The sequence below is a fragment of the Petromyzon marinus genome, chromosome 33 (assembly GCF_048934315.1).
Source record: "Petromyzon marinus isolate PM22_M1 ecotype Great Lakes invasive population chromosome 33, UKy_Petmar_22M1.pri1.0, whole genome shotgun sequence".
Lineage (NCBI taxonomy): Eukaryota > Metazoa > Chordata > Hyperoartia > Petromyzontiformes > Petromyzontidae > Petromyzon > Petromyzon marinus.
Genome location: NC_133699.1, coordinates 637,145 through 709,233, shown reverse-complemented (window position 1 = coordinate 709,233; position 72,089 = coordinate 637,145). Strand labels below are relative to the sequence as shown.

At 47.2% G+C, this 72,089-nt stretch overlaps 2 protein-coding genes across 4 annotated transcripts; one reads left to right on the top strand and one right to left on the bottom strand.

Annotated features, from left to right (window-relative positions):
• Nucleotides 1–23,680: 23,680 nt before the first annotated feature.
• Nucleotides 23,681–28,712, bottom strand: LOC142929707 (large ribosomal subunit protein uL14m-like). 2 transcript variants are annotated; one of them, XM_076071425.1, is made up of 4 exons: nucleotides 28,608–28,712; nucleotides 27,373–27,436; nucleotides 25,381–25,542; nucleotides 23,681–24,957 (listed from the first exon to the last, which is right to left on the bottom strand). In XM_076071425.1, the coding sequence occupies exons 1-4, from the start codon at nucleotides 28,609–28,611 to the stop codon at nucleotides 24,753–24,755; spliced, it is 435 nt and encodes a 144-aa protein (XP_075927540.1). In that variant the 5' UTR covers nucleotides 28,612–28,712; the 3' UTR covers nucleotides 23,681–24,752. The 2 variants fall into 2 exon arrangements, with proteins under 2 accessions (XP_075927540.1, XP_075927541.1); XM_076071426.1 differs by lacking the exon at nucleotides 28,608–28,712 and adding an exon at nucleotides 27,600–28,579.
• Nucleotides 28,713–28,897: 185 nt separating this feature from the next.
• On the top strand, nucleotides 28,898–71,830 carry LOC142929706 (osmosensitive cation channel TMEM63C-like). Of its 2 annotated transcripts, none has more exons than XM_076071421.1 (23): nucleotides 28,898–28,997; nucleotides 38,711–38,993; nucleotides 39,486–39,565; nucleotides 40,202–40,286; nucleotides 40,971–41,008; nucleotides 41,938–42,080; nucleotides 43,416–43,467; nucleotides 45,050–45,158; nucleotides 48,145–48,218; nucleotides 50,368–50,448; nucleotides 51,257–51,383; nucleotides 53,146–53,279; nucleotides 53,889–54,011; nucleotides 54,743–54,896; nucleotides 55,651–55,757; nucleotides 56,298–56,384; nucleotides 57,598–57,663; nucleotides 59,836–59,998; nucleotides 60,728–60,833; nucleotides 61,446–61,613; nucleotides 63,381–63,493; nucleotides 63,970–64,047; nucleotides 64,830–71,830. In XM_076071421.1, the coding sequence occupies exons 2-23, from the start codon at nucleotides 38,832–38,834 to the stop codon at nucleotides 65,115–65,117; spliced, it is 2,538 nt and encodes an 845-aa protein (XP_075927536.1). In that variant the 5' UTR covers nucleotides 28,898–28,997; nucleotides 38,711–38,831; the 3' UTR covers nucleotides 65,118–71,830. The 2 variants fall into 2 exon arrangements, with proteins under 2 accessions (XP_075927536.1, XP_075927535.1); XM_076071420.1 differs by having other exon boundaries at nucleotides 63,381–63,502.
• The last annotated feature ends 259 nt before the right edge of the window (nucleotides 71,831–72,089 follow it).

Below are 72,089 nucleotides of genomic sequence, written 5' to 3'. Positions count from 1 at the left end.
GAAGGGGGCTTGGGCAGCAACATCTGCAATGCGTCACCACCGATGATACCAATACCCCCTCCTGCAGCAACAAAGAGCAACAACAAAGATCCCACGTGTAGCCTTAACAAGACTTTGGGGGGGGGGGGGAAGGAGCTGTGAGCGAGTAGCAGCAGCAGCTATGAAGGCCGACACGGCTTACACGAGGGGGTGGGTGGCCAGCACCACGCCCACCAGGTACTCATTTGAGACTGAGTCGACCTCGGGGAGGCCCACAAGCGGTTCAGATCATCGTCACTGTTGTTGGTGGCCGTGGCCAGGAATCGAACTTGGGTCGCCGGGTTCGTAGCGCTAACCACTGCGCCACCGCTCCCCACCGATATCAATACCCCCGAGTGCACACACACACAGACAACCAAGCAAGCAGCGCCCAGAACAAAACACGAAACGGGGCTGTAACCTAATACTGTCCACACTCGGCTTATGGGGAACTCACAAACCTCCCAGGGCAGCTGATGAGCGTTTGCAGACAGGCGTCGACTCACACGAGGCAGCGAGATCGGCCCCTCGTGCACAACCACGGCCTCGCGTGATGCGCTCGGCAGCCCAACCGCGTGTCCATGCGATTGAGTTCGGGCTGCGTAAGTCGCGCTCGCTCGCTCGCTCCTGGCATTGGAGTGAGTGGCAGAGTTGTTTGGGGGACACTCCAAGCGATCACAGCAACAACCCATTATCACCTTATTATGACCTTGGGAGGCATTGGTCACTTGTCTTTCTTTGGGGGTGGGAGGGGGGTTAGCGGTTGTGCTGTGTGGCTCTCCGATGGGGTCTCGGATTGTACCGCGTGGCGTTCGGCACGACGTAAAAGATGCAGTTCGAGAAGATGATCCAAGCACGTGTACACATGTATGCATGTTGGACATCCCCCCCAATATTCACCCCAATATTCAGCCGAGTGTATTCAAATATGCTCAAAATGTCCCCCCCAATATATTGTTAGACAAATATTTTAAAATAACAATAATTACTCTGCTATGTAAATAAAAAACAACAATTTCTACACCTTGGCCACAATATCTGGACTTGTCTTCATATAACAATGCATAGATTTCTGTTTATACGATTGTGGTTATGGTTGTACTTAATGAAACCCTAATCTCTGCCATTACATACAATGAAACAAGAAAAGGTAAAAAAGAAAAAAACAGAAATGTAATACAATACACTATTAGACATTGTAAAAAATAAATCAAAAGTCCATCCCATGTGTTAGTGAATGTTTAAATATTTTAGTCAGGAAATTAGTTTTCAAATTTAGATTTTTTTTATGGAAGATTTGGTCCCCCCAATGTTGACTCCATGGCTACGGCCTTGACCTGAACACCCATCTTCGGAGGGCGAGCTGTACGGTGGACTTGCATGGAATGATTATAATTATTTATGGAGGCTCATATTCATTATTGGAAGCGTACAGAGATCGTGGACTTCACGATCTTAGTTGCTTGTGGATATCCGGTCAGGTGGCTCGCACTTGGAAGGTTGCGAGTTCAACGCGTCGGCTTTCGCGACCAATATTATTCACAATAAAGACAATTCTGGAAATCGCCTGATGGAGATAGTTGTCATCGTGAAACGTACTCGAAATGTAAATGTTGTGGGTTTACTCTCCACGTTTTGTTTACGTGATTAGACTTACGTATTGGCTGTGTCGGGTGGTGATGGGTTAATGACACATTTCTATTTACGTGATCTAACTCGACAAAACCTTTATTATGAAGGAAGGTTGCAAGTTCAAAACTTATACGGGATTGATAAAATAGTTACCATGTAACTATCAGCTATTTTTATTTGACCAGGTATGGCCCACTGAGCTACTGTTTATAGCTTTTTTTCAGAAGCAACCTGGCCACAAATGATAGCTCAACGAAGTGGCTTATCACGTGGAAATTTAAAACAGCCAAATACTCTAAAGGCATGTTCTAAATGCGGAGGGAAAATCGGAGGACCCGCAGAAATATCCACGTGACCACGGGGAGAGAGATTCCAAATATACAGCAGCAGCAGACGTCAAGGTCGGAATCGAACCCACGACCTGCTGTATACCTGGCGAGATAGTTGACATCTCCTAGCCACCGTGGCGCCCCATTGTGGGAAGGCCAACACTGGATGCATGATGGATAGAAGTGGCCCTTGTCATACGGACTTGGTATTCCCACGATGGGCTCGGCATTATGACGAGGAGGTGAGCACTTCCTCGATAGTCAAATATTATTAACTTGATTCCTGGGTGTCCCAGGGGAGCCCCACAGATGGCTGAAATGTATCCGTGTGATTTGACACACTGCGAATAACACTTCATATATTAAAATTAAATAAATATATTAATGCATGTTATTTAACGGAGGGCGATAGGGACCGATAAAAAGTGACTGCATAAGATTGTTTTTTTATGAACTGCTCAAACATATGGAGAAGCACTCCACAGTATGGACCACATGTGGAATGTATAGGCTGGATGGGGCAAGTGCTGTTGGCAAGCCCACACTCAGACTGGCACGGCACATGAATGGGTGATGGTGACCCGTGCCACACCCGAGGTACTGAATTCAAAACACCACACCAGATACTCGGAGGAGGCCCAGAACGGCTTCATATCCGACTTGCTGATGATGTTGTGCACGGTCAGTTTATAAAACCTGGCTCACTGGGACCGTACCGTCGTGTTCCAACAGCAGCAGCGCTCCCACGCACGCAAAGACAAAGATCCCCGGTAAAGGCGCACCGACTGATGGAGCCAAGTGCTGTTTGTGAGGCCGGAGCAGTGCACGAGATGGGGGGCGTGGACATCGCCAAGCCGGGTCGCCTTTATCTCCCCACAACAGCAGGTGGTAATTTAAGGCTGAGTCAACCTAGAGGAGGACCAGGACCGGTTCGGATATTCGCCACTTATGGTAGCCGTGAGCGGGAATTGAATCACAGGTAGCCAGCTAGGTTGGTAGAGTGGTGCGCTAACGACTATGCTCCCGCTCGAACACACAAAGATCCCCTGAAAAGGCTGCATCGGGTGTGAGGGCAAGTTTAGTTAGCGAGCACTCATGAAGGCCAGCAGGGTACACGAGTGGGTCGTGGGACTAGCACCACGCCCAGCCGCCTTTGTCTCACCAGCGCCGATGCTTACACACTCCACCAGGTACTCATTTTAAAACTGAGTCGAATCGAGGGCAGTCCCAGGATCGGTTCAGATATCCGTCACTGAAGGTAGCCGTGAACGGGATACTAACTCGGATAGCCAGCCGGGCTCGTAGCGTAGTACGCTAACCACTGCGCCACCGCTCCCCAATCACCTACGCACGCACGTACGAACGCGGTGGGTCTGACTCGTGTTCCCGGTTTGGCTGTGTGGAGGGGGCAGGAGACTGTGTCCCGTCTGAGTGGCACTGCAGGAATATCTTGTGTTTCTCAACTCCCAAATGCCTCCTGCGTCGTGCTTAGGGATTCCGGCTGTGGCGTGTGTGTGCGCGCGCGTAATGAAATACTGACATTTAAATTGGGCACGTGGGGCCCGCTGTTAGCGAGCTCCTATTAAGAGCATTTATACGCATTTCCGGCCAGGTGGTAGCCGCGGTGAAAGTGAGGGGCTCGCCGTTTTGGAAGGTTTCCGAGTTCAAATCCGGGCTGAAGGCTGGCTGGCTGGCTTAGCCTCATTATTTCTTTGGGGTTTTTTTTTTAATAAAAGTGAGCACCGCTTTGTCGTTCAGTGAACAGTGGTCATCTCTTGAGTTGACTGGCCCCTGCCATGGGAATATGGAATTTTCACCACCGTCACAAGGGCCACGACAAGAGAGATAACCACTGCCGAATTGCTTGTGAGAGCAGGGAATGCGCTTTGGATTTTACGGACAAACGTTCGATTCGGTGGAGAATCAGCTCCAGACAGAGACAGCGTTGGAGGGAGTTTGAGCCTGCCATGCATGGGCGGGTAGAGAACCAAACTGGAACACAAACAGCTGTCAGTTTAACACGTGGTAGGATTTCGCGACCAATATCCGTAATGATGTCTTTTGTTTGGGTTAGATCGCGTGGATATAAATGTGTCGTTAAACCCTCCGCCACCCGACACAGCCAATTAGTAATGTTTGTCACGTAAACAAAACATGCAAATTAGTTACTAGTTCAGCACACCGGTGTGTTGGAGAGTAATTCCACGACATTAACAATTCGAGCATGACGTTTCGCTGGTAATCACCTAAGAGCTGTGTTGACATTTTGATAAATCCTCAACAGATATCAGCTCGATCACAACAAGCAAACGCACGTTACTCATTTAAAAAAAAAAGCAGCTTCAATTCCCAACGCGTTATTAAACCGACTGTGTTCGCCAGCACGGAGGAGAGTGATCGTGGACGTTCTCCGTGGAAGAATTCCATGAACGCGGCCATCGCCCGCGCGTGGTACGAGGCCCCTGGCACGCGCGGCTTGCAGGCGATGCCGGGCGGGAGGTGATCGAGGGGGCGGGCGTGGGGCAGAGACAACGGCGTGCGCCTGGGGGTCTGGATTCAGTCACGGAGTTGCCTTCCGTGGAGGGTTACGATGTGACTCTTGTGAAGAAGGCCATTAATTCCCGCCCCTGTGTTTAAAAAAAAAACATGTTCAATGAAAGGGCTACGCGATCGAACGCTTTGCTTTACTCCTTCCACTTCGAGGTCTCCGTGCGAAAGCACGCGGGGATTTTCCAAAATTTGAATGTAACTCCAGCGGTGGGAAAAACCTTTTTTTTTGGAGAATGACAAGATAACAGATCACCCTAACCACATCGATGGAGGTCATTATTTATTTTCCCCAGCCAAAACCACACTGAGACTCTTCGGTATGTTTAGGAGGGTAAGGTTTGAAGATGTTTGTGTCAGTGTATTTTCCACGTTCTTGGAGGAATGCGATAAGTATAAGCGGGAATGACTCAAGTTTATGACACTATGTCAAGAGCATACCTTTATGCTTATTATTATTCCGCTTGTTAAGTGGCTCAAGAATCTTTTTCAGGCGGGTCCGGCCAAGTTTTCACGGTGGGGGCAGCGGGGGGGGGGGGGGCGGGGGGGGTATTGCTTCGTGTAAACTCAATCGAGTAGTTTGCTGGTTATTTTGTGCAAAATATCGTCAGGTCCTGCAATTTTCCTACCAGGCCTCTACAACACATTGGGCCACTATTGAGTCGTGACTCAGCCAACACGGTGGCGTGCGGCGTAGTATCGACAAAGCTCGATTACCGCAACTCTACGGGACGTCTGGCAAAAGCATTACTCACCAAGCTGCAGCGTGCACACAATTCTCTGGCACGCTTCGTGACGGGTACACCAAGATCCGACCGTGTCCGTCCAGTGCTCGCCGAGCTGCATTGGCTTCTGTTTGCCAAACGAATAAATTATCAGGTCGCACTCGTTACACACGAAGTTCTTGCCACAAATTAACCACAATACCTCGCTGATCTCGTCAAGGAACATGAACCACCACGCGAACTCTGGTTATCCTCGCAGCGGCTTTTGGCTAATCATCAAAGACGGTCACTGCATCACGTGCTTTCAGATACGCTTCTGCGGCCATCTGGAACGCTCTTCCTTACAATATTAGGAAGCCACTGCAGCAAAATGCAATTTTCAATCTAAGTTGAAACCTCATTTTTTTAGAACTGCTTTTTGTGTTAAGTTTGTTGTCCTTCCCCCGCGCGAATTGCAACATACATACATGTTGAACATAATTCCGGCAGTGGGCCAAACCTTTTATTCCGAGAATGACAAGATAATAAATCACCCTAACCGCATCGATGGAGGTCATGATTTATTTACCCCAGACCAAACCACACTGAGACTCTTAGGTGTGTTTAAGGAAGATGTTTGTATTAGTGTATTTTCCATGTGAACTGAAGTACTTGGAGGAATCCGATACACATAAGTGGGTAACATTCAAGTTTATGATGCTATGTCAGTCGCATACTTTTCATACTGATTATTATTATTCCGCTTGTTTAGCCAGAAATGCCTCGATGAGTCTCAAAACATTTTTCTGGAAGGTCCCGACAAGTTTTCACAGTAGGCGGGGGAGGGGCAATATTGCTTCAAGTAAACCCAAAAGTATGTTTGTTGAACTTCTTTCGCACCGTACGCAGCCAACCGTGCTAATCAGAGGTGCGGGGGAACGACAATAAACGAAACACAAAAAGCATTTCTAAAGAAATGAGTTTTCAATCTAGATAATTTAAAAGTGCAAGCTCCAGTGGCTTCCTTATATCGGGAGAAAGAGCGTTCCAGACGGCCGCAGAAGCGCACCTGAAAGCGCGCGATGCAGAGACCATATTATAGTAGTTTGCTGGTAAATTTTAAGTATTTGGGACGTTTGGCCAACACCAGTGACATGGTGGGGTGTTTTGACTGGGAGGAAACCCATGCAAAACAGGGGTAGAAGTTACACCTCCACACAGAGAGGGTCCACTGTCGGGAATTCAACCCAGGGGCTTCTTGCTGTGAGGCACGAGTGGTATGACTGCGCCACCCTGCCGTGCCCGTGCCGCCCACTACGAGCAGAACTTCGTTACCACGCCGCCGGTGGCTAGGAGATGTTACCTACCTCGCCTGCTATACAGGGGGTCGTGGGTTCGTTGGTTCAATCCCGACTCTGACGCCTGCTGTGTATTTGGTGTTTGCGTCTTTCTCCCCACGGTCGTGTAATTTTTCTCCGGGTCCTCTGGTTTTTCCCTCTATATTTAGAAACATTCGTTGAGAGTATTTGGCTGCTATACATTTCCACATAAGCCACTTCGTTAAGTGATCATTTGTGGCCAGGTCTCTTCTGAAAAAGAGCTGTATAGCTCAGTGGGCTCTACCTGGTAAAATTAAAAATAGTTTAGTTGTTTTAATAGTTTTGTGGGTAGCTCACGCAGACTCCGTCACTCCACAATCCACCAACGCGGCCGTCTGGATCGAGGCAATCAGCCAGGTATCATCGGGGCACAGACAAAGATCGCCCAAATTTAGATTTAAAGCTTTCGTGACTGCAGTAATTCATATTCTTAGCTCTTTCGGTAAAGTCACGTTGAAGGGAAACAATAAAATATATAAAACACAAAAATAAAAATAATAATATATTTTATATTATTTTATTGTTTCCCTTCAACGTGACTTTACCGAAAGAGCTAAGAATATAAAGATCGCCCATATAACCTGAGCAGACTGTTGGAGCAAGCGCTGTGTCACGAGCACCTATGAAGGGCCAACACGCGGCACACGAGGGGCGGGTCACCACCACGCCTGGCTTCCCTTTGTCCCCATCGTGCTGATGTTTACACACACACTTCGGGGAGGCCCAGGACCGGTTCAGAAATGTTTGTCGCTGATGTTGACCGTGAACAGGAATCGAACTCGGCGTTGTAGGGCTTGCAGTGCAGTGCGCCCACCACCGCAGTGCCGCTCCCCACTGGGAGGACACGCGCACACACGCGGCGGCTAAGCGGGCAGATAAGAGGCGCACACTTGAGCAAAAACCGGGGACGAGTTGTGGCGGGGTTAGGAAGAGGTTAGCGAGATTGCACAAGAGGGAAACATCCCACAGATTGACAAGCTGACCGCGCCGCGTTCACTTATCAGCAGGCAGCAGCAGCAGCAGGCGTGCAGCAGCAGCAGCCCTTGCTTCACGCACAGACAAGTGCCATCCTTTCCAGGAATTATACGCGGTAAAAAAAATGGCATTGGGTTCGTATCGCGTGGTAGCGTTCCAAAATGCAGAAGTGATGTTTTGGCTGTTTAAACAAAGACTTGGACCTTCATTAGTCTCCTTCGTCCCTCGCACGCCTCCTGTTGACGGAGAGAAGCGGCTGTGATTGTTTGTACATCGAGGTGGCTGAGCCAGGATCATTGCGCCAAGGGTAGCGGAGTGGTGGCATCGCGGCTGTGACGATGCCTCCTCCTCCTCCTCCGTGTTTGTGAATCCGGGCCACTGAGTCGTCGTTATCGGCTCCACGGTTCCCTTCTGGGTGGTGGCGACAGTCGCCGCAGACTGATCGGAGAGTTTTTTTTTTAAAATCTTCCATTCGTTCCTTCAACACACTCGCGTCAAGTATCCGCGTCTGCCAGTAAGTGAATGGGAGTCGTGGTGTAGCGGTTCACACACCGCACGTGCAATTCACAAGTCGCCAGTTTTAATTTCCCCCGCCTCCCTCCCTGCCCCCGCCTCCCTCCCTGCCCCCGCCTCCCTCCCTGCCCCCGCCTCCCTCCCTGCCCCCGCCTCCCTCCCTGCCCTCGCCTCCCTCCCTGCCCCCGCCTCCCTCCCTGCCCCCGCCTCCCTCCCTGCCCCCGCCTTGTCCACCCAGCAGCGCCGCTGGGCTCCGCCACATTCCATCGGTCGGCAGGTCGCGAGCCGCGGGGTGAAGCGTGGGGAGAGGGGCGCTGTGGAGTTCAGTGCGGTGACGGCCCTTCTGCCGGCAGTGGCTTCGAGCACCATTTACAGGGCTGCACCTTTAACTTTTACCATTTTACTTCATATAATGCGAGGTTTAAATTCGAGGCACACGGGGGCAAATATTTTATTTATTTAATGCTTTGCTGGTAACAAGATCTTTGTCAATCTTCTCCATATAGGCAGTGCGAGTCTACCGGTCTCTATGCGAACCTGTTGGTCTTCATGTGACTCCATGGGTCTCTGTGAAAGCCCAGAGCTATCTATTCGACTCGAGGGGTAGTTATGTGAGTCGATGGGTCTCTATGCGAGTCCGTGGGTCATATTTCAAATGCATTCCAAGTTGACATTGTTCGTAATAGACCGGACATCTTAAAGTATCCGAAGCAACCTGCCCTTCATTTTGTAATGCATTGGTCAGTGCGGGTTGGCGAACGAAACAATGGATGTTGCTGCACTGCCCCCTGCTGAGTGTGTAGCCTATAGCACCTGTTGTATGCGTGCTGGTCGCTCATCCAAGCACTGCCCATGCTCAAAACATCCTTCGTTTTCGAGAACCGATGAAAATTGAGCGCTCTCAATGAAATTGGATTTTTTTTTTTAAAAATCGGATTTACATTTGAGAGAAAAGAATCCTATCACGCAAGGCCGTCAGTGTTTACTGACAAGCGATCCGGATGCAAATCGTCTGCGACAGACGACAGTGACGTGATACACGAGTCACGCCGTGGCAGAGCTCGAACGCCGCTTCATTTGAGCCCTCACATCCGCGCAGAGAGACTGTAATCACCCGCTGCAGGGTGACGGTTGTTTGGCGACCATGCTATAAATATGGAATGCGTACGCCTTTAATCTGCCTCGGCGCGTGAACCAGAGGTCAGGGCAACCTGTCTTTTACCAAAAACAGCTACGAATAATTTGACCTGCAGATCAATTTTGTTCGGTGGCTTTTTGTTCTGCTGAGATGAGTTACAAGTCGCCACGTGGCACGGCACGAAGGAACACAGTGTTGTCTGCTACTGCGTTTGACTTAAAGGTGTTACTATATATGTAGTGGTTGAACTTTACACGAACAACTTTGGTCTTTCTTCAACCACTTCTTTATTTCCATCGTCTAACACGTCCTCCACACTCCACCGTATCCCGGACACCGCGGCTCGCTCGCCGTGCTTGGCCCGTCTCGCTCACCACCTTGGTTCCCAGTATCACGTCGCTTTGCTCCGCACACACACGTCTTCAACTCCTCTATTACTACCCTCTCTCCACTGCTGGCTATCCTCCTCAGCTCCTCCGCCATACAGCGTCGTCGCACACAGCGAAACCCAATCTCACTTCTCTGTCTCCGCACGCCTCGTCTCCAGCTCCTCTATTACTACGCTCTCTCCACTGCTAACTGCTCCGCCTTCTTCAGCTTCGCTATCACTATGCTCTCTCCACTGCTAACTGCTTCGTCTTGCTTCAGCTTCGCTATCACTATGCTCACTCCACTGCTAACTGCTTCGTCTTGCTTCGGCTTCGCTATCACCATGCTCCAACTCCGTTCTAAACTCTGTTTCTGAACTCCACGTCGTCACCGCACAGCTCCCAACTCCAATCTCCCCCTCTCTCTCTGTCTTCCCCCAATTTATCCCCATTCTCATTATCGCTAATTAATTGGTCCGCGTGCCTCGCCACGCCTCTCGTCTTCAACCACCTGACTTTTTCCAGACACCTCGACGCCTCCTCGGCCCCAGCAACAGCACCAACCAATCACAGCCCTTCTGGCTTAATTGGCCCGACCGTTACCTCATCACCCCAGCCTCTTCACCTGGCTGTCCTAACACGACCCCACTGTTTCCGCCGTTTCCTCAGGCTGACCCCAGATAAACCCCACACTGTCCCTGTGATCAATACACTCGCGCAGTTTCCCCAGCACACCTTCCTACTCCACTACATATATAACTGCGGGGGTGACTAAATTAGTTCTCATTTATTTACAGGCATATTCTTTCTCCAATTGAACGGTAACCACTTGCAACTGTCCTACGGTGTAACGACGAGGCTCTCGTCTTGCAGGGGATTATTTTTAGCTTGATGATCATGATGATGATATTGATCATTTTGCCATGATGTGAAGACAAGTACGTCTGCAATTCCTCTATTCAGACCACCTCGTATTTATAAACGAGTGCGGTGCGATAATTTCTCATCGATATAAAGGCCACCTTTCTGCAGGGTGGCCAGAACGTCAGGACATATAGGGTAATTCAATTTATTTTACCGATGGCATAAACAAATTACTTAGTCTTTAAACATTGTTTTATCATTATTAATATCTATTATTTTGAGTTGACGGGAAAAAACGGAGAAAACTGACTCAAGACGAACGAGTTCAATTAGTTTGTATGGATACTAAAGAAGGCAGCTGTAATCTTAAAGTCCAAACCTAATTTCAAGATAATTAATGTATGCATTAATGTTAATAGACGTCAGGTTAAACATGTGCTGAACTAAATTAAATGAGCCGATGTGATTTGTTAAAACGAATGTAATAACCTGCGGTCACCTCGATGAGCGTGTGGTTGGCTACGTACGGTGCAAACGAAGTCCAAGTGTAACTGTGTCCGGACTTGGGCCATGCTCTCTATCTCGACTACGCGAGTCAATGACCACCACACCGCCCACTCCTTGTCCTCTTGGACATCTTCTGGACTCGTCCCTGCCTACCTCGCCCGTCTCATCGCACCCTACGCACCCTACACACTCCGCTACGCACCCCGCTACGCACCCTACACACTCCGCTACCCACCCCGCTACGCACCCTACACACTCCACTACGCACCCCGCTACGTACTCTGCTACACACCCCGCTACGTACCCCGCTACGCACTCTGCTACACACCCCGCTACGCACCCTACGTACCCCGCTACGCACTCCGCTACACACCCCGCTACGCACCCTACGTACCCCGCTACGTACCCCGCTACGTACTCCGCTACACACCCCGCTACGCACCCTACATACCCCGCTACGCACTCTGCTACGTACTCCGCTACGTACCCCACTACGTACCCCGCTACGCACCCTACATACCCCGCTACGTACCCTACACACCCCGATACGTACCCCGCTATGTACCCCGCTACGCACTCTGCTACACACCCCGCTACGCACCCTACATACCCCGCTACGCACTCCGCTACACACCCCGCTACGCACCCCGCTATGTACCCCGCTATGTACTCCGCTACGTACCCCGCTACGTACCCTACACACCCCGCTACGTACCCTACACACCCCGCTACGTACCCTACACACTCCGCTACGCACCCCGCTACTCAGTCCCTACTCCGCTACGCACATCCTCTGTTCCAGCGACCAAGGGCTTCTCTCAAAATCCTCAATCATCCTTCATCCAATGGGAGGTCACTCCCTCCCTTCTGCTGCCCCCAATGGTCTAGAATTCCCTCCCCCTTCCCCATCCGTGCTGTAGACTCTGCCCCTGGTTAAGTCCAAGACCTTCCTTTTCTCCTGTGCTTCCTCCCTCTGAATGGTGTTACATATATAGAAAGATAGAAACATTATGCATACGCATGGATTCTGTATCGTTATCCAACGTGCGATTTCCCTTGACGTATTTAATTGGCAATAAGGGCAATGATGGATGGGTAGCTGTCAGGGCACGTCACTCAAATGGGACTACACATAGCAATCATCACCCCCTCCTGACACACTCTCGCTCCCAGGTCACTTTTGCAAATGAGACTCCTCTCCTGGTCTCTTGATTTCCGACCCGGTTATACAAAATAAACTTGAAACTTGAATAGATTCAGCCCTTAAAAGCAAACCAATTTCAAAGTAGAATTCGGGTCCATATTGGATCACTGCCATCGCGCGCTTTTCACTGCATCATCGCGTGGCGCTTTCAGATGCGCTTCTGCGGTCGTCTGGAACGCTCTTCCTTCTGATATTCGGAAGCCACTGGAGTTATGCACTTTTAAATAATCAAGATTGAACACTAATTTCTTGAACTGCTTTTTGTGTTTTTTTTGTTGTCCTTCCCCCACACCTCCGATTAGCACGGTTGGCTACGTACGGTGCGAAAGAAGTTCTACATACACATGGTGACGAGAGTTATCCTGAATTCCGGCTAAAAATAGACAGACTGCACTCAGCTAATGCACAAACGCCAAGCGTCCCAAAATCCATCGCTCCCAGTTGGTGATTGTTTCTCATGCTACGCAGGTCCTGCTGCTTGATGAGCACGGCGTGTATGCAGCTGCATTCAGACGCTCCATAAATCCCGAGTTGTAATTTTAATGGGCGAATGGCCCCTGGGAGACGATTGCACAACGACATCTTACAGTCTCCCGCCCCGGCCGCCGGGCACCCATCACGAGACAAGGCCCTTGATGCCGTGAAAAGAAAAGGGTTGTTCGCCGCACGTCAGTCATCTGATTTTGTAGTGACATAGAATTGGTCACTAAGCAGCATAGCGCTGGCTGCTGGCAGGGAAGGGGATCTGCAGCTTGTAGCAGCCCTGACGTCAGCAGGCCACGTGATAGACCCGCGAGGGATCTAGGGTAAAGGTTACGGAAGGGACACGTCGAGAGCCCCGCTCATAGGTTCCGGAAGGGGGGCGGTGGCCGGGGTGGAGCGACGCCACGCTAACAGGATAAAAGGGGACCTCCAGCGGGAGCTCGGGGCTGTCGTTTGGAGTGGGATCCCCATCGTCGTTGCTGTTGAAGATCGTCGCCATCGCCGCTGTCTCGTGCCTTCGTCGCTGTCGTCTCCACTTCATAATTACGCTGCAAGACGTCGTTGGCTGTCTCGGTTCAGCGCGGTCAGTGTCACATGGCTAGCGTAGTGTGGAGGCTCGCAACCAGTGTAGAGTTGCATATTAGCGAGAGACGGAGAGTGTGTAGGGTGTGTATTGTATTTAGTGTACGAAGTGTGCACGTTTATAAACGTTCTCCCCCTCGGAGATCGCAAACTGGCCTCAGTGGCCAGCGAGATGACATTCAGCTGCCTAAAGTTAGCTCTTCTAGCGGCCAGAATCTGTCTCTACGCTGTCGACATGAATCATCCCCTGGGGGTCATTGTTACAAAACGAGAGTACACAACCCACCAGCGTCTGTGCTAAAGCCCCGTAACATATTATATGGCTTTCCCACAATGCCCCCGTGGGCTGTAAATGTTCGCACAAAGGTCATGAAGATGCAGGAGCGCAGTGGCCGGAGCGGCACGGCGCCTTGCGTGTGGAGCTGCGAGTTTAAATGGTGGTCAGAGTCCGATCGCCCTCGTCTGGAGTGGCTGCAGCAGTCGTGGCACGCTCGACAGAGACGTTCGCTGGCATAGTAACGTGGAGTTTCCTCCACTGGATTTTAGGTATCATCGATGTACAGCGCCGACTTCAATAAAAATGTAAAATAAATAGTACGCAACATAAACATCAGCACCACGGCGTTCTGGAAGTGCGTAATGTGAGCAGCGTTGATTCAAAACAAGCAGAACTGTACCGGTTTCGACAATAGGCGTCTCGTCAACTTTTAATAAATTAATACGTATCCATGCAGTGTGAAGTTAACGATAATGGTGATGCTGACTGCAGCTGCTGCGAACAATGATGGTTTATGCATATGACCATCTGTTTCAAGCTAAATTGTAATTTGTTGATCCTGCTAAATGTATGTCTCGGGGTGTTTTTGCTCTCACGCTGGAATTGGCTTTTTGTACCGTGTCCAGTGTTTATTTTTAGTCAGCTTCTCCCTTGAGACATCTGGCCTCAATGACTTCTTACCTACTTACATTATTTAGATTATTTGGCCCCTACACATGTCTACGTGATAAGAAGCCACTTCGTTGAGCTATTATTTGTGGTCAGGTCGCTTCTGAAAAAGAAGCTAATAGCTCAGTGGGCCTTGCCTGGCAGAAAAAGAAAAAAGTTTATTTTTATTTCTATATTTTTGTGATTTGTTTACCTTTCCTATATGTTGCACTCCTATCGTGTTTTTGTACTGTGTTGTAACGTTCTGACCCGCCCCTCCTGGACATCTGTGATAAAGAGCTTTATAGCTCATCGGATTCCTCCAGTATAAATAAGTATTCTGATTCTGACTTTGTTATAATTAAAGGCCATCTATAGATATATATATAACGTCACGTGATATAACGTACAACGTGGAGTGCGTCCGAGAGGGCACCCGCCCAGGAGACGGAGCGATGAAATCGGTTCATGTGCACATGCGGGGTGGATTGTAGCATCGCAAGATTGTGTTGGATGGCGGCGGCAGCTTGGGATGTCTTCATCCAGCAGTGGATTGATCATGGCTGTTGGTGATAATAAAATATCCATTGAATAATTGTACGAATGATAATATCGATCTATCTGTACAAATGTTGAGGCGTAAATTACGACTCGGAGGCAGATCTTCATGTAGGGGCTTGCGCCAGCTGTTTTATTAAAGACTTCTCTTCGGACACGACTCTGTGTACTGCCCCCTCACTGCCTACGCTCCACACCCCTGGGTAAGGGTACTGGGGAAGTCCCTAGCACCCGCAGGCTACCCTAGCCTGGTGCCAATTTCCCCCTACCCTGGGTCCCATCGCTCCCCCCAGGGTAAGGGTACTGGGGAAGTCCCTAGCACCTCATAGTTCATTTATTTGGTATAGCCCTGTGAGCCATTCGGCTCCTGAATCGGGTGCAACCGCAACAAACAAAAACATGAACAAGAAAACATCTTAAAGTGACTATGTGTGACTGTGCAAACAGAAAAATCCAGGAAAAAACCATCAAAATATTCCTGAAATAGCACCGTACACCAACGTTGTGTGCAAAAATCCCAGTGGGATGCAAGTCAAATAACAACAACCACAAGACAACTAAGATTAAGGCCATCAGTCTAACTCCATACTACAATAAACAAAAACATGGCCAAAACAAAAAAACGTTTTCGAAATCACCAAAAAAAAGCCATAAATGCAATGTAACAGTGATCATAGGGACTCTGACCGAATTTTTAACAATAAACTACGTAAATAAATTATAACACCAAAATCTAGAGCCATATTTTAGGCCACTGAATAGCAGTGGCAGCTAGGTGTGTACAACTCCTCTAGAGCAGTTTTGAGTGAAGATCTCATAGGTAGTGATTCAAGTTGCAGTTTATTGGCAATAGCATTCCAGACCCTGGGGGCATCAATAGCAAAGGCCCTTCCTCCAGTTTTTGTACGGCAATAGGGAATGTGAAGCTGGTAAATGAGCGAAGACCTGAGGTCAAATTTGTTCTTTGAAACAGAGAGGAGATCCAGTAGGTAGTCTGCGGAATTTTTTGTAAGTACATCGTGAATAAATAAGATCTGGTGCACAAGCCGTCGAACATTAAGAGATGTTAAGTTTGACCCAATGTAGAGATCACAGTGGTGAGTCCTATATGGGCAGTTCAATGCAAATCTTAAGGCCGGCTACCCTAGCCTGGTGCTAATTTCCCCCTACCCTGGGTCCCATCGCTCCCCCCAGGGTAAGGGTGCTGGGGAAGTCCCTAGCACACCCCAGGCTCCTCGAGCCTGGTGCCAATTTCCCCCTACCCTGGATCCCAACTTCCAACTTCACCCGTTCCTGGCTCCCCGCAACGACCCTGAACCCGTGACGGGTTCCAGCTTAAATCCCCCAGGGGGCCATGACGTCACTGTCCTGCCCCCTGTCCATGACGTCACCATTCGTGACGTCATCGTACCGGAGGGCGAGCGTGACATGACATCACTAACTCCTACTCTACACAAATACAGGTTTCCCTCGCTTTATGCGGGTTCGGTTTGTGCGATTTCGAGTAAATGCTATTTCTACGGTGCACTGTGTATGTACCGTGTACTATGTGTGTACCGTATACTGTGTGTGTACCGTGTACTGAGTGTGTACTGTGTGTGTACCGTGTACTGTGTACTGTGTGTGTACCGTGTACTGAATGTGTAATATGTGTGTACCGTGTACTGTGCGTGTACTGAGTGTGTACTGTGTGTGTACTGAGTGTGTACTGTGTGTATACTGTGTGTGTACTGTGTGTCCTGTGTGTACCGTGTACTGTGTGTGTACCGTGTACTGTGTGTACTGTGTGTGTACCGTATACTGTGTACCGTTTACTGTGTGTGTACTGTGTACCGTTTACTGTGTGTGTACTGTGTACCGTGTGAACTGTGTGTGTACTGATTGTGTACTGTGTGTACTGAGTGTGTACTGTGTGTGTACTGAGTGTATACCGTGTGTGAACTGTGTACTGTGTGTGTACTGATTGTGTACTGTGTGTGTACTGAGTGTGTACTGTGTGTGTACTGAGTGTGTACCGTGTGTGAACTGTGTACTGAGTGTGTACTGAGTGTGTACTGTGTGTGTACTGATTGTGTACTGAGTGTGTACTGTGTGTGTACTGAGTGTGTACCGTGTGTGAACTGTGTACTGAGTGTGTACTGAGTGTGTACTGTGTGTGTACTGATTGTGTACTGTGTGTACTGTGTGTGTACTGAGTGTGTACTGTGTGTGTACTGAGTGTGTACTGTGTGTGTACTGAGTGTGTACTGTGTGTGTACTGAGTGTGTACTGTGTGTGTACTGAGTGTGTACTGTGTGTGTACTGAGTGTGTACTGTGTGTGTACTGAGTGTGTACTGTGTGTGCTACTTGGTTGGTAGCTGTCTCGTGCGGTTTCGCTTTGTGTTCTTTTTTCGGAACGCATCTACCGCATGAAGATAGCGAAACCTGTACGTACCCAGATCTTACTCACACTCTGAGTGTCTCTGGGCAGGAATTAAACTTTTAATCTTACAACTGCAAGGCGGGCTGCTCAACCAACCCTGTGTGTGAAGGCATACACAACAAAGGCATACACAGCAGAGACATACACAACAGAGACATACACAACAGAGGCATACACAACAAAGACATACACAACAGAGACATACACAAGAGGCATACACAACAAAGACATACACAACAGAGGCATACACAACAAAGACATACACAACAAAGGCATACACAACAGAGACATACACAGCAGAGGCATACACAACAGAGGCATACACAACAAAGACATACACAGCAGAGGCATACACAACAAAGACATACACAACAGAGGCATACACAACAAAGGCATACACAACAAAGGCATACACAACAAAGGCATACACAACAGAGACACACAACAGAGGCATACACAACAAAGACATACACAACAAAGACATACTCAACAGAGGCATACACAACAGAGACATACACAAGAGGCATACACAACAAAGACATACACAACAGAGGCATACACAACAAAGACATACACAACAAAGATATACACAACAGAGACATACACAGCAGAGACATACACAACAAAGACATACACAACAAAGACATACACAACAGAGACATACACAACAGAGGCATACACAGCAGAGACATACACAACAGAGACATACACAACAAAGACATACACAACAAAGGCATACACAACAAAGACATACACAACAACGGCATACACAACAGAGACATACACAGCAGAGACATACACAACACAGACATACACAACAACGGCATACACAACAGAGACATACACAGCAGAGACATACACAACAGAGGCATACACAACAGAGGCATACACAACAAAGCCATACACAACAGAGGCATACACAGCAGAGACATACACAACAGAGACATACACAACAGAGACATACTCAACAAAGACATACACAACAAAGACATACACAACAGAGACATACACAACAGAGGCATACACAACAAAGGCTCAACACATCCGTCAAAAGCGCTCTAAAAGGAACGTCTAGGCGACGTTTTAGTAAACGGCCCTTCTCCGTGATGTATGTACTGTAGCCAATCGTGCTCATCGGAGGTGCGGGGGAAGGACACCACAAACTATATAGCGCTATAGCAAATATACATCATTCTGTGCTGACTGTTCTATCTGTGATTTTTTTGTTCATTTAAATTTTGAAAGCGTTTTTTAAAAGAGAAATCTCTTTCCAATAAACAAGGGCACTTGCTTGAAACGTCACCAAATTACGTCTCTTGTATTCCTTTGGGAGCAGCAGAGTCAATGAGTTTTGAGCAGCACTCTCATTGCGCCGCGACCGCGTGCCTCTGCCGACGCAGTAACGTCACATTTATAAACACGCGGCGCTCAAAAGACACGCGGACGAGCTTTTAAAGCGTCAACTCTCGGCGCGGTGAATTCTTACAATAGCAGCTCGTGCCGGCACTGTGACCTTGTCACCACCATTGCGTACGTGTGTCTGTGTGTGTCTCGCATGCGGTGGGGTGACATCACCCACTGTCGAACACACCCGCGGCGCGACTTTCGACGTGGGGAGAGGGCGCGCGTGCGGGGACGCACGTGTCGAGAACGGGGGGCGGCGTGCGAGCATCAGCATCACGAGTTGTAGAAATCACCAGAAACCACGCCACGTCACGTACATGTCACCGGTGTTATTTGTCACGAATATGAACTGTTATCATCGCCATCGTTTACAATTAACCACGACTACTCGCACTACCAACAACAACAACATTCGCCACTAAGTGGCGGTGACGACACCACGGCGAATGTGCCAGGCCAGGTGCACTTTGAGGCCACGTGCAGTGTCGAATGCTCGCCGACACGAGGTCTCAGGACAGACCCAGCAGGTGCCACCATCATCACTGCCATGAGCACCACCATCATTATCACGATCACCAACATCATCACTAACGCCGCACCAACATAATCACTACCACTAACATCATAGCGAGTAGCACCTATGAAGGCAGGCATGGCACACGAGGGGGTGGGTGGCCAGCAACACGCCCGGTCGCCTTTGTCTCCCTAGTGGAAATGTTTACACACCTCACCAGGTACTAATTTGAGTCTGAGTCGACCTAGAGGAGGCCCATGACCGGTTCTAATAATCGTCACCGGTGTTGGCCGTGAGCGGGAATCAAACTCGGGTCGCCAGGTTCGTAGCGCAGCGTAGCGCTACCAGCTACACTACCGCTCCCCACGTGGTTACTCGCCAAGTCACCACGTCTTATTCCACATGCATAAACACTCCGAAATAAACTGTAGCCAGTTACGTAAAACAGTTGGTTGGTGTGTTTTTCTCTCTCCCTATTCTACTGTTTGAAATGGCACACTCAGAGAGGAAATTCCTCAAGACGCTTTATATGCCACTGACCATTGGTCAAACATCCTCCATGCAGGACCCTCCTGGAAATTGTTTTAAGACTACCGAGGCTTTAGTCGGTAAACATAGACTTTTAGAACACTCTTATGCAAACTTATACGTGCTTTTAAAGGAACACTGTAACTGTAGGTGTGACAAAATTGTAGCCATAATGAAATCTGGTTTGGAAGTGTACTGTCTTTGTTAAGCGCTGTTACGGATCTCTCCCGATTAAATCAGTCGGACAGCTGTCGAAGCCTGACCATTATCAGTGTGGAAAAATAATATCAACAAACTCAAAATGAAGCATCTGACAGCAATTGGCCAAGTGTTCTTGTGCCGTTTGTGTCGCTGGTAACGTTGTCTAACGTGCGCGAAAAGTTGGTACTCTTGCGGCGTTCTTCTCCACTTGTACCCCGAACAGTAACTTCTACACAGAGTATTTATCACCATGGGACATGCGCTCACAACAGCGTGAATCTCGGTTTATGAGCAAGTTATCCGACGGAGATTATTCCCCGGCCGTATGCAGCAGTGGCCAGTGCCGTTGTGGGTTTTGTGGTGGTGGCGATTTGACAGTTCAGTTTCAGCTTCCTTTTCTCGGTTCATAAAACAACCGCCGATATTTATTGTGGTTGTCTTTGGCACGCACAACAACTGACAGAAATCTGCTTCGCATAATCATTAGTTCGCCTGGTCGAGCAGTAGGTCTTCCCAGGTGTGAGATTCCCCGAGTTCAAATCCTGTTCGTGGTCGATTCAAGGCCGTTTTGTGCTATCCGTGTCACCTACACAAGAAAAGCGTTTTTTCATAAATACGGCCCTTTTTGAATTGTTGAGCTGGAATTTTATTGAGTTTCCTGTTTATGTTGGAAAGCCTTTAGATAATCGACTGACAGTCCCGTCTCTGATTGGGTCTCCAGACAATACACTGCCAAGACTAGTCACCAGTTGAGTCAGCAGACAATAGACTGACTGGTTACTGATTAGACTGACAGACTAGTCAGACTGTCAGACTAGTCTCTGATGGCTTCTTCAGAGAAGTAGAATGACGGACGGGTCCCTGCTGGGGTCTCCAATTAAGCCTTTGATGGCGTCTCCAGACTCTTGCCTCCAATGGGTTATTTGATTGATCGTCTGGCAGCTCATTCTCTGCATATTAACTGGACCTACACACCGCACACAGGTGTACACGCATGTGTGCTACATGTATTTACTTTTAAACTCTTGTCTTAAATGTGAACTCTCGGGATGGGGACTGCATTTTTTGACAAGTGCTCGGACTCCGGACTCCTTTCCGTTTATAAACACGAAATACAGTGACGCGAAAAATATTCACGCGAATCGAGCGGAAGCCAAGGCAAAGGCATTTGAATCGACAATACCTCTCGCTCGCAGACGTTCAACTGTCGGCCAAAAACACAATAGTTCTACAGGAGCGCTGCCAACTCTGCAGAGTTCAAACGCTGTGGAAATATCCCATCTCCTGCCGTGCGCCGCTGTGCGCTGTCCCGGCGTCTAGCGTCAGGAGGAAGGGCCCCGGGGCCTCCTCCGCAGCAGCAGCAGCAGCACGTGCAAGCGGAGGAGAGGCTCTTTGGCATCCACAGAGCGCAGTGACCTGGACCCCACCTCCCTCCCTGCCTACCTGCCCGTAGACACGCACTCTCACCGAGGGGCCGTCCCCGGTGTTGGACACACTGCGATCATTTTCATATTGTTTTTCCTGCCAATGCGCATTTACATTTTAAAGAAATACATAAGCAAGTAAAACTTTTAATGAGTAATTGACATTGACGTGGCGAAGACGTCGCACTTATCGGAGTTAATTTGACGGATTCTTAATGTGTTCATTTATTATGTAACTGGCTACATGCGTGGTATACGTTGTAAAGTTAAAAGGATTAGAAGGACCTGTGGCAGGCTTATATTAAGTGAACTGCAAAGTGAAGGACTTTTTTAAAAGTCATCTTTATTTGTACTGGAGGTACTGTAAAGCGCGAATACGGTACGATAAACTTGACAAACGTTAATAAAGTTATGGGAAACTGTTATCTCGATAATCGCCATATCGTGAACACGAACATCGCATGATATCGCATTATATTCGTAACGCAGCAAATAGCACCACCACCACCACCCCCACAACCAACTCGCTCTTCCAACAACGCCTGGGGCTCATTGAGCCAGATCATGGAAGCTTGATTAGAACCACGACCGGTAATTCATCACACTTAATAAAACACACGACCGTATCAAGACAAATATACCACGACAAAGGGCGTTTCATATGCACTACACGTAGCACAAATTACTTCTGACATCTGTTTATGTGCCGACAAAAGTGTATTCAAATGACCATAATATAATACTTATAATATAATCCAACATTGAGAAAGTGTGTTTATAAAAAATAAAATACACGAGTGGAGCGGTGGCGTAGTCGTCAGCGCACTACCACGTGGCGAGTGGCATCTGCACCGGTCTCTGGTACCACACCACTGCATCAACCAGCATGGTGAAGTATGGTCAAACAAGAACCATGACTGACACGGCATGGGGAGGCTTCATCCAGCATTTATGAAGGCTTGTACATGTTTATTAATATTATTACTATTGTATAAAGAATACGCAATTACACTTTTTTACAGTTGTAAACATACGTGGGGAAGCCTCATTGAGTCTCTAGACTCATTTTCAAGAGGCTCTTGCAAATGGGCCGTTCAGATGACTGATGTGTGGCGCTCATATTTATTGCCCCAAGTCATGCCAGCAGTGGGAAATCCACAATCATACATGCCTTCCTTAACACAACAAACCACCGCTGACATCCCACCAACCCCCAGATGTGTTATGAACAGGATGAATTGCCCCCAGATGGGATTTTAACTCGTAATCTCATGGTCGCGAAGGCAATATTTTACAATGTAAACACACGTCTGTTGTGTATTATGTATACAATCATGTTTAGCTACAGAACGAAACTTAGAAGTGCGCCAAACTTTATTGATGTCCTGTTCCATATTGCCACCTATTGTCAGTGTTCTGTATCACCCTGAACTGAGTTTGACAGCAGTGCTAACTTCTACAGGTCCTTCATCTTTACAGCCGTGGGGCACATCTGCTCCTGCTCTTGTTGTCCCACTGCATCACTGCCTACAAAGTTGATCTGGTCTACACTGCTTCTGTAATATTTCCACTCTTTCTCGATTCATTCTTTGATGTTGCTTGCTCGGCTGATGTACGCTATCATCTGGCCATAGCTGCATGGCTTGGAGGCAGGGTCGCTGGATTGCAGGTGGAAACTGAGAAACCCACCTATGGCCAACGATGCACCATTGAAACGGATTGTCCTCAAGATCCTCCATGGACTTGCCCCTGCATACTTCTCCCATTTATTCTCCCCTCCTCTCGTTACCCCCACAACCAAGGCTGAGTGTCAAGGCCTGCAGTCAATATTCAATCAGTGGGTGTTCCCACCTGCTCCTTGGTCCAGAACGTCGATTGTTCTGCCATCCGTGCTGTTGACTCCTCGCCTTTTTTCTAGTCAAGGCTCAAGATTTTCCCTTGATATAAAATATGCGTCACTTCCCCAGGATGCCCCTATTCCAATATTCTACACGGGGTCTCGATGCGTTTTTGTATGTAAACACTATACACATTGTATTGCAGTAGAAAGTAGGTTATCGAGTTATCATTGTAGCTTGGATTTTCTCCTCCTGAATATCGGGGTTTCAGACTGATGCTTGAACTTCTATTCGTAATACTCACCGAAAAATGTTTTGATTGAAAGGGTATTTTATTACTTGGCCATACACCGAGAAACATTTTAATGCACTTCCTTTCATATAGCCACTGAAAATAAACATTTATCTATAGCCATCAGTTATCGTCAATGCCACTTGAAAGGCAGTATGAATTAAGACGTGGCATGTTAATTTGTGTTGTTATGCAAACATGCGTGTGTTATTATTCCCATACAAATTATTTCAGGCAGTGACGTATATGTTATGGCTGGCATGCAATGAAAGGGCAGTGGTTTTAATGACATTGGGAATACATATTTTAAATTGTGAATGAAAACAGAAATCCGTTTGAAAAAAAAAGTTTATTTAGTTGGTATTTAGCAATCACTCACAATGCACAATGAGCAGTATTCAGGTGCTTCTAGTGGAAATTTATATATATATAAAACATCTGTAGCTCTCTTAAATTTTTATACATACACTGGGGTGAAATTAGGCACAATATCTGCTCCAAAGAAAACACATGCTCCCCGTTTTATGCACGTTCACATCCGTTACAATTTATAAGTTGTGCACTTCCTAACACTCAACCCCTGTGCTGCCTATAAAACGCTTTTGTTGAGAGTTGTCACCGACCATGTCATTTGAGAAAATATTTTTTTCAATGGGCAATTTCAAGAAACACACCAATGTCCTTTCTTACAGTTACGATTCAATTAAAATATTTATACGTTGGATTTCCCAGTCGTGTGGTTAATCACACGTTTGTACGTTGGGTACGACATGCACATTGTTCATTCACAACTATGATACATTACCGGCTTTTTGATTTTCACAAACTTCTGAATGAAAAACACTCAGCCAGTAAACATTTTAGATAAAGGTTTTTTTCTTTAAATCACAGATTGTTCAGTAGCAACAGTGCTAATACATATAAAGCCTGTGTGCAGTTCCTGATATTTAATCTTAACCAGCAATTCGCATTTAAATAACACTTTTGTGAAAATCGAACTAATGTGACAGAATGAAGCAGTCGATACAAATGGAACAATGATTTATTCTTGAATTATTTTCCAATTGTATTTAAATGGTGCCATCTGTGTGATGTAATTTTAACACCTTTTCATATGGAAGCAATGCATCACCACGCATTAGAAAACAGCCCCTGAAAGGCGATATAACAGTATTATTTACGAGGTCCTTTGAGTGCCGCTTATCCGCTCAGCCAGTGTTGTTGTACCGTCTCACATGCTCTCTGCAGGTTATTTTATCACAGAGCAAGAGCCAAAAATTATTTCACACTCAAGAGTATGGCAAAAAATTAGGCAACACCCAACTGCACGTGGACATAGTTGCCTCGGTTTTCCATTAAATTCCATTCGCTCCCCACCCACGCCTTAGCAGCGGGACCATGATCATACAAAGCGGCTCGCGATGGCCAGCACCTTGGAATACTGCCTCTCGCTGCTTCGCAGCGACGTTGGGATGGGCACGCGAATGCGCGTGCCCGTGGGCGAGCCATTGTCCTCCAGCAGCACCACGTTGTTGGAGTCGAAGCGAGGATTCATCACCCCCGAGCTCATCTTGTGGCCCACGATGAGGGCCTTCTTCTTTTCACCCCTGTGGCAGTAGCAGAGATCGCAAACCATCACGAGGGCAGCACACGCTCGCTACTGTGAGCCATCTAACGATTCATCCCTCACCGCCTCCTTATGATCCATAAATTGTCGTAATTCCAGGCAACAATTTGATTTTAGAATCGAGTTTTTTTTCCATCTTTGCTGCAGTCTCCACCTGGATACAGATGGGTCGCATGGTGAGAAGACACATACCTCTTATGCTGGGTAATGGTGAACCCCTGAATCACTTCGTCACCACTGCTAGCAGAAGGTCCTCCACTAGAAGGAGCTCGAGAGCCCTTCCAGAGAGTATTTGACCTACTCTCTCCCACACTAGCCAGACATCTTGAAATATGTAGGAGTCCCCAGCCTTAAATCTACCACACGCACGAGACCCGCCGACAGGATGTTCCCCTGAGCTCACCTGATGGCGAGGAGGACCATGTCTCCAACCTTGCCCACACTGTTCTTGGTGTAGACGTGGATGACACGTGGCGGGCGGTGGTAGGGCTTGGTGGCCATGGGGCTATTGTCTACGACGCGCACACGAGTCATCTTCTGGATGGCTGCGCTTGCGGGCGACATACTGTGGAGACAGAGTTTCACGCTTGTATCATCTCACATGCAGCTGTCGGATGGTGCCGTGGACAAAGCTGTGATTAGAGCGTGTATCTCACGAGTGGAAAGCTGCGAGTTGAAAGCTTGGTTGGAAGTTGACAATATTTTATTACCGGACAAAACATCTGTGAAATTACAAATAAGACAATGAAAGTTGTAAATAGGCATTATGCCTTTACACGACTTTTTAGCTAAATCGATTTCTGGAGTACTTTACAGCATGGTGATAGAGTGTCATTATTTTCTTCATGGAATGTTTAGTGGAACATAGAACCCTCTGCATTTTCAATATTGTAAGTCGCAACAATTAGACGGCTTGTGATGAGCCTACGTTGAATGAACTGCAGTTTAAGTCATCTTTATTGACACCAGCACGGCAAAGCACAAAACAATAGAAAGTTAGAAATCGAATTATAAACTGATATCTCGATGATGAAAAATGAACCTTATGGCGGGACCCCGGGGTCCCGAAATAAACGGAAGTCAAAATCGTAATTAATTCATTTATTTGTGGCGACTCCGTCGCACCGCGCACATCAACACTGTGACCCACCTGGCGTGGATCATTCTGTCATGTCGTCCAAGCGCAGCGAGGACGAATGCGCAGAAGAAACAAAACTTTGAAACTTTGATTAGCGCATCGTGTAGAGCTCGTCGAGAGGGATAGATTGCCGTATCGTTCGCCTTCAACATACATAAAATGACGTCGCAACGCAGTTTATGCGAGAGCCGGGGGCTTATGGGACCCTGGGGTCCCTCCATAAGGTTCATATCCTTAGCTCTTTCGGTAAAGTCAGGTTGAAGGGAAACAATAAAATAATAAAATATATATAAAACAATCAAAATTCTCACGACGTTTCGACCATAACACAAACGGTCGTCATCAGGTGTGTCGGTACGCATTAATTTATTTATTTTTAAACGGTGTTTTTATTTATTTATAAAAACGTCAGCGCCACGCGCAGCGATTTGGCAGTTTATTTAGAAGGCCTAGTCCATCTATGTTCTGAAGAGGGTGGAGACGAAAAATTAATGTATGCTGTCTGAAAGCCACTGTAAGCGTGAACAATCAATTAAGACCTGAAATGGTTTATCAAATCTTTCCAATGATTGCTAAGCCAGAATTCATCTTCTCGGTTGAAATTGTCCCTGTGCTTGTATATGTGGATAGCCTCATGAACGAATCTCTCATGGTAGCCAGATGGCTATTGTTTTATATATATTTTATTATCTTATTGTTTCCCTTCAACGTGACTTTACCGAAAGAGCTAAGAATATGAATTACTGCAGTCACGAAAGCTTTAAATCAAAAGGTTCATATCGTGAATATGAGCCAATGTCTGTGTGACGTCACTCCACATCGAACAGCCCCCCACATTAATAATCATGAAGAGGTGACGTCTTCCAAATGAACACCCCCTCTCATAAAAAATTAATTAGCAGGTGACGTCATTGGACATGGGGGGGGGGGCGAGGTGCCTCCTCCCCCCCCCCCTCGGCGTCAACTCACAACCCTCACTACAAAGGCAGAACCCTCACGTCACGTCATCTCCGACAACGCTGTTGAGACATCGAAGTAAAAAGGACGTCATGATGAACAAGGGATTATAACCTTTCAAGGAAATAAGTCTGTGTCACTGCGCCCTTACAAATTGCACGCGAATTGATGCAATGAATATCACGTCGCGGTCTGCTTTTCTCTTGCAAGTTTCAGATTTACTGAAATGCACCCGTCCTTGTAGTGAATACTGATCTTGAATCACGGAAACCCTCGTATGCAGAGCAGTGCTCTACTGACCTGAACCGCCTGCAGAAGACATCGCCTAGAGAGGATAGTGGTGCAATAAGAGTCCGGGGGGTCCCTGCACCCACCACACACGCACATTTGTTAACACAAACTCATTAAGGGAGCACGCCCAAGAGGACGGAGTGACGAGTTCAGCGCGAGTGCAGCGGGTACATGGATTGTTGCATCGCAGGACTGTGACAAAAGGCTTTATGGTGGCGAGATGTTAACTACCTCACCTAGTATACAGAAAGACGTGGGTTCTATCCCGAAACTGACTCCTGTATTTCTTAGAGTTTGCGTGTCTCTCTCCCCGTGGTCGCGTGGATTTTTCTCCAGGTCCTCCGGTTTTTCCCTCCATATTTAGAAACATCCATTTAGAGTATTTGGCTGCCATAAATGTCCACGTGATAAGCCACTTCGTTGAGCTATCATTTGTGGCCAGGTTGCTTCTGAAAGAGCTTTATAGCTCACTCGGCCTTACCTGGTAAAATAAAAAAAAAACAGTTTGATAGCGAAATACAGGAATGGATATACAAATACTGATGTATAACTGAATATTATGAATTTGGGATTTCACGCTACCACATTAGTGGTGCACGATTGTGGATTATGTCAAATGTGTTTTTAAAGCGCACTTTACAATAGACTAATCACCCATCATATGCACAAACTACTCGTGTTATGCCTTACGTTTTATCAATCGTAATTTTTTTTATTTTGCCTTGGCAGAATTAAACGCTAAGATTTAGCTACTGTATTAAAGAGTATCAAGATATGATAGAACATTTCAGTTTGTCATAACTTGTGATTATAAACCAGAACCTAATTTCAGCCAGGGTCTGCCCAGGTCGGCGAACCGGACATTTGCGCACTCGGCACACCACATCCAGGATATCCCTCGCTGTAGCTGTAACGACTCGTTACATGGCTACACCCTTCGAATCGCGACACAGTGAGCAACTAAGCCTCAATTAACTCTGCACTTACTGCGCTATTAACGTCACATTTAATTCGGGTTTCCATGGCAACCCGCGTGTCCTTGACAAGAGGCCTGGGGCTGAAGTAGAAGCCTGTGTCACTCGCGCACTCTTAACCTCTGTAACCCGGAGCTCACTATAACACGCTCAAAACCGGACAATGCTCACTCGCTGAACTAAATACGCCACACTTCGTCGTAAGCCCTGTAACTGTTAATTATTTGTAGCTTAATGGGGCAATTGGCGTGCAAAGAACCGGTCACTTACACATGGCTCGCCTAGGCCGCACGCATTCGCACGCCTTTGCAATTTGCAGCGCGATTAAGTCGCAGAACCGCCGCGCGATTGGTTGGAGACGGTCAGCGTCACGTGGTGAGCGTACCGACCAATCAGCGTTCAGCGTTTCGCGCTTATCTGTACTACGCTTTGCAGAGACGGTGGGGGTGGCGAAGAGATCCCCGACACTCGAGGGCGATGATGTAATGGACAATCGCCCTTAGATTTCGTACAACTGATTGGAGCCCCCGATTCGCAGCTCGGGAGCGATCCGATTGGACGATCGCGCGCCTCGGTGCTTATCGGATGTGGGATATGTAGTGCCCTCTCACACCCATTCAGTGTATGGCAGACGTGAGCGTGACATTCATGGCATTACGGGTGAGTCTTGTACCCCACCGTTATTCGTTATTTATGGCTTATTATTTCGTGGGTATTGATGACAAAATGTCAAGCGGATGTTATGGAAAATGTCCGGTCATTTTTTGTGTGATATAAAAAAAGAGAATAATTTAAACGTGGCCTGCCCTGAAGCCCAATGTTGATTATTTGAAATGGCGTGGTAGATTTCCATTATCCAGCACTGTACGCATTGGGTGTCCCAGTTTGTGTCTTTTTAGATCAGTTTATGGTTTAACGTTTCATGACGTGATTAAAATAATACGAATCTCTGAGTTGTTTGCCTCAATTAAGGTGCCGTGTGCGTGTGTTTGAGTGGGAGGTTTTTGATTCGCAGATATTTTAGTACAGTTGTAAAAAAATGTTTTAAGGCTTAACCGTTAATCGCATGGAACATAACGGTAAAAAAAACGGTTTCTGGTTTTGTGCACGTAAAAAAAATATTAAATGAAACGTTTCACGATTGTAGATCTTCCGCTAAGAAACGACAGGAGCGACCACGTTGCTGTAATTAATGTGTTAGCACCCTGGACTTGCAATGCAGAGGTCGCCGCTTCGATTCCATCTCCCGGCACGGGAGCTCCCTCATTCTCCCACTGCCTCTGTCCGCCCTGCAGCACGAATGGGTTCGCCGTAGTCAGCGGTTGTGTGGTGGGGCAAAGTGTGGGTATGCACACCGCTTTCAACACATCAGAGCCCCCTCTAGTGGAGGCCCTTTCTCCAACAGTGGCGTGAGCAGGCAAGCAATTGCTCTTGAACTGAATAACTTGGGCAAATCTAGCATGCGGTGACTCAGGCCACCCTGACATTTGTACGTCCGTGCGTCCTAATGGGAACGCTTAACGAGTTCTGCCTTTTAGCATCTGCAATCGAATCCGAAAATGACTACTCGATATTCTCATGTGTCGTTTATAACCCAAATATTTAGCAATTGCCTTTGCTTTTGTATCCCTTGTGCCATTAACAATGACAGTGCATCAATTTAATTTGCGAAATTACACGGTATTATTTTAAATATATGTAGAAACATAATAATTAATCACTATGTAACACAATTTTTGTTCCTGGGTAGTAAGTGTTATTTCGTAATTGCTTATGCCTAAAAAGTGTAGAAAATTATTCCTCACAAACTTTGCTTTTGTGACCAGGACAGTGATATTTTGAAATTAACGTATTTTCAATGAGAAAACTGGCGATTTTTTTTCTTTTCGTTCACAAAGTCAGAAAAAAAATATGAATCAAATTTAACATGTATTTATACTAAAGTAATACAAAAATCACTCCAAAAGATTTAGAAGTGAGTAGTTTTTCGACATTTACGATTATACTGTAAATCACTTTCACGAATCAGCCCCCAAATGTAGTCTCCCATCATGTTCTCGTTATACTGTTCTTGGTAGTGGCGTGCCTTGCTTATCCGAGTACGCTCCCATGTTCTCCTTGAATTTATCAAGATGAGCATCAAGGATAAGGACTTTGAGGGACATCGTACAGCGCCTTGTGCCGTAGTTCTTCACCAGAGTCTCAACCAGCTCCACATAGTTTTCGACCTTGTAATTGCCCAGGAAGCTACGAACCACTGCGACAAAGCTGTTGCAAGTCGCTTTCTCCTTACTAGTGAGCTTCTTGGGGAATTCATTGCACTCCAGGATCTTCTTTATCTGTGATCCGACGAAGATACCGGCTTTGACCTATGCCTCAGACAGCTTAGTGAAGAAGTCTTGAACGTACTTGAAGGCTGCCGACTTCTTATCTACAGCTCTGACAAATTGTTTCATAAGGCCGAATTTGATGTGCAGTGGTGGCATCTTGATCCCTGACAGGCATGCCGAGATATGCCTTGTAGGCTTCACACATCTTAGCAGATGCTCCCACAGAGTACTTTTTCGCTCTTGTCTTGATAAATTTGCGGCAGACATAGCAAAATGCATTTGCCGGATGCTTACAGCCTCTTGATGGCATCTCATAAAAATGCAGATATGTATCCACTTAGGCAGCTGGAACTAAACTGGACTGATGGGCTTAAGGCTCCTATATTTATATTACTATTTATATTACTGTAAAGTTCTAGAATGTTTTGTAGTTAATCCAAGTTTACTCAGCACTGAATCTATCTGGAATGTTCTGGAAAATAGGAAAATTTCAAAATATCAATGTCCTGGTCACAAAAGCAAAGTCTGTGGGGAATAATAGCCGTTTTCTGTACTTTTGAGTTATACGAAATTAGGAAATAATACTTACTACCCAGGAACAAAAAAGAATTTTGTTACACAGTGTTATCCCACAGATCAGATCCACGGCACGAGACTATATAATCACGCCACCCAGTGTCAAAGAAATATATTTCTCAAGTAAAACATAGATTGCAGTGTTATTTATAGTTGAATATTTTTGTTATCATGAAATAAATAAGTAATTGTGATTTCCTGGTCAAATGAACATTGAGGTGGTGTTCATGTTGTGTTTACAGCCCTGAACCAGTGGTGGAAATTCCTCTTTCCCATGACAGGGGCAATTCTATCCTTAGGACAACCTCAGTTGACTTCCCCACAAAGCGGTATGGATTTGATTGACCCCCGGGGGATGATGGGTTGAGTCAACCCCCTCGCAATATTTTAACCGGAACCTTCCGATTGTGAGCCATACACTATACTGCTAAGATACCTCATTTCGCCAAATGCTCGTTTGTATTTAATTTCTTATGTATTTACCATTTCTTTGGTGAAAAGTATGGAACGCATTAAACAAGCTGTCATTAAGCAATGACAGATGATATCAACGGTGAAATTATATTGCCATCCATATTCCTTACATTTTAACACAGCATTTCGCGGCCAATATTATCCATAATAACGTTTTTTTGGGTTAGATCACGTAAATATGAATGTGTTGTTTAACCCGTCACCAAAGCATGCTTTTTCGTCACTAGTACAGCACACTCCAACACACCGGTGTACTGTACTAGTAACGAATTGGCACGTTTTGTTTAGGTGACAAACCTTACTAGTTGGCAATGTCGGGTGGTGGCGGGTTTAACGACACGTTTATATTTGCGCGATCTAACCCAAAAAAACCTCTTATGGATTCCTTACATTGTACTGGGTATGCCACGTGTTTCATCACTTTGTGGTTTAAATATTTCGTGAAAGATTTGGCCAATAAAGGTTAAATTATTCAGCAGGTTTGGACAGAAGGATTTGGCGTGCGCTTGCTTGCTTGCTTGCTTTTTAATGAGCTTAAAATGCATTGGCGAAAAACACACACAACTGGGCATTTTTGCTGTTTGTACTGTACAGTATGTCATTTTCTTTGCATATTAACAGATAGCAGGTGCAATGTATGCCCATGTGTTACACGAAGCTATGCCACATATGCTGTGTTCGTTCTCATGATAGTAGCTCTTCATACATAACATAATAATGACCACATCACTTCGATTCACTGACTGCCACTGGCTACCTATCCAATTGCACATCCTCTGCTCTTCCAGTTGTGATTGTCTCTCCATCGTTGGTCTTTTTAAGGCATTCTAACTTCACCGTTCTCTCTTATTGTCGGGCACATATCAGCTTTTTCACTTTTCAATCCTTCTGATTCTCCATATTTCCACAACATGTATTTCCAAACTCAATTACAGCATTTTCAGATTTTTGTTTCATTTAGATGCTTTGTAAATAGTTTTTTTTATTTTGCAACCAGTTAATTGGGGCATGTTTGACGAAATCATTACCGATTGAATGTGCAATGAGATGAACACGGAACTGTTGTATGGATTTCTCATGTCAAGAAGTTATTATGTGACACGCAAAATAATCACTTAGTACATTTTGTATTCGTGCCATTGTTATAGCGCCAGACTATCACAGAGGTTCAGCGTTCACAGACGGATGTAGGTTGATCTGTACGTGCTGTTTGTGTGTCTTGGGGTTGCTCTGTGCTCTGTACAGTGTCTTTATTTTATTTTAGATGCAATACACATTCCAATTGTATTTATGTACAGTGAGGGAAAAAAGTATTTGGTCCCCTGCTGATTTTGTACGTTTGCCCACTGACAAAGAAATGATCAGTCGATAATTTTAATGGTAGGTTTATTTGAATAGTGAGAGACAGAATAACAACAACAAAATCCAGAAAAACGCATGTCAAAAATGTTATAAATTGATTTGCATTTTAATGAGGGAAATAAGTATTTGACCCCCTCTCAATCAGAAAGATTTCTGGCTCCCAGGTATCTTTTATACAGGTAACGAGCTGAGATTAGGAGCACACTCTTAAGGGGAGTGCTCCTAATCTCAGCTTGTTACCTGTATAAAAGACACCTGTCCACAGAAGCAATCAATCAGATTCCAAACTCTCCACCATGGCCAAGACCAAAGAGCTCTCCAAGGATGTCAGGGACAAGATTGTAGACCTACACAAGGCTGGAATGGGCTACAAGACCATTGCCAAGCAGCTTGGTGAGAAGGTGACAACAGTTGGTGCGATTATTCGCAAATGGAAGAAACACAAAATAACTGTCAATCTCCCTTGGCGTGGGCCTCCATGCAAGATCTCACCTTGTGGAGTTGCAATGATCATGAGAACGGTGAGGAATCAGCCCAGAACTACACGGGAGGATCTTGTCAATGATCTCAAGGCAGCTGGGACCATAGTCACCAAGAAAACAATTGGTAACACACTACGTTGTGAAGGACTGAAATCCTGCAGCGCCTGCAAGGTCCCCCTGCTCAAGAAAGCACAAATACATGCCCGTCTGAAATTTGCCAATGAACATCTGATTGATTCAGAGGACGACTGGGTGAAAGTGTTGTGGTCAGATGAGACCAAAATGGAGCTCTTTGGCATCATCTCAACTCGCCGTGTTTGGAGGAGGAGGAATGCTGCCTATGACCCCAAGAACACCATCCCCACCGTAATATATGGAGGTGGAAACATTATGCTTTGGGGGTGTTTTTCTGCTAAGGGGACAGGACAACTTCACCGCATCAAAGGGACGATGGACGGGGCCATGTACCGTCAAATCTTGGGTGAGAACCTCCTTCCCTCAGCCAGGGCATTGAAAATGGGGTATTCCAGCATGACAAGGATCCAAAACACACGGCGAAGGCAACAAAGGAGTTGCTCAAGAAGAAGCACATTAAGGTCCTGGAGTGGCCTAGCCAGTCTTCAGACCTTAATCCCATAGCAAATCTGTGGAGGGAGCTGAAGGTTCGAGTTGCCAAACGTCAGCCTCGAAACCTTAATGACTTGGAGAAGATCTGCAAAGAGGAGTGGGACAAAATCCCTCCAGAGATGAGACCAAATAGAGTAGCAGGGTGACCGGGAGCAGGTGGAGGGCTTCACGTGAATATTCAACACACCGGTGGGCTAAAGTAGTGAACTATTTGTTTTTTGTCAACGTGACACATTTTTTACTGGTTGGCCGTGTCGGGTGGTGGAGGGTTGCGACACATTTTTAAATAACGCGATCTGACCCAAAAACCTTTATTATGAAAAATACATTTTGTTAATATTTATTTTATTTGTTAATCCGGGAAAGCTACAGTGACTCTCAAGAACGAATTGAGTTGATTCTAAAACTTTTGCTACAGATGGATGTACGGTATTGACCACTGACTGGAATTTAACTCACAACCTTTCGATTGTGGGTCAGACACTGCCACAGCAACAGCTGGCCATGCTGTCACTGCACAGAGATAACGGGATCAAACTGATCGCTGGAATGTTTCTGCAGGTTAAAGCTTGGCAGAAGAACCCTGATAACGTCAATAGGCATTGCTGCGCCTCTGTTATATAACACCGGCCAAATGGCAGTAATTGAGATCACGTTACACAATTCACCGTGTGGTATTCAGGTCTGCTATTAATAGTTGATCCTACACAATTCCCCTTACGTGTGGCACCAATTAACGGTATTGCTTGTTAATTCCCATCTGGTGTTGCTTAATTGGTGCCTGCATTTGTTGCTGTAAGTTTAATGCTGGCGAAGGGAATGTTGGCTATCTATTTACACATTTTGCTTCTGAGTATGCTCCTGCGTTAGTTCTGTGAGCGCCCATTTGGAGCCTGTGTCTTGGCATCCATCTGCTAAGAGTGTTCTGTGGGAAGGTCACTGCTCATGCTATCATGTAGGCACGTAACGTTGCATCGATCAGTCAGTCGATTAAAAGCGGCTCTTATCCTATCGATGCATGCATTGAATCATGCACACGAGGATCCCTCATTTAAATATTTGCAAATTACACACTTAGCACTACTGTATAAATTTTCATATTTGCACTGTGTAATTATCCGATGTGTTTTCGAGTTGTACCATGTGCAAGAGCGAAACCTCACGAGGAACCTTGTCAGATGATATTTTTGCATCTTGCAGATACTGCCTCATAGGCATTAAAACGTCTAATAAAAACACTGTACATGCAAGACCTGGATATAAAATAGGGCACGGCATTCGCACAGGCAGCTTCACAATGCGTTAGCACTTGCTAATGGAAGCAATGGGATTTAGTGGTGGTGGCAGGGTCGGTGATTGGTAAATGGAGGAGCTGTTGTCCATTTTAATAATTTATCAGCTCATGATAATGGCAGCATAGCTGACATCTTTACGTTTGCTTTTGATGTAGGCTCTAATATGTTCAATGCAGTTAAACACAGAGCATCTGTTTCCCCAAAGGGAGGCTCTTCAGTTCAGTTACCCGATCCCGTATTGAAGGCACGGTTCAAAAACAAGACATTTAGTAATCAGGGACAATTCTTCACATTTAGAAACACGCGTTTTGAGTATTTGGCTGCTATACATGTCCACATGATACACCACTTCGTTGAGCTATCATTTGTGGCCAAGCGCTACGTACGTAGCTCAGTGGGCCTTACCTGGTAAAATATGTAATCGTTTAATAGTTAATTTGACCATGACATTGGTCAATCATTGATCAAATATTATCTTATTATAAACCAGAAGAGACACATTTACTAGACTTCAATTTTTTTGTTTAAATAAGTATTTATTCAAATACTTGTTTTGGAAAAGTAATCAGATGTAACTGTATGCAAAAGTAATTTTGTAAATCCACTGGTGGATAAGGACGTTATTTGACAGCACATTAAAACTAAACTATATTTTTTATTTTACCAAGTAAGGCCCACTGACCTATATTTCTCCTTTTCTATCTCCCCCTGTCCCCTCTTCCCCCTCTCTCCTCTTCTCCTACCCCCACTGTCTCTCACCCCCCCCCCCATCTCTCTCCCTGTTTCCCTCTCTCACCTCTCGCCCTGCTGATTCCCACCTCTCCCTTTCCAGTCTCAATCTCTCTTGCCTCTCCCGAATCCTCCCTCCCAGTGCCTGTCGATTCCTCTCACTCTCCTCTTTACGTTTAGCTCTCTTCTCTCTTTCCTCTCTGCTTGACGCCCCTTCGCCCCCCCTCCCTCCTCTCCGTCTCTTCCTCCCTCTATCTCTCTTCTCTTTCCTCACCTCCCACATCTATCTCCCATCTTCATCTCCCTCACCTCCCTCCTCTACCTCTATCGCATTGGCGTGGGATGCACGGCCGGGGTGGAGGGGAGTGGGGGGAGCGCGACGCACGAACCAGGCTCAACGCTGTGGGATGCAGGTGACGTCATGGCGCACTTTGGCCGTGCCAGCCAGGCAGACAGGAATCCAGGCAGGAATCCAGGCAGGAAACTGATTACAAAGCGTCCTTCTTGGATATTGGGAAGTTACTCTATTAACACAAATACAAATATGCCAGGTTTATTTATTCTTATGAATCGATTTACCTATTTGTGGAAATAGTGTGTATTGTGTCCAAATGAGAGATGTCATATATAAGTTGTAATTTGGGCAATGGAATAAGTGGACAAAACGTCTGTCTCGTCATGTTTAGTGATGCCTGCAGGCATCTCATCTGATGCCCACAATACCAGCAGGTGTTATACATCGATAATTTTGATTCCGTATGAGCTATTAATATAACGTTTAATAACTGAGGAAAGTCACAGTCCCTTTTCGAGCATGTGATGATACTTATATTCTGTTTAACATTCAGAGCCAGTGGTGGAATTTAAATTTTCCTCAGATGGGCATGAATATTTATAGGCTGCCCTCTGCTAACTTCCCATGAAGTGGTACTCATTAACTGGGGAGATGGAGGGCTGAGTCAGCCCCTGACTGGGATTGGAACTGAGAACCTTGCAACCGTGAATGATGTGCTCTATCCACTGCACCACTGCTTCCCCCAATATCGAAGTACTGCAACAGCATACAAATACCCACCAATACACGCCAATATCAATACCCACCAATTCACGCCAATACCACAAACACCAATATACACCAATACACACCAATACCAATACACACCAACACCACTACACACCAATACCAATACACACCAATACCACTACACACCAACATCACTCCACACAAATACCACTACACACCAACACCAATACACACCAATACCACTACACACCAACACCAGTCCACACCAACACCACTCCACACCAACACCAATACACACCAACACCACTACACACCAATACCACTACACACCAATACACGCCAATACCACTACACACCAATACACACCAATACCACTCCACACCAACACCACTACACACCAATATCACTACGCACCAATACCACTACACACCAATACCACTACACACCAACACCACTCCACACCAATACACACCAACACCACTACACACCAATACCACTGCACACCAATACACGCCAATACCACTACACACCAATACACACCAATACCACTCCACACCAATACCACTACACACCAACACCACTACACACCAATACCACTACACACCAATACCACTACACACCAATACCACTACACACCAATACACACCAATACACACCAACACCAATACACACCAACACCACTCCACACCAACACCACTACACACCAATACCACTACACACCAATACCACTACACACCAATACCACTACACACCAATACACGCCAATACCACTACACACCAACACCAATACACACCAATACACACCAATATCAATACACACCAATATCTATGCACACCAAAACCAATACACTCCAATACCAATACACTCCAATACATATAATATCAATTTGCAGTCTTTAATTGGGTGGTAGGCGATCTCTAATCGGGTGGTAGGCACGTAATGCTTCACTCCCATAGCAATTTTATGAATTGTCTCGATTCAGGCTAACGATTTGATTCAATAATTGATTATTATTAATTATCTCATATTTACTATCTCTTCTGTATTGTGTCCCATGTTGTTACTAGTTTGTACAAGGTGTGTTTTGCTGCATTAACCCAAGGGTAACATTATGACATGGTTTGCAAATGTTATCTATGAATCATGCGAATGAGTCGGTACACGCATCGTTAGCATGACTATCGATTGGATTCTGAAATCATGCTTCCTTACATGCTGGTGGGTGGCGCTGTGGCAGAGCAGAGTCTGTTAACATTTGTGTAGAGCAATGTGTTGGCGATATGTGTGCGGACACATGGGCACTGAATAACAGACCCTCGACGAGTTAGGAGCAACTAATAATCAAACCAACATGCTGGTGAAAATATTACAGGGATTATTTTTCAAGCAACGGTGAATCCACAACCGAGATAATTCACCCACGGGTAATCAACAGGTAACTGTACTTACACGCAAACTCTCCTTGTCGTGCAGGCATAATTTCAGGGTCAGGGGTGAGTGAAGACTCCCCCCCCTAAGGCTCGCTTGTGGCGGGGCCTCTAGAGTGGTAGCAGCAGCAGCGACGGCGGCAGCGGCAACAGCGTCCCAGAGCACGATGGGGAGTTTCCCAGGCACCATCGCTACGACCGAGCCCACCGTGCCATCACCCGTGGACACGCACACGTGCTACGGGGCACGTCCCCACAGCTCGGTGCTGCAGGGCAGCCCCATGGGGGGCATCCCCACCGTCTTCTTAGCCAACCTGGTCGTCGCTGTGGTGAGTCGATACGAGCTGCAGGCAGTCTTCTTCTTCGTACGGCTGATGTTCGTGGAAGGTAACGGCCGTGTGATTTTACGTTGAGGTGGTTTAGCCAGATGATTGCGTCAGGAGTAGCGGAGTGGTGTATCGCCGTGATGATGCCTAATTTGTATTTTTGAATCGGGCATTGAGTTATTACATGAGGTGCAGTGCAAAATACTGTTTAAGTGGTTCAGGGAATTCATGACTGCTGTGTCGGAGCACTCAGCCACTGTGACCGAGACACTGTTGTAAATTCCCGGTTTCTGCCAGCCAAGCGTGTAACATTGCTCTATTCTGTACCGTCGCTGTATTCAAGCATCTGCCGGACAGCCCCACACGTGTCTACAAGAAAAGGGCTCTGATTTCTAGTCTCACCTTTTCAGCGAGATCGATTTCAAAATATATATTCTGCTACTTCTACCACGTGTAGATGAATGGCTGCCTTGTCCCTGCGTGCCCCCTCCACAGATCCTTGTGCTGGTGTTCTCCTACCTACGCAAGGCAGCTTGGAACTACGGGCGGCTTGCGCTGGTGTCGGAGAGAGATAGGTGCCCCCTTTGAACACACGCACACACAGTTGGATAAATAAAGTTTTACATGATTGTTCGGTATATATTTTTGTTATCGTATAAGTTAGCCAGGTCTTAGAGTCGCTTCCGAGTGAGAGTTTCCAGAAAAATATTGCGAGGAAAAAATGAAGTCGGCGTTTGTTATCAAAATCTTAATTGCTAAGTGTTTATATAAATGTAGTAATAAACGTTCCCATTTCCTGCAGCACTGCAGGCTGTAACGTTTTCGGTGATGTATTTCTGCCGAACCCGATATCTGACAAGTTCAAACCCAAGTAATGCGGCTCACGGTATTAGTGAGCATCGGCTAAATCCAGCACAGCACACAAGCGAGCAATGAGGCCAGCTTCACACCTGGCCACGTTTAATATCCTCTTTGCTGATGTTACTATCGGGTACTCGGTTAATTCTGAATTGTCCTCGGTGAGGCCCAAGACAGACCAATATTATTCAGTCCCAAGATTTGTTGATACGCGAGTGTAATTGTTATGCAGTGCCCTACCTGCTGCAGCACCGCACCCCACACACGTACACCCACGCGTGCAAATCGCTTCTCGCCCTGGTGTCTCAATGACCAATGCCGCTGAGGCGCATCTCCCGTGTCTCCCCGTGCAGCCTGGCGTCCCTCTTCTACAGCGAGACAGACCGAGAGGGCTCCATGTCAGAGGCCAGCTTTTATGAAGAGGAGGGCCACTACAAGGTGCCTTTTTCTTCGCTGCATCGACCCTTGGATCACAACAACTTAGAGCAAATGATAGCACTCCACTTTCATTGAGGGGACTGTGCAGGACAGCCTCAAAAGACTGGGATTCACAACAACACAAACTGGATGGAGTTAAACCACAAAAGAGTTGATCTGTGAGGCTGATGATTGAGCAGTGGTAGAGGGAGATCGCACCGTACATAGCCAATCCTGCTAATTGGAGGTGCAGGGAAGGACAACAAACTAAGCACAAATTTAAACACAAGTCTTGTTGTTGTGATGTTACTCAAGTGCCATAGTGACATGTCCTTGGCTCTAACTTGTTTCTGTTACAACGCTTCAAACTTGATCAGTCTAGGTTCATATCTACAAGATTTGCTCATGGGGATGCTGTGCTTTAGTGCACCAGCAGCATCCACTACCAGCACTACCACCACCAGCATCAGCACCACCACCAGAGCTACCACAAACACCACCACCAGCAACACAATCAGCACCACCATTATTACCACCACCAAGGTCACCACCATTACCAGCACCGCCACCACCACCAGAGCTACCACCAGCACCACCACCACCACCAGCAGCACTGCCGCCACGTGCCTCACCATCACACACAATATCACTCCACCTCGAGTCACTTGTTTATCTAACGTGTGTGTGCCTGCGTCTCAACTACAGGGAATTTTCTCTTGGATAAGAGGCAGCTTCAGGGTCAGGTGAGAGATGCAGACTTGACACGGAGAGACTGACATTGACACACGTGTCTATTTGTACTTTATTAGTGTATTACATAATATTGCCGATGTGTATACATATGTCTATAAATTATATAAATGATAAGCATTGCCGTCCTTTTACTAACTTATAATCCATTTGTAATTGGTTGAGCATTCATGTGCAACTTAGTCTACACCTTGTGTTTATGTATGCGAGTCTATCATTTATTTGTGGCTTTGTAGCTCTTATACATTTGTTTGTATGCATCTGTTGATTAGAGGAGTGGCAGAGAGCGCTATGAATCGTCAATGTGAATTACCATCAAACCGTATGGCTTCATCTGCCCTCGATCAACTCGGTCTTAACGGAGGAGCTTTGGTGCTGGCCACACCACTCATTCCTACACCGTTCCTGCTTTAATAGGTGCTCTCTAACAGAGTGATGTTTTTGTATATATACGGAGCTATAATTGGGCAACCTCGGTTTATTTCCTGGTCTTCTGTGGCCTAAATTAAGAACCAATGGGATACTGACAACAGCATCAGCACTGGGGTGATATATTACTGGGTAGTGCAAAGCCCAGTATTGAGCTGTGTGTCTTTAACATGTACACACGATCAGCACTTCACGGGACAGTTTATCCATGCCAAACGGATGGGGAGACAGGGAAATCTATGTTTTGTGTGCTGGTGTCTAGGGATCTCTGAGTTGACGCGTGTGTTCAGCCAGAGAGCGGTGATGCAGTGGTTCGTGTACTTTGCTACGAATCTAGCGAACCAAGTTAATTTCCAGCCACAGCTAACATCGGTACCAAATGTCGTATCACCGCCTCGTGCGTCGTGCCTGCCTTAACAGTGTTCATTTATACTTGTCCAAAATAATCTGTAAAGGCTACACAAGGCAGATCTTTGTCTTTATCTTTGTCCAGTCAGGAGGACTTCCATGCTCGGTGCGGCGTGGACGCTGTTTACTACCTCTCCTTCCAGCGCTACGCCATCGGCTTGCTCTGCATCATCACCGTGCTGTCGATGGGTGTCATCCTGCCCATCAACATCTCTGGAGATATGATGGGTGTGCGAATGCCCAGAGACAAACAGTAATCCCAAGGGATTGTTCGATATCGCCAACGCCTACGCATTGTCAACACCGAGCTTCCCCTATGACCAAATCACCCTGAGTACTAAACTATTTTCATATTATATCAGGTAAGGCCCCTTGAGCCATATAGTTATTTTTAGAAGTGACCTAGCCACAAACGATAACTCAACAAAGTGGCTTATCTTGTCGTGATTTATAGCAGCCAAATACCCTAAACGCATATTTCTAAGTGTGGAGGGGAAAACCGGCGGACCCGGAGAAAAATCCACACAACCACGGGGAGAACATGCAAACTCCAAATATACAGCAGCAGGTGTCAGGGTCAGGATCGAACCCACGACCTCCTGTACACCAGAAGAGGTAATTAAGATCTCACCACGGGGAGAGAGAGAGACACGCAAACTCCAAATATACAGCAGCAGGCGTCAGAATGTCGGGATCGAACCCACGACCTCCTGTAGACCAGGCGAGGTAATTAAGATCTCACCACGGGGAGAGAGAGAATATACAGCAGCAGGCGTCAGGATGTTGGGATCAAACCCACGGCCTCCTGTAGACCAGGCGAGGTAATTAAGATCTCACCACGGGGAGAGAGAGACATGCAAACTACAAATATACAGCAGCAGGCGTCAGGATGTCGGGATCGAGCTGATGAACTCCCACATACCAGGCGAGGTCATTAACATCTCATAGCCACCGTATGCCCGCTCTCGTCAGATCTCGGAATCTAAGCAGTGTTGGGCCCAAGTAGTGCTTAGATAGGGGACCACAATGCATAAATGCTTTGTCATAGGTGGCTGTGGGACCATGCTAAGTAGTGGGCAGCAGAGGGCAATGCAACGCAATTCATTTTTGTGATGTATATCTGTCTATCCGCGTCTCTGTTTCCCTCCTTCACCAACCGCAGACTGACCAGTGTGGTGAAGTATGGTCACAATAATCCATACGACCTGCACAGGCATGAGGGAGGCCCTCATCCAGAAGTGGATTACACATGTACACACGCTTAAACACCATATGCAAGAGGGAGATGTTGCCAGGCTTAATATACGCATTTAAAAAATGACAAAAAATAGTAAAAGGTAATAAAAAGTATCCTCTTGGAATTTACGTTTGGCTGTATTCCTTTGTTAGGGGGAGAGAGAGGATGATGGGTGAATACGGTATATTTTGTACATTTGTAAACGTTGATAATGTGTATCAATCACAGTGCCTGATTCCTAATTATAACCTTGACGCCAGCCTAAACGTAATAAATGTGAGTGTAAAGTGAATCAATGGGTAATTACACAGCACTTTATATTTCAGGTGGTGACATTTACAACTTTGGCCGTACAACGATAGTCAACATATCTCCATCGTAAGTACCCCACGGCTTGTGAAGTTTATGTGTTTTAGGTTTATTTCGCACATCCTGCAGACGTAAAATTATCGTTCGCGGAATGGCGGTGAGATTTAGCAGACACAATGGGCCTGTGGGTCAATGGACGCCTTGGCAGATTAGCGGCTCGTTAATGCACGATCGGTAGGAATTACGTCCAATCACGTCCACGCATTTAACGATTGTTCTGCTTGTGATGGTAATTTCAGTAATGTGGGTACACTATGCAACATCAGAGGCTCATGTAGCCACTTGTCCTCAAACCACGGTTTAGTGAAGCTGTAATGAATATGCGATTAACAATTCACAAATTCCCCCCCCCCCACCCAGGGATTTTATGAATAATTTCAATTTTGGGATTGATTTTGATTCAAGAATAAATTCCTGTTTGAAGTTGCGATGCGTTTAGAATCTGGAGTGGCTGATGTGGTTTACATGAAGCAATCCCATGCAACATATATGAATGGAAAATTGTCGATTCTTGCATGGATGATTTATTGCATAGTGGTCATGAAAGTGCATTTTTGTGTTCCAGTTGATGCTATTTGGCAGAATGCGAATACAAAAGGACAGCTGGTCTTTAGTAGAATTCTAACGCAAGTCGAAAATGTGGTGCATTAAGTGTTACACACCTAGTAAGATGTAATGTAATTAAGTAGAGCACTAAACTTATATTATAATTACTGTTCCTTAAAAACTCATATAATGCATATCACGACCACCATCCAGTAGTGGATAGATCATGGCTGATAACGATGATTATTACTCAACAAAAAATGGAATGTTTTGGCCACCGGTGTGTTGAAGAGTGAATCCACAACATTTACAGTTTGGCGAATTGCCCGATGATGCTGGATGTATTTACCAGCGAAACGTCGTACTCAAACTGTAAATGTTGTGGATTCACTCTTCAACACACCGGTGGGCTAAAGTATTGAATTATTTGTCTTTTGTCAACGTGACACTTTTTTTGCTGATTGGCCATGTCGGGTGGTGGAGGGTTACGGCACATTTATAAATAACGCGATCTAACCCAAAAACCTTTATTATGAATAATATTGGTCGCGAAAGCCTACATGTTAAACTGGAATGTTTTGACTCAAATAAGTTGCTATTCTCCAAAGCCAAATGGGATACTTTTCACCTGTGTTTGGTTGGGTCTATATGCGTGTGGTGCTTACTTATGGCGCTTGCTCCTCCAGTGTATACAGATAAATGGAGATCTTTATATATGTGCGTTTGTCTTTGTTTCGTGGGGAGCTGTAGTGGTTAGCGCACTGCACCATGAACCTGGTGACCTGCGTTCGATTCCTGCTCATGACCAACACCCTTGGTGATTATCTGAATCGGTCCTGGGCCTCTCCTCGGTCGAATAAGTCTCAAATGAGTACCTGGTGCTGTGTGTAAACATCACCACTAGGGAGACAAAGTCGGCGAGGCGTGGCACTGGCCACCCACCCCCTCGTGTGCTCTGCCGGCCTTGTAGGTGTTCCCTAACAGCACTTGCCCCAACAGTCTCTTAAGGTTATATGGGGGATCTCTGTATGTGTGCATTTCACAGAAACAATATCCTGTGGGTTCACACCACATTCACAGTCCTCTACTTCTTCATCACCGTGGTTCTGATGCAGAGGCATCGACGGCTCGTTGACCACAAGCACGAAAACATGGTGAGACCACAGCCCAAAGATGGGGACATTTAGCCTCGACACTGCCTTTTTCCATTAAGACAAGAGGACCACAATGCACTTCTTCAGGAAATGCTAGTGGTTTTTGCACAATTTTGTGTGTTGTTTAAAACTTCATCAAGCAGTGGATTATTAATCGATAGCGGTTGTTCATACTGCAGTTTCGTGTTTTTAAAATCACTCCACCCTGCTCTCGCTGACCTCTTTGTTTGACCATTTTGATCCTGTTCCACTTTCCTCTCATTGGTCAACAAATTACAAATCCAGGTAAATCCATTTGTATATAAAACAATCGTGAAGGTATAGCAGTCTTCTTCTCTAATTTTCAGAGGTGGGCTTCTTTAGCCGATAAAACATCACCTGTGTGAGGGCCGCCACATCATTGTTGGCTTTGACAGCAGCACGATAATGATGGGGGGGGGGATGTTTTCACCCTTTGTGTATTGTCGGGGGCCGCACGTCAGGGCTAAAGGCCACCTGGGGCCACCATTGGCCCGCGTGCCTTGCAATGAAGAACGCTGACTTAGAGTGATGCAATGAAGAACACTGACTTAGTGACACAATGAAGAACGCTGACTTAGAGTGACACAATGAAGAACGCTGACTTAGAGTGATGCAATGAAGAACACTGACTTAGAGTGACGCATTGAAGAACACTGACTTAGTGACACAATGAAGAACACTGACTTAGTGACACAATGAAGAACACTGACTTAGTGACACAATGAAGAACACTGACTTATAGTGACACAATGAAGAACACTGACTTAGTGACACAATGAAGAACACTGACTTAGTGACACAATGAAGAACACTGACTTAGAGTGACACATTGAAGAACACTGACTTAGAGTGACACAATGAAGAACACTGACTTAGAGTGACACAATGAAGAACACTGACTTAGAGTGACACAATAAAGAACACTGACTTAGTGACACAATGAAGAACACTGACTTAGAGTGACACAATGAAGAACACTGACTTAGTGACACAATGAAGAACACTTAGTGACACAATGAAGAACACTGACTTAGTGACACATTGAAGAACACTGACTTAGAGTGACACAATGAAGAACACTGACTTAGAGTGACACAATGAAGAACACTGACTTAGTGACACAATGAAGAACGCTGACTTAGAGTGACACAATGAAGAACACTGACTTAGTGACACAATGAAGAACACTGACTTAGTGACACAATGAAGAACACTGACTTAGTGACACAATGAAGAACACTGACTTAGAGTGACACAATGAAGAACGCTGACTTAGTGACACAATGAAGAACACTGACTTAGAGTGACACAATGAAGAACACTGACTTAGTGACACATTGAAGAACACTGACTTAGAGTGACACATTGAAGAACACTGACTTAGTGACACAATGAAGAACGCTGACTTAGAGTGACACAATGAAGAACACTGACTTAGAGTGACACATTGAAGAACACTGACTTAGTGACACAATGAAGAACACTGACTTAGAGTGACACAATGAAGAACACTAACTTAGTGACACAATGAAGAACACTGACTTAGAGTGACACAATGAAGAACACTGACTTAGAGTGACACAATGAAGAACACTGACTTAGAGTGACACAATGAAGAACACTGACTTAGAGTGACACAATGAAGAACACAGACTTAGAGTGACACAATGAAGAACGCTGACTTAGTGACACATTGAAGAACACTGACTTAGAGTGACACAATGAAGAACACTGACTTAGAGTGACACAATGAAGAACACTGACTTAGTGACACATTGAAGAACACTGACTTAGAGTGACACAATGAAGAACACTGACTTAGTGACACAATGAAGAACACTGACTTAGAGTGACACAATGAAGAACACTGACTTAGAGTGACACAATAAAGAACACTGACTTAGAGTGACACAATGAAGAACACTGACTTAGAGTGACACAATAAAGAACACTGACTTAGAGTGACACAATGAAGAACACTCACTTAGTGACACAATGAAGAACACTGACTTAGAGTGACACAATGAAGAACACTGACTTAGTGACACAATGAAGAACACTGACTTAGAGTGACACAATGAAGAACACTGACTTAGTGACACAATGAAGAACACTGACTTAGAGTGACACATTGAAGAACGCTGACTTAGAGTGACACATTGAAGAACACTGACTTAGAGTGACACATTGAAGAACACTGACTTAGTGTGACACAATGAAGAACACTGACTTAGAGTGACACAATGAAGAACACTGACTTAGAGTGACACAATGAAGAACACTGACTTAGAGTGACACAATGAAGAACACTGCTCTACGGATTTGTCGATGTGGAGGCAGTATTGTGTGGGACACGTGCAGGTTGGGGGAGGGCAGGTTAGTGAGACTGGTAATTGAATGATGCTCAGAGGTCAGTGACTAAGGGAAGACCTCATTCCAGTTTGTTGTGGGATGCTGTGATTTTTTTTTTGGTCACCTGTCAACTTTGTATGTGTGTATGTTTAATGTCTTTCGCCGTATACGTAGCCAACCGTGCTAATTGTAGGTGCGAGAGAACGTTGACTAAACACAGACAGCAGTTCTAAAGAAATTAGTTTCCAATCTAGATTAAAGTGCATAGCTCCAGGTGCTTCCTAATATCGGAAGGAAGCGCATTCCAGATAGCTGCAGAAACGCATCTAAAAGCGCACAATGCAGTGACCGTCTTTGTTCGATGGTTAGCCAAAAGCCGCTGCGAGGTTCACTGGAGTTTGCGTGATGGTTTTTGCTCCTTGACGAGATCAGCAAGGTATTGTGGTTCATTTGTGGCAAGCACTTTGTGTGTAAAACCTTGGAACAGTATTCGTGTCTATGAGAAGAAAATTAGGAATAGTGTGGTGTGGTAACAATCAACTAAATTTTCCGTGATAACCTCTGAACCTTGACATTATATGTTTAATGTATTGTTGCTATTCCTCCCCTCTAGGAGATGAGAACCTTGTTCATCACTGGACTACCGAAAGAAATAACCAACTCGGCTATAGTGGCCGCACACTTCCAGTGAGTATAACCGTACCGGGGAACTGTCCCTGTGCTTGAGTACCAGACCATGGTTTGTGGCAGGACTCTGTGTGGCCATGTGGTTGCAGCCACTGAGCCCACTACCAGCTGCCCAGAGGTAGATGTTAAAGACCAGGTTTGTTTCCAAAATAGTTAATTGTGTGTTGCAGTGGGCACGAATATGTAATTTATATAGATGGTGCCACGGTGGCGAGATGTTAACTATCTCGCTTTGTATACAGGAGGTTGTGGGTTCAATCCCAGCCCTTATGCCTGCTGTATATTTGGAGTTCATTCTCTGGGTCCTCTGGTTTATCCCTCCAGAATTAGAAACGTGTGTTAAGAGTATTTGGCTGCTATACATTTTGACATGATAAGCCACTTCGTTGAGCTATAATTTGTGGTCAGATTGCTTCTGAAAAAGAGCTACATAGCTCAGGGGGCCTTACCTGGTAACATAAAATAATTATAGTTTTTATAGTCGTTTAGTATTTGAAAATGTTTAAATAATAAAAAAATAGTAATTGACAGTCCGTTGTCCATCAACTGCTGGATGAAGGCCTTGACACACCCTGTTGGTCATGGGGATTGTTTGGCCATGCCTCACTACGCTGCGCTTGACAGTGTGCGTCAGTGTGGGGGTGGCCCAGGACTCGTCCAAATATCACTTTGAACTGATCATTTTTGTCTGCAAATAACACCTTTGGCAACTGACAACTTAACCTTTGCCCTTCCCTATATCGGCTAAAGCAAAAACAAGTGCATTAATACTGCATGGTCAATATCAGTACTTGAGAAAGACAGATGCGTATGAGAAATTGGTCACACCGCTCTTGTGTGTGCCACACAAGCCTGAATAAGTTGCTCGCTAACAGTGCTCCGGAGATGATGGCTGGTGGTCGAGACTAGCCAGGGAATGGCAGCCAAGGGAGAGAACACCCCGAAGAGAATATGGAGCGATCAAATCAGCTGAAATCGGCTGACGTGCAGGTGCGAGGTAGATCGCAATGCACGACGACATTGAGGAGGCCTTCGTCCGCGTCAATCATCACTCCACCAGTGAGCATTGGTGACTATACTGTACTGATGAGTCTATTTTTGTGTCGCTGGTGCATCTCCGTCGGTTACATTTACTCAAATTTGTTTTGACGGTGAATTGAGACAAGAACCACAATGTACTGCTTCAGGAAATTCAGGTGGTGGATTGATAATGAATTGTGGTTGATGATTATGATAAAAATGGTCAACAGTCCATAAGGCTCAACAGGGATCATGTGTGTCTCCATCGTGCGTGTGTGTGTCTCTGTGGTGCGTGTGTCTCTGTGGTGTGTGCGTGTGTCTCTGTGGTGCGTGTGTGTGTCTGTGGTGCGTGCGTGTGTCTCTGTGGTGCGTGTGTCTCTGTGGTGCGTGCGTGTGTCTCTGTGGTGCGTGCGTGTGTCTCTGTGGTGCGTGCGTGTGTCTCTGTGGTGCGTGCGTGTGTCTCTGTGGTGCGTGCGTGTGTCTCTGTGGTGCGTGCGTGTGTCTCTGTGGTGCGTGCGTGTGTCTCTGTGGTGCGTGCGTGTGTCTCTGTGGTGCGTGCGTGTGTCTCTGGTGCGTGTGTCTCTGTGGTGCGTGCGTGTGTCTCTGTGGTGCGTGCGTGTGTCTCTGTGGTGCGTGCGTGTGTCTCTGTGGTGCGTGCGTGTGTCTCTGTGGTGCGTGCGTGTGTCTCTGTGGTGCGTGCGTGTGTCTCTGTGGTGCGTGCGTGTGTCTCTGTGGTGCGTGCGTGTGTCTCTGTGGTGCGTGCGTGTGTCTCTGTGGTGCGTGCGTGTGTCTCTGTGGTGCGTGCGTGTGTCTCTGTGGTGCGTGCGTGTGTCTCTGTGGTGCGTGCGTGTGTCTCTGTGGTGCGTGCGTGTGTCTCTGTGGTGCGTGCGTGTGTCTCTGTGGTGCGTGCGTGTGTCTCTGTGGTGCGTGCGTGTGTCTCTGTGGTGCGTGCGTGTGTCTCTGTGGTGCGTGCGTGTGTCTCTGTGGTGCGTGCGTGTGTCTCTGTGGTGCGTGCGTGTGTCTCTGTGGTGCGTGCGTCTCTGTGGTGCGTGCGTGTGTCTCTGTGGTGCGTGCGTGTGTCTCTGTGGTGCGTGCGTGTGTCTCTGTGGTGCGTGCGTGTGTTTCGCAGCGAGGCGTACCCGGGCTGCACCGTGACGGGGGTACAGTTCTGCTACGACGTTCAACGACTCATGAAGCTGGACACTAAAAAGTAAACATTGTGGTTTTTGACATTTGGTACGGTGGCGACTTATTTTGATATCTCCGTACAAATACGATGTGCTGCTGTATATTAAACGTTAAACAAAACCTGTACATATATTAATTTGTGCATGCTTTGATATAAGAATAGATGAGATTTGTTTATTTCTGTACGTAATAAAAAAATGTCAAATGTGTCGGTATAAGTGAGTTGATGGGGTCACATACGACGAGAATATTCTCCAGTGAGCACAACGTGATCCTGCGTCACAGATCTCGCATTTGTGTTCAACAACATCACAAATATATAAAACACAGTAAAGCAGAACAAGGAACAATCAATCACTAATAAAGGGGAAGGTTAATTAAGGAGTTAAACATAATGGGGGAAGTGATTGCAGGAATGTCAGCCCCTCCTGCTGAATTGAACGTTTTTACCTTTTTACAACTGAGGTTGAAAGCATTGATGATTTGGCTCTGTCCGTCCGTCCATCTATCCGTGAATGGAGGGGAGCGCTCGAACTCTCATACATGTGGTCCAATATGAACACAACTTGTAAGAATACTTTTCCTACCCTATAGAAATAATTTGAAGCGTTTTTAAAGGGTTGCCCAGAACTTGGAGGCCAACCAGAGCAAGGGGCCTTTTGCAGTCGCTAAAGCAACTGCGGTGTGAGCGTATGCGTGGTCCATGGATGGCCATTTGAAAGTCCCGTTCGGCCGTCATGAAGGAAAGGTTTCCCGTGATGTGGAGGGTGCTGCGTGGGTTCAGTGCAATCACGCAAAGTGACGAGAGCCGGCGTGCGTCCCTGTGCCAGGCGGCGAGCCATGCAGGGCCGACTCTACTGCCTGGCCATGTCCAAGAAGGAGCGGGCACCCGTCATGGTGCGAGTCCGCGCCCAGGGCTGCCTCCGCCTGTGCGACGTCTGCGGCATCTGTCGGAAGGTCGGCGTATGTGCATTGTGTGTGTGCATTGTGTGTATTGTGTGTGTGCATTGTGTGTGTGTGCATTGTGTGCGTGCATTGTGTGTGTGCATTGTGTGTGTGTGTGCATTGTGTGCATTGTGTGTGTGCATTGTGTGCATTGTGTGTGTGTGTGCATTGTGTGTGTGTGTGCATTGTGTGTGTGTGTGTGCATTGTGTGTGTGTGCATTGTGTGCATTGTGTGCGTGTGTGTGTGCATTGTGTGTGTGCATTGTGTGTGTGCATTGTGTGTGTGTGCATTGTGTGTGTGTGTGCATTGTGTGTGCGTGTGCATTGTGTGCATTGTGTGCGTGTGTGTGTGCATTGTGTGCATTGTGCGTGTGTGCATTGTGTGCATTATGTGTGTGTGTGTGCATTGTGTGTGTGTGCATTGTGTGCGTGTGTGTGTGCATTGTGTGCATGTGTGTGTGCATTGTGTGTGTGCATTGTGTGCGTGTGTGTGCATTGTGTGTACACTTTGTGTGTATTGTGTGCGTGTGCATTGTGTGCGTGTGTGTATGCATTGTGTGTGCATTGTGTGTGTATTGTATGCGTGTGTGTGCATTGTGTGCGTGTGTGTGCATTGTGTACACTTTGTGTATTGTGTGCGTGTGTGTGTATTGTATGCGTGTGTGTGCATTGTGTGCGTGTGTGTGCATTGTGTACACTTTGTGTATTGTGTGCGTGTGTGTGCATTGTGTGCGTGTAAGTGCATTGTGTGTGCATTATGTGTGTATGTGTGCATTGTGTGTGCATTGTGTGTACATTGTGTGTGCATTGCGTGTGCATTGTGTGTGTGTGTCAGTGCATTGTGTGTACATTGTGTGTGCATTTTGTGCGTGTCAGTCCATTGTGTGTGCATAGTGTGCGCGTGTGTGCGTGTGTGTGCATTGTGTGCGTGTCAGTGCATTGTGTGTGGAGAGCGGTAGTGTAGCGGTTAGCGTGCTGCGCTATGAATCTAGCGACCCGGGTTCGATTCCCGCTCACGGCCAACACCAGTGACGATTATCTGAACCGGTCCTGGGCCTCCCCTAGGTCGACTTAGCCTGAAATGAGTACCTGGTGCGGTGTGTAAACATCGCCACTGGGGAGACAAAGGCGGTCGGGCGTGGTTGCTGGCCACCCACCCCCTCGTGTACCGTTCCGTCCTTCATAGGTGCTCCTCGCTAACAGCACTTGCCCCTACAGTCTGTTAAGGCTATACGGGGGATCTTTGTTCTTTGTTTTTGTGTGTACATTGTGTGCATTGTGTGCGTGTGTGCATTGCGTGTGCATTGCGTGCGTGTATGTATTGTGCGTGCGTGTGTGTTTGGGGAGCGGTGGTGCAGCGGTTAACGCACCGCACTACAAACTCGGCGACCCGAGTTCGATTTATGCTCAGGGCCAACACCAATGATGATGATTTGAACCGGTCATGGGCCTCCCTTAGGTCGATTCAACCTAAAATAAGCACCTAGTGTAATGTGTAGCCATCAGCACTTGGGAGACAAAGGTGGCCGGGCGTGGTGTTGTTCACGCACGCCCTTCGTGTGCTGTGCCTGCCTTCACAGGTGCTCACTAACAGCACTTTCAACAACAGCTTGTTTAAAGGCTATACCCGGAATCTTTGTGTTTGTCTTTTTCACATGCCTCTCTGCAACCTCAGTAGATGTTCAATAACCCCCCTCCCCGCCAGTCCGACTAACAAACCTCCTCCCCTGCCGTCACGCGTCCCCGCTTGGCCCCCGGCCGCCCGCCGGCACAGGTGGACGGCGTCCAGTACCACAGCGAGCGCGAGGAGGCGCTCACGGACGAGTGCGAGAACGAGAAGATGAGGGTGCTCACCAAGCCGCTGGGCATGGCCTTCGCCACCTTCCAGGACGCGTGCATGACCCAGGCGTGCGTCTTTTTTGTACAAGTTCTTCATGACCTCGTGTGACCTTGTCGGGTCGATAGCGGCTTCAGTGCCGCCGTTTGTTGCTGGCCTCTCGGCATCTTGGGCGCCACTGGGCCCCGTGCTCAGCAACTGGGATATAAAAATAAAGCCACCGGCTCGGTCGCCCAACTGCCTCCCGTCCCGTGTGTTTGAAACGAAGATCTCGGCCCGTACAGGGTGCGGAAAAATTCATGAACGCAGAGATGTCGGGACGGCGCCTTTTGTGTTGTTGTGTGGAGGGATGTGCACAAAATTTAGCCGAGAAGAGAGGAGTTGCCTCTCGCGAGGATCTTCCTCTGCAAGCATTTGAAATCAGTCTTATAAGCCGGCCGCTCCACAGACGTGAGACAACCAAGGGCAAACATACGAGCTGAGTGCGCTAAGATCAAAGCGGACGTGTTGTGAAATGTTCAAGCATCCTGTGCAAAATGTCCCAAGTAAAATGGTGCGCAGTTTGAGCATCTGTTACGGTTTACCGTACGGACGCACGATTCCTGATTTTCGCCACACCCGGTATAATGCGAGTGCCGTGGTAATGATTTTCACGCTGCGCCTGGCCCCGTTCTTGGCAGCATCCTGCGCGAATACGGCTTGTGCCGCTGTCTGCGTCGACCCACGCGCTCCCGGGTGAGCGACTCTCTCCGCTCGTCTCGCTGGCATGTGAGCTACGCGCCCGCTCCGCAGACCATCTGCTGGTGAGACTCACAGACGCTCAGACACGCAAATGAACGGACGCATGCATGGGCACACACGCAGACATGTATTGGCACAAACCATTCGACTTAAACTATTTTTTATTGTGGAAATATATAGAAGCCAAATACTCAAAACGCATGTTTCTAAATGTGGAGGGAAAACCCGGACCTGGAGAAAAATCCACACAACCATGGGGAGAACATGCAAACTCCAAATTTACAGGCGTCAGGGTCGGGATCGAACCCACGACCTCCTGCATACCTGGCGAGGTAGTTAATATCTCACCACCGTGGCGCCCCAAGGATATACGGCCAAGTGCATAGATGAACAGACAGATATACATACAGACAGATGGAAGGACACATTGACAGGCACCGCAAATCATCTGATAGTGAGTCACACATTCCGTCGGACACACGCAAGAGCAGATGGACACATGCGCCAATGGACAGATGCACATACACACAGACGAACTGACGGACTGACAGACACATGCACCAAGGGATGGATGGATAAACACTCACGAATGGCCATATGGACAGACACACAAATGGATGGATTTATGGATGAACACATCGACAACCCAACGGACGGACGGTCAGTCGCACGCACCAATAGACAGACGGACGGCCACACGAATGGACGGATAAGCACACAGACGGACGGAGCGACGGACGGACACAAAAATCTAAACCGGCACCCTGACCCGTGTGTGCACGCGAGCGTGCAGGGATAACCTGTCGGTGCAGGGTTGGGTCTGGTGGCTCCGCTTCTTCCTCATCAACGTCCCCCTGTTTGTGCTCATCTTCTTCCTGACGACGCCCTCGATCATCATCAGCAGCATGGACAAGTGGAACGTCACGCGCACTGTGGAGGACCTCAACGTGAGGACGGGCGCAGAGACTCTGCACTCAGCCACGGTCGTTTCGTGATGTCACGTGTGCGAGCTTGAATGCATACGCACAGATATATGTTCAGTCAATGCTCCATTATCCAGGGGTATTGGCAGAATGCGATGGCCCGGATAAAACAAAAGTATGGATTGTATGTTATTGTGGATATATGCTAAATAGGTTCCCACTTGTTCTATATTATATGGGCGGCCAGATTGCATGTTTTGGTTTTCACAGTTTATCCAATTTTTACCCAATGAAATGTTATCTCTGTTGTGGTTGCCCGGTCATTGCCAAGTTTTGCCGGTACTTGATGTTTCGTCGGCACAACCTGATGTATGCAGTTGTTCCCGTGCAGTGTCTAGAGATGTTGATTGTATTAAAGGTGTTATATAAATCCAAATTATGAATGCAAACATTTCAGTTAGGCTATGGAAGATAATGCGTTTACCGATTGTAGAATGGGGGATGAATGCTCGGTGATGTGTCAAGTGGTTCTCTCCGTGAGATTTGCAACTCGTTTGTTTTTCAAGGGCTCCAATACCCCTTTAGGTAATCATCTCTTGTTTCTACTGCAGCATTTAAAATTCTGTTCTGACTTTCATTGTTGTCCCTTTCCAATTTCTTTCCCTTGCCGAATGTTTCTTCTGTGTGTTGCCACTGCTCCTTGAGATACGCTCTGTGTTTAAACGCAGCTCAATGAGAATCCTCCATTGCTGTTTACGTTTCCGTCTTTCCGTTACAGAACCCTCTCATCAGCCAGTTCTTCCCGTCCATTCTGCTGTGGATATTTTCAGCCACACTTCCCTTCATCGTCTACCAGTCCACTACCTATGAAGCACACTGGACTAAGTACGCTCCGTATTATTATTTATTGGCGTCGGAGAGCTGGGCTCTCCAATTATTTACATAATCAATGACTTCTACCGATTATCAGTTCGATCGTTCGACTAATGAGATTATACGAGAATAGTTGTAAAACCAATTGAACTGTTCCCACGTGTGCCACTGGACGGGAGGTGATGCGCCGGGATCATCAGCTGTGTCACACTGGGCGAAGCTTGTTGGAGGATTCCCACCTTCAGGGAGCACGATATGGGTGCTGCCACCAACTTTAAATGAGCGCGAGTATATGACCACCCAAAAATTGTCGTCAATGACTTCTTTGTCGACTTAATGGGCTGATCGCCAAGGCTCTAAGCTGGATCTTAAGACACGCCTGTGAGCTGCGTGTGGAATCTCTCCGCACGCAGCTTCTGCAGCTGATGGCAAACCGCTGACCACTGCTGAGAGCCACCTTCGCTCGATTTGAATTCGCAACATTTTGTCTTCCCGTCTTTGAAGGTTTTTCCACTGATTGTACGTTCACGCGCCACTCACGTTTACTTGCAGGTCAGCCACAAACCAGTTTCTGATGCACAAGACTTACACTTTCCTCGTCTTCATGGTGCTCATTCTGCCATCGCTGGGCCTGTCCAGGTACGCTCCTACAAATGGCTCATTGGCGGATGTTTCTGTATTCTTCAAAGGGAAGCCTCATTGAGTGTCAAGACTCTGTCAACAACTGAGACTGCATCCATTCTGTATATTCTCATATAAATTATAAGGAATATTTGTCTCAAAATATTTTCCTTCAAAATTAATGTTAAACGTGATAATTTATTCAAAGATACCCTCTTACAGTATTACTCGTAATCCTGCACAGCAGTGCTGAAAGAGCTCCATGCAACATTTGGCTTTTTGCTGACAGGGAGTGCTCTTACCAGCAACATCAGCCAAACCCGTGGTTATTTGTTTATAAACCCTAATGCTGCTGATGAAACCCAGAAGGTCAAAACCTCTGCAAAGTCTCCTTGCTTAAAGCGATGCTATTTGGTTAACATCAGTATAGAAGGACACGAGGCCGACAATTTAAAATATGAACAGTTTATGTAGATTTTGATCTAAAGCTTTTGTGACTGCAGGCATCCATATTCTTGGTTCTTTCGGTAAAGTCACGTGACTTTACAGAATAGAACCAAGGATATGAATAGTTTCTGTAGAGATACAGAACAGAGATTGAGTCATTTATCTGCGCAGCACATATGTAGTGTAATAGCGCCGGCTGGTGACCAGCAGCGGCAACAGTGGTGTACAAACAGTACACACGCCGGTGAGCATATGCACGGCTGTGTGTCGGCGGGGCGGAGGAACTGGGGCAAGGGTCACGGAAGACCCCATCTGGAAGCCCCTGGAACCTGCTAGTGGGTTCGAGAAGGGAGGCGCGGCCAGGGCGGAGCCAGGCCGCGCCGGTAGGATTTGGGATTGGATCGTCTCGCCGTCGCTGTTGTCTCGTCGCCATCGTCGCTGCAGTCTTCGCTCGACATTGCGCTGCTAGACAGCCTGTTAGCTGTCTCAGTCGGCGCCACCAATGCTAGACGGCTCGTGTTGTGTCATAGGCTAGCGAATACAAATATCGTCTCCTAAGTCGTGCACTACACATACTTGCTGCCCTGCTTCCTATTGGCACAACCTTACTGCCCTGGGCGAATCCTCGCCGTACCCGTGTCACAAACATTGACACTCTTTCACTCATGCGGCATTGTTTTAGTTTGCATCGCCCTCTCCAGCCGTGTGCTTTGTGCGTACGCTACACGTGCATGTTGTGCTGTATGCGTCCTCTACACATGTATGTTGTGGTTTTATGTCACAGTTTTGACGTGTTCTTCCGCTGGCTGTTTGACAAGGACCTGCTCAAGTCTGGCACCATCCGCTTCGAGTGAGTGCTGTCTCAGAACTAAAACAACGATGTATTTTTATCTTGCCAGGTAAGGTCCACTGAGCTATATAGTTCTCTTTCAGAAGTCACCTGGCCACAAATGATAACTCAACGAAGTGGCTTATCATGTGGAAATGTATATCAGCCAAACACATATTTCTAAATGTGGTGGGAAAAACCGGAGGACCCGGAGAAGAATCCACACGACCACGGGCAGAGAGACACGCACACTCCAAATATATAGGCGTCATGGTCAGGATCGAACTTACGACCTCCTGCGTACCAGGTGAGGGAGTTCACATCTCGCCATCACGGTGCCCATAAACAAAAGTGTCCCCCCGTGCAGCCTGTATAGACGGTTGAGTTAAGAGCTCTTCGCGAGTAGCACCTATGAGGGTTGGCACGGCACACTAGGGGGTGGGTGGCCAGGACCACGCCCGGCCACCTTTGTCTCCCTAGTTTACACACCGCACCAGCTACTCACTTGGGGCTGAGTCGACCTAGGAGAGTGAATGCTATACGGGGATCTTTGTCTCTCTACCACTGTGCTAATACCTCCAATTAGCACGGTTGACTATGTACGGTGCAAAAGAAGTTCAACATACATACAATACAGGCGTGCGTGTGTATATGATTTTACCACTATACTCATACAGGTGTGTGTGTCTGATTGTACCTCTGTACTCACACAGATGTGTGTGTGTGTGTGATTGTACCACTGTGTTCATACAGGTGTGTGTGATGGTACCACTGTGTTCACACAGGTGTGTGTGTGTGATTGTACCACTGTGTTCACACAGATATGTGTGTGTGTGTGTGTGATTGTACCTCTGTACTCAAACAGATGTGTGTGTGTGATTGTACCACTGTGTTCATACAGGTGTGTGTGTGTGTGATGGTACTACTGTGTTCACACGGGTGTGTGTGTGTGTGTGATTGTACCACTGTGTTCACACAGATGTATGTGTGTGTGATTGTACCACTGTGTTCACACAGATGTGTGTGTGTGTGATTGTACCACTGTGTTCACACAGGTGTTTGTGTGTGTGATTGTACCACTGTGTTCATACAGGTGTGTGTGTGATTGTACCACTGTGTTCATACAGGTGTGTGTGTGTGTGATTGTACCACTGTTCATACAGGTAGGTGTGTGTGTGATTGTACCACTGTGTTCATACAGGTGTGTGTGTGTGATTGTACCGCTGTGTTCATACAGGTAGGTGTGTGTATGATTGTACCACTGTGTTCATACAGGTGTGTGTGTGTGATTGTACCACTGTGTTCATACAGGTGTGTGTGTGTGTGATTGTACCGCTGTACTCACACAGGTGTGTGTGTGTGATTGTACCGCTGTACTCACACAGGTGTGTGTGTGTGATTGTACCACTGTGTTCATACAGGTGTTTGTGTGTGTGATTGTACCACTGTGTTCATACAGGTGTGTGTGTGATTGTACCACTGTGTTCATACAGGTGTGTGTGATTGTACCACTGTGTTCATACAGGTGTGTGTGTGTGATTGTACCACTGTGTTCATACAGGTGTGTATGTGTGTGTGATTGTACCACTGTGTTCATACAGGTGTGTGTGTGTGATGGTACTACTGTGTTCACACAGGTGTGTGTGTGTGTGATTGTACCACTGTGTTCACACAGATGTGTGTGTGTGATTGTACCACTGTGTTCACACAGATGTGTGTGTGTGATTGTACCACTGTGTTCACACAGGTGTGTGTGTGTGTGTGATTGTACCACTGTGTTCATACAGGTAGGTGTGTGTGTGATTGTACCACTGTTCATACAGGTAGGTGTGTGTGTGATTGTACCACTGTGTTCATACAGGTGTGTGTGTGATTGTACCGCTGTGTTCATACAGGTAGGTGTGTGTATGATTGTACCACTGTGTTCATACAGGTGTGTGTGTGTGATTGTACCACTGTGTTCATACAGGTGTGTGTGTGTGATTGTACCACTGTGTTCATACAGGTGTGTGTGTGTGATTGTACCGCTGTACTCACACAGGTGTGTGTGTGTGATTGTACCGCTGTACTCACACAGGTGTGTGTGTGATTGTACCACTGTGTTCATACAGGTGTGTGTGTGTGTGATTGTACCGCTGTACTCACACAGGTGTGTGTGTGCGCGTGTACGATTGCCCCGCCGTGCCGGCACAGGTGCGTATTTCTGCCAGACAACGGCGCGTTCTTCGTGAACTACGTGGTGACGGCGGCGCTGCTGGGCTCGGCGGCACGGCTGCTGCGCCTGCCGGAGCTGGCGCTGTACGGTCTGCGCCTGTGCCTGGCTCGCTCGGACGCACACCGGCATCACGTGCGCAAGGTGATGTCCACACGGGCCTCGAGCCCCCAACAAGCCCCCATGTCCGCTTACGCACACTCTTGCCTTGAGGGCCGTTGTTGATAATATAAAAAAGAAATAATTTTCCCCTGCTCTTTTCCCGGCTATCCTCTCGGCGGCGTGTCACGAGCCGAAGCATCCGTTTGGATCTTTCGCACAGCAGCGCAACCCTCCGTGTTGGAGAACCGTCGGCTCGCTACACTTGAGCGGCCGCTTTAACGTTGACATGTGGCTCCCTGCGTTCTGTCCAGCAACTCAGTAGTTGCTCTGTACACAATTGACGAGCCACCCGGCCGCCTCAGGTGAAGCACTTATTTAGGCCGACATGGCACACCCGAAGGGTGGTGTGGCCAGATCCACGTCGGCCGCTTTTGTCTGCCCAGCGCTAATGCTCTACTTGCCGCAGTAGCTACAACAGGTGAGTTGAGCTCGTGGAGGCCCGAGATAGGTTTAGCTACAGCTTTACTCTGTTGTTACCCATGGCTGGAAGTCGAACCTATGTGGCTGTGTTCGTAGTGAAGAAAATTGCGATACAAATGCTTCCCAAAATATATGTACATACATACACGCGCAAGGACGCAGTGGCGCTGTTACATGCATGTGTGCCACACGGGCCTTCGTAAGTGTTCGCGAACAACACTCGCCCCTACAGTCTATTAAAGGCTATTTGGGGGATCTTTGTCTGTGATCGTGTTTCGGCCCTGTTCACAGCGCTGCTGCTACGAGTTCCCGTACGGACTCGAGTACGCGTGGACGATGTGCATCATAACCGTCACCATGTCCTACAGCGTCACCTGTCCCATCATCACGCCCTTCGGTAGTGTTTTGCACTCCCACCACCGCTCACCAAACATTTTGGTTTACTGCTGCTTTCTTTCATTTTGCCTTCCCAGGACCCCCGTGTAGTATTTACCCACAGAACTCCAAGTAATTGGTCTTGTAGCCCAAATCAAAAACATTACAGCTGTCTGCAACTACTTTTATTTTGTTGAAAGAAAAATGAGAGTGGAGTGATGCTCATCTCTCGTTTACAACCCTAAGCCAGTGATCAAAATTCCACATTCCTGTGGCAGGGGCCAGTCGTGCTTTAAGACAACCACCTTGTTGAGTTCCCCCGAAGCGGTGTGAAAGGCTGAATCGGCCTCTCACCAGACACTGAACTTGCAACCTTCCGATTGTGAGCTACAGTACGTTCTCACCAACGTGGCACGCAGCACAAACAAAAAGCACGTTCGAGTCTCCATTCCTGCGTAACGCCACACTCCCATTGTTCCTGTTAAAGGGAAAATAAATATCCAGAATGTGCCTTGCGAAAGCAACACCAAGCTGCCAGTGGGGTTCTCACCCGGTGTGATAAAGATGGCTCATGCACGAGTGGTTTTGATCATGATCCCCGGGGCCCGGCCACCTTCATCTCCCCCATCCGCAGGCCTCCTGTACATGGTGCTGAAGCATTACGTGGACCGCTACAACCTCTTCTTCACGTACCTGCCCGCCAAGATGGAGAAGAAGACCCACAAGGCAGCGGTGACCCAGCTCCTCATGGCCCCCCTGCTCTGCATCCTCTGGCTCCTCTTCTTCTCGATCCTGAGGCTCGGTGAGCTCCCACCCCTTCCCAGCTCCCACCCCATCCCAGCTCCCACCCCTTCCCAGCTCCCACCCCTTCCCAGCTCCCACCCCATCCCAGCTCCCACCCCTTCCCAGCTCCCACCCCTTCCCAGCTCCCACCCCTTCGCAGCTCCCACCCCTTCTCAGCTCCCACCTCCTCCCACCCTTCCCAGCTCCCACCCCTTCCCAGCTCCCACCCCTTTCCAGCTCCCACCCCTTGCCAGCTCCCACCCCTTCCCAGCTCCCACCCCTTCCCAGCTCCCACCCCTTCCCAGCTCCCGTTCGCTCTCTCTCTCTTCCCGGCTCCTGCGTCTTTCGGTCGATGTTTAAGCCTAAGCAACAAATGAGCTGGGGAATCGTGTGTGGGGTTAGGTGTGTGGGGTTAGGTGTGTGGGGTTAGGTGTGTGGGGTTAGGTGTGTGGGGTTAGGTGTGTGGGGTTAAGTGTGTGGGGTTAAGTGTGTGGGGTTAGGTGTGTGGGGTTAGGTGTGTGGGGTTAGGTGTGTGGGGTTAGGTGTGTGGGGTTAGGTGTGTGGGGTTAGGTGTGTGGGGTTAGGTGTGTGGGGTTAGGTGTGTGGGGTTAGGTGTGTGGGGTTAGGTGTGTGGGGTTAGGTGTGTGGGGTTAGGTGTGTGGGGTTAGGTGTGTGGGGTTAGGTGTGTGGGGTTAGGTGTGTGGGGTTAGGTGTGTGGGGTTAGGTGTGTGGGGTTAGGTGTGTTGGGTTAGGTGTGTGGGGTTAGGTGTGTGGGGTTAGGTGTGTGGGGTTAGGGGTGTGGATGGTTCATCCCCCTCTCAGAGATTTTATGAATTGTCACCATTTGATTTGGGGTGGCTGATCGATCGAGAGTTTTCTTCGTCCTTTTTCTGCCATTGTCCTTGTCCTGTGCCCGGTTCTCACTGCCCGATGTGTACGTTCGCTGTGTTAGCCGAAGTGTTGCATTCACACGCGATTTTCATATCGGTTGCATAAATAATCTATTTTCACATGTAAGGTTTCAAAGCATATATCTTGAGCCATAAAATCAATTTTGATTACTTAATCCGATGCATATTTATTTGCGCAGGATCTTAGTTAATCCAGCATTTAGACAAGTCACGTTGTGAAGTGGCTGGATGGTTCAGGATTTCAGCAGTATTGAGCTGGCGCTGCTCATTGAAGTATGTCTGATCCCTCTAGTCATGATTCACTGCTTACTACCACCCGAGCATTATCAGTTATCATCATGATACTTCCACTGTCGGATTATATGAGTGCCTTCTGATGAGGATCAACTGCTTGCTGTAGGAATTGCGGCAGTGATTGTTGTGTTTGTGCGATATTGCTCGCAGCAACATGTCACAGCAATAGGCTGGCACTGCCAAGGTCCTGTGCTCACATCTGGGTATTAGCCATCCTGGATTAAACTGGGTTTTCAAAGTGTTGTTGGTTTCTGGTTTTTGCCCAGCCACCAATGTCAACTCAAAAAGACTCCTGTTATATTCAAATAATAAAAAAACAGACCAGTCTGTTTCAGCACATGCAAGTAAATAACCTTATAGTCTTGTCAGCCCATGAGCTCTCTGGATCAATACTTTTTTTCAGGCAGGATGTCAGGGCTGCCGCTACTTTTATTAATATGTTTTTTAAGAAATATAATAAAATGACACATATTAGTAATCGTATCGATTTGATATACGTATGAAAACAATGATCTTGTTCGCCTGTGCAGAATTAACCCTCTCTGCACGTCGTACCCTCTGTGTGCTGCCACTGCCGCCAGGCCTCCGCAGGCCCATCACCATGTTCCTGACCGAGGTGCTCGGCTTCGCCGGTGCCACCGTGCTCCTCTGGCTGCTGTACAAGGCACTGAAGCGCTTACTGCGATCGCGCCAGGTGACGCACGTACGCGCACGCCCTTTCCCGCACCTCAGATGAGCACGGTTGGCTGCGTACGGTGCGAAAGAAGTTCTACAGACATGTATTCACTCCCCTCTCGTCCGGTGACCCAGCCTCTCCTGGCCCCGTGGATCACCGCTGATGACCGACCGATGGATTGTCGATTCTGTCAGACGCGCGCACGCCCGTGCGTTTGCGCGTGCGTGCAGCTGACGGTGGTTAGTGCGCTAAGAACCAAGTTCGATTCCCACTCAACGGCCAACACCAGTGACGATTGTCTGAACCGGCCCTGGGCTTCTCCAAGGTTGACTCAGCCGCAAATGACTACCTGCTGTGATATTTAAATGTTGCCATTAAGGAGTTAAATGCAACCGGGCGTGGTGCTGACCACCCACCCCCTCATAGGTGCTCGCAAACAGCATTTTCCCAAAAAGGTCTGTTAAAGGCATTACGGTGGATCTTTGTCTTTTTAGCCGACGGTGGTGGAGCCGCCCGTGGGAGTGGAGGACGACGCGGAGGACGGCAGCTCGCGGTCGTCCGCAGCCGTGCCGGTCGGTTCCCGGCGCTGGCGACGTGACCAGCACGAGCACCGCCACCGCCAGCCGGCACCAGCAACACGAATCACAACACCAGCGGCACCGGCATGAGCATCAACACCACCTTTAGCAGCAGCAGCAGCAGCATGAGGAGCAACACCCGTGCCAGGAGTAGCACTAACAACAGCATGCATATCAACACCAGTGTCAGTAGCAGCAGCAGCAACAGCCACACGACCCACTCACGTGATATTGCAGCCTTAAAATGGGTTCACAAACAGCACGTTCTCCCATGGCCTTGCAGGGATAAATGGGAGATGTTATTCATCGTGTTTTAGCGTAACACTGCGATGCAGGAAGTGGATGATACGGATCATAAAATGCAATTTAAAGACATCACCCCAAACATTAGGAAACTGGTGGGCACTTTGCTAGAGAGGACAACGATTGGTGGTGGTGGAGAATGACGATGGAGTGGCAGCCAAGGGAGGGGAACTCAGCCGAGAGGACGTCCACCCAGGAGACGGATACATAAAATCTACCTGTGGTGTATTTCCTTGGTGGACTATTACACCGCAGGATAGTTCGGAGATAGCGGCAGCTTGGGGAGGTCTTTATCAAGCAGTGGATACAGTCAACACATCACCCTCTAGCCATCACCGGCATCTCCTCCTGATCCTCCTCCTACCATCCATCAGTGTTTAGTTTGTTATCCTTCCAACGCACCTCTGATCGCTTAAATATATAAATGTGTCGTTAAACCCACCACCGTCCGGTGCGTGCGTGCGAGCGAGCAGCTGTTTGTGGCCGAGGTGCTGCGGGAGCCGACGCTGGACCTCTCGCTGGCCGACTCGCCGAGCCGCCACTCGTACGGATCGCTGGCGCCCAACTCCCCCTCCGAGGCGCAGCCCAGCCCCGAGGGAGCGCCGACGACGCCGTCGCCGGCCTCGACTCCGGCCTCGACCCCGAGGCCCGCGGACCCCCACCCGGACCCCCACGACGCGCCCCACCACGTGCAGCCCCCCAAAGAGCTGCGCGACTTCTGCGCCCGCGGCGACGCCGGCGACGGTTACGACGGAGACTGATTGCCGGCACCGCCGGGACGTTGTTCGACGGTGGCGTTTCATTGGACGCGGGGCTCCGGTGCTCGCACTGGGCCCGGTTTTACGGGCGACCACCGACGCGCTACGACGCTTGCCACGGCAGAACTCCCATCGTGTGCAGCGCTCCTCCCAGGAGATGTAACGATAAGTTAATTTATATTGTTTGGTGCCGGGTGGGGTCACACCCCTCCTCCCCTAGCGGAGAGGGACGAGCCTCCGCCCACACCACGTGACCCCTCTGCCGCCATTTATGTTAGGGACGTTTGCTATCCGAGCTAACGTTTAGGGTCTTATCTCCTGCATCTTTAGGCATACAACTGGTCCAATACGACGATGAGCTCTGTAGTTAAAGGTGTAACGCTACAAAGGTAGCCATTGCCCCCGTGTCGGTGGCAAAGGCCATGACGAGCGTCACGTTGTTCGCTTGACTCTTCCAAGGCGGTAGTCTCAGCCCCTGCCTTGAGCTTTAGCATTGCCTTCTGAGCTATCCGAGTATGCAACATACAACCCTGCCCTGGGGGGCAGGGAGACTTGCTAGCTTCCCTGTCCGTGTACCTGTCTACCAAGTCTGGAAGGGACAGTGATGGATCATCTGATACTTCATGTTGGCTTGTGTGGCAGAAATCTTCTTGCCACTGCTACAACTACCAATGGCAACACCATCAATCCTCTCTTTGGCCTCTTGTAGAATGTTTCTGCGATCCACAGACCTGGGACATTTCCACATTTTAGCGACATGCTCGGGTCAATGTTAGCACCCTGCTAGCGTGAGTGCTTCTGAAACACTCTTAAAGATTTTCTAAAGGCTACGCCTGTGCTGGTTTCTCCTAGCGCTTAGATTTACTACCGTGCTAGGGATGATGTTTGCATCCCGGCTAATAAAAAGCGGCGTCGTTAAGTACATAACGAGTAAGTACTTAACGTTTCTGAAAGACTATCCCAGAAAACTTAAAAACTCGAGGAAATGGCGGCGGTAAGAGTCACGTGGTGCTGGCAGAGGCTGGCCCCCCACCTTGCACTGCAAATAATGAATATATTTATTTATGTTTTGTGGGTGCCCGGCATCAGATGGAGTTCTATAGTGATGAGTCGGAGCGTGCCAGTGGCCGCCTTACGAAGAAGCTGTGTGGGTTGGCGCTTTTGTTTTACTTCATGACTGCAGATCGCATACAGGAATAACGGCACATACATCGGTGCCATATTCATAACATTTTAGCCACAAATTGCATTCTTGTTTCTATTGTTTGTATCCTCTTTTCATGAGCGAAACCCTGTTCTATCTCCACGTATGGTAATTCCTCATTTAACGCCGTGGATGCGTTCCTGAAAAATGCGTTCATCGAAAACTATTTCCCCATAAAAAAATTACTTAATGGTGAAGTTTGGCAGGTTTTACAAGATACGATATAAGCACACTCCGTGATTTGCCAGGACAAAGATCTGAGATGAGGGTACGCTACGTACCGTATCACTCCGCGCGTTTGTCCAGAATTCCCAAACTGCTCAGCCGCGTAGTTTAAGAAAGTAGTTCGTCGTCCACCGCTCAGAAACGCTTCACAATGGGGCGCGTTGCGCATTGTGCGAAAAGTGTACCCTAAAAGAAGTACCTTGTTATAGAAAATACACATTGTGTGAAAACGAGTTATTACCGTGTATGTTTTAGTCCATTGGCCTATTAGCTCACCAGACCAATATAATCCAGCAGATTTTTCTTAAGCCAGCAAACTGTGGATCGGTGTTGACCATCTGGGTCTCATCAGCAGTCAGGCTTGTTAAACAAAGGCTGCTAACTTGCTCGACGTTATTGGCAGGAGCACGGCCTCTAAACAATGGGGCCCGGGTTTTACGCAACAATATTGGTCTGGAAAGTCTGATGGACTAACAAATAAAATCTATATTTAGAAACCGAATACAGTTATGCTTTTACCCATAATGCTCTGCAAAAATGTTCCATGAGTTTAAAGGTAATGGGTTGGAATGGTTTTTTTTACGATACAAAAAGTATTTTTAGGGTGGGCAGCTCAGTGAACCGAACTAAGGCATGCCAGTGAGACATTTTACAGGTGTGGTGGTGCACACCTGCAGTTCAGCACCTAGAGGCAGGGTTGGTGGACCACGCTGGCATAACGATGTGCACGGGCAGTGAGGTGCCCTAGGAAGCAGTACAACATCAAGGTTTTGATCATACAGCACCTGTGTGTGGCGTGTGGGTGTTCTCTTCGAGTATCCGTGCGATTTCTCCAGGCACTGATTTCTCACTGCATAAAATGCTCAAAAAATGAAATGGCCACACATCGAAACTCGTATAGTCTTGGTAGACTCAGCAATGTTTCACTTGGAAAAGATTTCAGATGAATTTACTGTTTGGTCTATATACTATACAGAGGTCACAATTCACCTACGATGGTGTTAAGAGTGCCCATTAAAGGAAACCCGAACAAACAAGACAATTGTATAGTTGGAGGTATAGATAAAAGTTGTTTTTCGATTTAGGTTAAACTTTTGAAAAACGCAGTGGACACGGGATACATTGTAATCTCCAACCATTTGGTACTGAAGACGAGTGGGTGTGCTTTGCTGTGCGTTAACTCCACGTGTGAATATGAAACTTGTGCCAGCCTACACCTCTGTACTTGTGCCGCCGATTAGGGATAACCTGTTTATTCCACAACCGTAAACAGGTCTCGGCCCTGTGTTGTTGTGGCAGTCATGTTTTGGTCTCTGCGGATACTTGGTGCTGTGGGCAAAGCAGACTTTATTGAGTTTATTTTTTTCTTAAATGCCATTTGAGAATAGGTGGAAATGAAAGACGAATCTCCATGGAATGATAAGCAGACTTGTACGAAAACAATATTTACATTTTGGTCTAGAACTGTCAAGCCATATTGTGCACTGCAGCTAAGTCTAGCGTCCCTGTACCCATGCCTCGTTGATGCTTTCCACCTTCAACAGTGGAAATTGAACGGTGACCTTTGTGTGTGAGATGGCTGGGTGGCGCTAAGGTCGGTCACTTCACGTTGAGGCGCTGAGCCTGCACGACTCATTACTGAGCTCGAGTCCGGGTTTGCAGCCGCCCACGCTTGAACCAACTTCTCAAACTGGAGCGAGTTGTGGAGCATCGGTGACCGGTCTCAGCTCGGTCGGCAATCGCCAATAATTATAACTGCCTTGGTACTTGCATAACGTGTTACAGCTTTGTGGCTAACAAAATGTAACTTTGATTGTCATGCCGTGGACGCTCTTTACCGGTAAAAGTGTGCAGAGTTGAAGTACGCCAGAGCCATGCTCTCAAGACGAGATGACAATTACGCTACAAACTGTGAGAGTTGCAAATTGGATTGTCTTCATTTCCTGACGTGATGCCAGATATTGCGGTTGTAATGTAATTGGGGAAATATAACTAAAACAGTCGCTGCTGTGTCAACTGGCAGCGTGGTTCCAATCATAGTCAAGTAGAACTTCCACGTTGGGTTCAGGGCCACAAACACAGGTGAGCGCTCCCCAATGCGTATTAATACGCCGTGGACACACTTTGACTTTTGTAAACAAGTTTAAGTGTAGGGGCAATGAAATATTGTGCCGACAAAGAAGGTGAAAGTCAAAAGCATAAGAGAGAGGCTGTACTCTTAGTGCATAATGAAGAGTACATGATGTGGATAACCCAGCAGAGTAGAGGGCACGTGAGTGCCAGTGAGACGCCCTATCGTGCTCCGTGCCCAATGCAAACTGCCACGTGGCGATCACTGCCACACGAAGCTGGCGTGGGTGGCAAGTGTTCGTGTCGAAGGCACTTGCATAGGGATCTACTAAAATTGCATCATTTAAATTGGTGTAGAGCGTTTAAAACAACGCCCATGGCACGCGCGTGATTCATTTAATACCCACGAATGGTCACTTCACTGCAGTAGAATTGGCAGTAAGGTCGCTTAAATAGATCTCACTGTGAATGGTGCTCATTTTGATAGATCCCTGCATCTTGAGATAGTCGTATTTAGAAGACACGTCGTAAAGTCACATGGTACCGTAAGTCCAAATACGGTGTTGGTAAGTAAGCGTCAAAGGTGATTTACGCCTCACACGGCGCCTGCATCTGTGTGAGCAGCGTTGGCTACAGTGCCACTGTAAATAAATATACGTTCCTTTAAAGGGTTAACAAGCCATCTTTTGACTTTGCTCAAATGCTACTGGGCAGAGGGTTCATGGAGCTGGAGGTGGGCGCCATGCGCTTGTCGACGGTATTCAGAGAGGGGACACAGCGCGATTCACGGCGGTGATTGAGTGGCTCAAGGTGTAGGATCGAGTCTGGGCTCCAGATTCACGTTCGTGACTTAACTCAGTGTTGTGAGATAGTCACAGCCCGGTTGCTCAACGACTGTCATTGCTCTGTAGCAACGGTGGGCAACCTGCGGCCCCTCGTCGTGGTGGCCTGGTCTCGGTGTGTCTGGGGTGATGCGTGATGTCCAGCGTGCGGACCGCTTCACGTGGCCCACTGACTCGTCTAGGTTGCCCACCATTGCTCTGTACTCTGTAACTTTTTGTGTTTTACAATGTATTTGGCTTTAATTGTGATGGTAATTTGACAACAACAAAACAGCCAAACGTCCTCATGTAGGCCATCCTGAAAGAAGCGTGCCTGGATAAATTAGCAGTATTATAACGACCTCATCAAGCTGGATGGAATTCATCTCTAGTGCGCCGAGATTACTCGCGAACACACTGGTGTGCTGAAGCAGTGATACAATTGGCCCATTTGATTCACGTGACAGTTTTATTAAATGGCTGTGTCGGGTGGAGGAGGGTTTACGACACACAATTTAACACCAAAGTAAACCTATTATAAATGGTATTATTGTCTGCTAACAGCATGCGCATAAGCACCATTTTAGGTGTCTTTTGGAAAGCTCGATCTCTTGAAGGGGCACTTAAACATTATCTTAGAGTCCTCATAATCCTATTGGATTGTTCCTAAGTGAAGGCCTTCTGTCGCTATGAAGGTCCAGACTGAACTCGTGTTGCCATGCGACCCGACTGCATTTGAGCTGCAATGAGTCGGCTTGTAGCAGTCGATTCATAACGCTTGCAACACGTGTCGATGCAACCGGTTCACGTCAACTCCTCGGCCACTGGGGGAGCTACTCGCAATGCCACGGCTCAAAGGGATTGATTTGTTTAAAATCGCGACTCCAAGCCATAGCAGTCTTGTCGAATAAGCTGGCAGCGTGAATAATCGCATTTTAAATCATTACCGTAATGGAAATATACGGCAAAACTCCAAAAATCCGTGGTGATATACTGATGGGGTTTCACTCGTAATCCTGTAATCCCCGACACACTGCGGCTAAATATGCAAAAGTCCTGGGGAAAAGGAATACTGGCAGGTTTGAGGGTTTTTAGCACCGCGATTCAGCTGTCAAACAAATCCACGTGGCAAGCCTCAGGCCTGCCGCGTGAAGCAAAGTCCCCTTGACGGTGTCTGGCGAATTTCAGGAGGAATTATCCCCGCCACTAAAAATCACGGATTAGCATTGAGTCGCCCCCTCCAAAAAAAATTTGAGGGCGGATTATTAGAGTTCATCTGTGTCTATATATATACACAATGACAATTTTAAAAACGCACCACAACACAAGGATTCGTGCAATGCAGCCATAATCCAATGTACATTGATCACAGAACCGCATTGTTGTTTTTGTAGTAAACATTGAGTGGCTGTCACAACCGGCTGATTAAACCGACGCTCTCGCTTGTAAGAAACATTGAAAGTCTGGGGCTTTGGTATATTACGACAAATTGTGTTTTGGCGATATTTTTTTTTTAAGTTGTCAATTTACGACTGATGCTTTTAAAATGCCAAGTTACTTCGACTGGCATTTTAGGAGGAAGTGATAATAGTTTCTTTTGCTGATGTAAATTGTGACAGCATGGCCCCCCGTTGGTGAATGTAAAAGGTTGTTTTTATATGAATATGCTTGTTTAAATATGCCTCTATAGACACCGTACAAGTACGTTGCACATCCCTTTTGTTAATCAACTGCTGGATGAAGGCCTCCCCAAACGCGTGCGGCTCGTGGGGGTTATTTGATCATACCTCACCACGCTGGTCATTGTAGCATTGGGAGCATAGAAGTGCGGTACACAAATGAATGTTGCTGCCCACCGCGTGGCAAAGTCCCGTAGTCACCTTGCGCTTCTGCGGCCGTCTGGAACGCTCTTCCTTCGGATATTAGGAGGCCACTGGAGCTATGCACTTTTAAATCATCTAGATTGAAAAGTTATTTTTGTAGAACTGCTTTTCGTATTTAGTTTGCTGTCCTTCCCCGCACCTTAAATGATCACGGTTGGCTGTGTGCATACATACGTGGCCACCCATCCGAACGCCATCTAGACTCTGCCCTGCCTAAGCTTCCGAGATCTGACATGCTCGGGCATATTCTGGGTGATACGGTCATTGACCTGTAAACATGATGCATTATTTATTCACAGCAACAACAACATTATCGTATAAAGTATTCGCGGTCAGCATTGAGATGAAGCCACACCAATTCTGCGAAACTAGTACACGGTGGGCTGTTTAAGTCAGCACAGAGTATAAAATACCTGCTATATTTGTTGTACTTGTTTTAGAGGCATATTACGGTATATTGTGACGTTTCAAGTTTTGTGTTTTTGGAAGTGGTAAAGCTTTTGCAAAATCTAATTTGGAGTTGCATTCAAAACTTTGTCAGAGCATTGATTGGTGTGTGTGATTACAGAGGGAGATGGAACTTGTCAGCACAAGTTGCTGTGTTCTCCATGCTCCAGTTTCTGGTTACTGATAACGAACCAAGTCCGGTGAAAGCAGTATCTCGAACTGGCCTGAGTTAACTGAAGCAACGCAGCTTTAAACAAGTGCCTAGTACTATAATAATTATGCATTTTATTTATAGGGCGCTTTTCCCACGCTCAAAGTACTAAAC

What these genes read in the sequence shown, in the direction of transcription:
- LOC142929707 (XM_076071425.1), bottom strand. An exon ending in GTCTTCTGCAGGCGGTTCAG is followed by an intron (nt 25,543 to 27,372) that starts GTCAGTAGAGCA and finishes CTGTCTCCACAG; the next exon opens with TATGTCGCCCGCAAGCGCAG. An exon ending in ATGGTCCTCCTCGCCATCAG is followed by an intron (nt 24,958 to 25,380) that starts GTGAGCTCAGGG and finishes CTACTGCCACAG; the next exon opens with GGGTGAAAAGAAGAAGGCCC.
- LOC142929706 (XM_076071420.1), top strand. Translation starts at nt 38,832, where the DNA reads ATGGGGAGTTTCCCAGGCACCATCGCTACGACCGAGCCCACCGTGCCA. An exon ending in ACCACAAGCACGAAAACATG is followed by an intron (nt 45,159 to 48,144) that starts GTGAGACCACAG and finishes CCTCCCCTCTAG; the next exon opens with GAGATGAGAACCTTGTTCAT. An exon ending in GCTCCGCAGACCATCTGCTG is followed by an intron (nt 54,012 to 54,742) that starts GTGAGACTCACA and finishes GCGAGCGTGCAG; the next exon opens with GGATAACCTGTCGGTGCAGG.